We start from the raw sequence: 71,305 nt of genomic DNA, 5'->3' as shown, positions 1-71,305 counted from the left end.
CTTGTTATCAGTGTGGGTAGGAAGGCCATTTCTCTAGAGTATGTCCGAACAGGTGTACGACTTCTTCCCAACCCCAGCCAGGATTTAGAGGTGGCCCTAGTATGATGTGACCAGCTGTTCATGTTCCTTCTTTTCAGCAATCGAGTGTCCCAGGATATCAAGGACCGGGTGGTCAGAGTGCCCAAGTTCCTCCTCAAGTGAGAGTGTACGCCATGACCGAGGATCATGCGAGAGAAGCTCCTGGTGGCGTGATTGCAGGTATTTGCACGCTTTGCGATTATCCTGCACGTGTTTTATTTGATACAGGAGCATCTCATTCATTCATATCTCATGCATTTGTTGCATCTCACGATATTGAGTGTACCCCGTTGTATAATATTTTGTCGATAGCCACGCCAGCAGGGAAGATTATTTTGTCTGAGAAAGTTGTGCATAATTGTGTATTGATATATGAGGATAATGTGGTATTTTTGAATTTAATTATCCTCCCGATGCACGACTTTGATTGTATTGTTGGTATGGATATCTTGATGACAAATCGAGCTACTGTTGATTGTTGTCATGGAGTGGTTCGATTTCGACCGATTGATGGACCCAAGTGAAATTTTTATGACAAGGGTTCCCAAGCCAAAATTCCATTGGTATCTTCCTTGAAAATGTCTCGACTTTTGACTAACGGAGATGAGGGTTATCTTATCTACGCTATTGATATCTCTAAGAAGGAGCCTTCCTTATCTGAGATTCCTATTGCGAAAGAATTCCCGGATGTATTTCCCGATGAGATTCCTGATTTTCCTCCTCATCGAGAAGTTGAGTTTAGTATTGATCTTTTGACGGGGACTGCTCATATTTCTAAAGCTCCTTATCGCATGGCACCTTTGGAATTGAAAGAATTGAAAAGAACAATTACAGGATCTTCTCGATAAGGGATATATTCGACCGAGTGTATCACCTTGGGGAGCTCCGGTCTTATTTGTTCGGAAGAAAGATGGTACTATGCGAATGTGTATCGATTATAGGCAACTGAATCGGGCTACTGTGAAAAACAAGTACCCACTTCCTCGTATTGATGATTTATTTGATCAGCTTCAGGGTACTTTTGTATACTCGAAGATTGATCTTCGTTCTGGGTATCATCAAGTACGAGTGCGAGATGAAGATGTGCCCAAAACTGCTTTTCGTACGAGGTATGGCCACTATGAGTTTTTGGTTATGCCTTTTGGTCTCACGAATGCTCCTGCTGTCTTTATGGATCTAATGAATAGTGTCTTCCGAGATTATCTTGACCGATTCGTTATTGTGTTTATTGATGATATTCTTGTATATTCGAAATCGAAAAAGGAGCATGCTGAACATCTGAGACTGGTACTTCAAATTCTTCTTAATGGACATTTATATGTTAAATTGTCCAAATGTGAATTCTGGATGGACAAAGTGATATTTTTAGGCCACGTCATTTCGAGACATGGCATATCTGTTGATCCTATGAAGGTCGAAGCTGTATTGAATTGGCCAAGACCTACGAATGTTCCTGAGATTCGTAGCTTCATGGGTTTAGCTGGATATTATCGTCGCTTTATTGAAGGATTTTCGAAAATAGCTAAACCTATTACTCAACTGACAGAAAAGAATCAGCGATTCATTTGGTCAGATGAATGTGAAGCTAGTTTTCTTGAATTGAAGACTGAGATTGACCACAGCACCTGTGCTTACTATTCCCTCAGGTACCGGAGGATTTGTAGTGTGTACAGATGCGTCTGGTAAAGGTTTGGGCTGTGTTCTGATGCAACATGGCAAAGGGATTGCTTATGCGTCTCGTCAATTGAAATCTCATGAAACACATTATCCTGTTCATGATCTCGAATTGGCTGCCATTGTGTTTGCTTTGAAGATTTGGCGTCATTACTTGTATGGAGAAAAGTTTGTTATATATTCGGACCATAAAAGTCTGAAATATCTCTTTTTTCAATCTGATTTGAATATGAGACAACGCATGTGGATGGATCTCCTGAAGGATTTTGATTGTGAGATTCAATATCATCCTGGATCAGTGAATGTCACTGCGGATGCCCTTAGTCGGAAAGTTCATGATTTTGTGTTAGCTTCTGTCAATGTCGCCAAAGTACACGATGATATATGTACTTCTGGCTGGACTTTTCACTCGAATTAGAATTATGTCACTGTCTCAGCATTGCAAATTGAGCCGAAATTGATATTTAAAATACGAAAGGCCCAACGAAGCGATGCTCAGATCCAAAAGTCGAAAGAACTTGTATCTGCAGGACATCAGTCTGGATTCCAGATTTCTTTTGATGGTTCTTTACGACTTAATGGTCGGCTGGTAGTCCCTAATGATTCTGATTTAAAATCTGCCCTTCTTCGAGAAGCACATTGTAGCAAATATAGTATTCACCCTGGAGGTCGAAAGATGTATTTGACATTGAGACCTCAGTTCTGGTGGAAACGTATGAAGAAGGACATTGCTGAGTTTAATTCTAAATGTCTTGTCTGCCAGCAAGTGAAAGCCGACAGAATGAAACCTGGAGGATTGCTCCATAGTCTTGAAATCCCGAAATGGAATTGGGAACATATTGCTATGAATTTTGTGACTCATTTACCTCGTTCGCCCAAGGGCTGTGATGCTATTTGGGTCATTATTGATCGGCTTTCAAAATCTGCACATTTCATTCTGTATGAGCGGACTTATCCTTATAAGAGAATGGCCCGTTTATACATCGAGAATATTGTGAAACTGCACGGTGTTCCGGTCTCAATTGTATCTGATCGTGATCCCAGGTTTGCTTCTAAATTCTGGGGTAGTTTTCAAGAAGCGATGGGTACGCGTTTGGCTATGAGCACTGCATATCATCCTCAAACTGTTGGCCAAACTGAGCGTACGATTCAAACGTTAGAGGATATGTTGCGTGCGATTGTGATGGACTTCAGAATGGGATGACAAATGCCTTACCATTGGTAGAATTTTCTTATAATAATAGATTTCAAACGAGTATTGGTATGGCACCATTTGAAGCCCTATACGGGAGACGATGTAGGTCACCATTATTCTGGGATGAAATTGGTGAAAGACAATTGACTGGACTTGAAATGATACAGGAAATGAATGATAAAGTTCATTTTATTCGGCAGCGGATGAAAGCTGCTCAGGATCGTCAAACGAGTTATGCGAATAAACGAAGACGACCCTTGGAATTCCAGAAAGGTGACAGAGTGTTTTTGAAAATATCTCCCTTTAGAGGCACTGTTCGATTCGGCATGCGAGGGAAGTTATCACCTCGATATGTTGGTCCATACGAGATTCTTGATCGAGTTGGTGATCTTGCGTATCGATTGACATTGCCACCAGCTCTATCTGCCATTCACGATGTGTTTCATTTTCTATGTTAATGAAACGTCTCGCTCATTTTCAAAATTCCACTAGACATTTTTTTTTTGAATAAAAGCTTCGCAATCTCGAAATAACATTTAAAAATGATCTTAAATATTTGACAATAAAAATAACGCAGTTTTAAAATTTCTAAACTACTCCAAAATCAAACGAAAGCGTAACGTGTAAAAATCGTAATATCATCAACATATAAAAATGTGTAACTCCTCTCAAAAGACGTGAATCAATATGCGGAAAAATAATGATCCTCGGGTCGTGTCACCGCGCATCCCGCCTGCCTACTCATTCTTCGGCACCTCAGGTCCCCTGATCAAAATGCTCACCTGCATCACATACGCGTAGTGAGTCTAAAGACTCAACACACATGTACCAGTAATAACAAGTACATATACGTAGCACACAGCAGTGAAAAATAGCATAATCAAAATACGTTTCATGAGCTTAAAAACATGAACATAAGCGTGTCGTGTAAAATCGTAACCTGTCAAAACATGTCTCATCATGTTATCATATCGTATGCGTAACCATGATCTGTCAAAACATGGTAATAGCATGTACCATCGTATTAACATATACGTGTTAAAATCTTAATTTGAATTCCGTTCATTAGCTGTGACTTTTGTATCATCATGTCATCATGTCAGTCGATGGATCCATCTACGTGTAACCGCGGTACCCGACGGCGGGGGACATCAGCGACACTCTCACCCGTCAACTGAGCCCGAGCCTATCATGTCATCATATCATGTCAATGGAAATACGATCGTCGGGCTCCCTCTGGGGCCTTCTCCCGTAAACGGGCTCCCTCTGGGGCCTTTTCCCTCACGATATCTCCAATCATATCATCGTGTCAGTCACAACTAAATCAATTCCTTCAAAATGTGTCATCATATTCATCACTTAATAAAATCATGCATATACATAATTTTTCCTTTAAACCAAGCATGCATCATAATTATCATAATAGCATAAAAATCGTAAACATGATGCATAATCATTTAAAATATTATAATTTGTGCTCAGGGCGCTGCCAGGACCAAAATCTCACCCCTGGTGCAAAATGACCATTTTGCCCCTAGAAACCCAAAAATTATCATTTCACCCCTGGACCTCTAAAATTGACCCAAAGCATACCAAATTCCTTAAAATATCCCAAAACATATTTAAAAGCATTCTTAAACGTCTTAACCTATTCGTTTTAAAACTTGGACCGGTGTCCCGGTTTTACCCCGAATCGACTCGAAACTTACCCGAATTTTTCTCAACTTTTCACCATATCTTAGAGACACTTAATAGGTCCTAAAACACTGTCATTAGGCTTCCCAAATCCACAGCTAAAATTCTAAAACATGACAAACTCTCGGTCCTCTCATAACCCACCACCTCATGCACCCATTCTCCTCAAAACCCACGCCTCAAGCCATACATGTCGTTCCAGCCATGTACCCACTTACTGTAGACCTAGACCAGCCACCAAGGAACACCCCTGGATCAAACCACCCGCCCCAAGCACGCCCCTAACCGCTAAGAACCCAAGTCTGCATCAAACTCCTTACCGTGACCACTCTCCCTTCTCTCGTTCGATCCCCCATTCTCTTGTTTCCAGCATGGCTCGAGCCATTCAGACCCTGACTCAGACCCACCAGGGTCTGGTCCAGGGCTGGAGAAGTCCTTCGCCCGGCTGGTGTGCAAGAAGCCAAGGACCGAACCCCTTACACAATGGCCCGATCTGCAAGCCCTCACGGTTTCAACCCAAAACCCAATCACTTCACACTCCTGCGCATACACCTCACTCTATCGATCTGCACAAACCCTTGCCGACCTAGCACAACAGCCCCTTGCATTACACCTCAGAAATCGTGAGTAGCAATTTAAAGAAATGCATGGTAAAGATGAAAACCGAAGAGAATCCTTCCTGCTCATGGATTGATCGAATAGTTACACACATCAGGTATATATATACGTGAATGATGCAGCAAATGGAATACAAAGCATGCCTGAAACGATGCACAAACACTAGGGACTCGAGGTGGAAGCCGGAGGGAGTTTCTTTGCAAGAACAAGCCACGACCGTGCCTTCAGCTGGTGTTCTTCTCTGAAACCGAGGGCACTGAATTCAGAATGGGGGTGTCGGCTGATTAGGGTGTTTAGGTTTAGGTTAAATGACACTTAGGTGCTTAAATATATAGATAATACTTAGTTAATTGGCCACAATTGTAATTTAAAAGTTTTTAAAATGTTTTAAGCCCAATAAGCTTAAAAGTAGGCCCATTAAATCCAAACACACTCCCGAAAAATATTTCATGTTGAAAAGTTTATGAAAATATTAGCCGAACCCTTAAAAAGTCCCCCGAATCGATAAAATTTGCGTACCGTTAAAAATAAAGTCCTGTGGGTAAAAATACCCAGTAAAATCCCATTATTTGAAAAATCCACTTAAAACACCATATATTAACTTATAAAAATTAATCATGTATTAAAATAATTCTACTGAAAATTCTCCGGTCTCCGTTCCTCGTTCGGGCGTGAAATGAATCTAAAAACCCTAATGCATGAACTTTTAAAATTTCATGAAATAATTACTACCATGCATGAATTATGCATAAAAATAATTAAACACCTAATTAATAAAATAAATATGCATTTAAATGTTTTAAAACAATTTAATAAAATACCAAATAAATTTAATAACTTGCATGCATGTGGTTCACATGGACCTTCAGATTTTCGGGACGTTACAATCTACCCCCCTTAAATTGAATTTCGTCCCCGAAATTCGCTTATCCTAGATAATTAAAAAAGTTTATACTTAGTTCTAGTATCCCAATAGTTCACGCTTCCGCTGCGCTACTCTGATAAAATAAGTGTTGTCCTTCTGTCTCCTCAATCCTAATTAAATTGCCTACCAAAATCTTCGTTTGCGAATCGTAACTTAAAACAACTTATGGTGACTTAGTTCTATTCTACTATGGTCTCGAATTTTGACTTATCTCGCAATTCCTCATAATAGAGATGGGTGTACAAACTTGTCGCACCTTACTTTTCTCATACTATGCTCATAATGTTCATCAACCTATTACATTAGCATTTATGCATTTCAACTCAAGAAACCTTAGCACCCAAAATTTACTGATTGACTTCTTTCCTTGGTAATACACTTAAATGTTAAACCTTACCTCAACCACATAATAATATTAGCCTAAGATCCTTGAATTGAATCTTCATCTTACGACACCAAACTTACAAACTTAATTATTTACAAGTACATCCCAAATATTAAATTGTCGCAAATCTTAAATTTCGAGTAGTGATAATTCATAAAACCCAAAATATGCAATATCGGTCTTTTACCTTAATAATAAAACCCTTCAAGTATCACATACATGCTTAAACTATTATCTTTCCCATTACAATAAAGTTGAGACCTAAGACCCTTGGACTCTCCTCATTGGAACAAATATCGCATTCTTACGTATCCTTAATGCTTAATTAGTACTAGCGTATAAAACTTAATAAGTTATCTCATGGTAGCCTTAGACTAACTCTAATAAATCAACTTCACTTATAACCTATAAAATTCTAGAACCCTCATATCACGATTTTAGATTTCTTATTCGATAAAAATCTTAACATTCGTCCATTGGTAACCTATGTTGAACACCACTAATTCCTTTTTGGTTTATTTATTTATTAATTTTTATTTTTTTTTTCGTACGAACACATAATTCATAAACTTAAAATTCAAGCTTACACAACCCAAATAGTATTAGATAACATAATTCCAACACACATAACCACTTATTCCCAAGTTTCTTAAAGACTTACCAAAAATTCCTCAAGACAAGATGTCTATCTCGATTCTTACATGCGTCTATCGAGTAGCCTAACCATCAATCGTACTCAACTTTCTAGAAAAATCAAATTCCAACAAAGGTAAAAATTTAACTCTTAAAATCATGATTAAAACTTATAATACATCAAACTTAAATTCCCAAAATTTTGTTAGCTCAATGTCTACTCTTATAACTTAACTAACTGTTCAACTTCACCTTAAATTGTCATCACTTTAAATTCTTAATTTACCACGACATTATTTCAATAGCACTTAAATTGTCAAGTCCAATGTTGATTTATCCTACAATGACCCTGACTATCATTTCTTATAACATTATAACCCAAGTGTTCCTCAAAAGTTCTAATTTAATCCTCAAAAATTTCGGAATTTGCAATTAGGTCCTTGAAGTTCTCGAAAATTACCATTTTGGCCCTACAACTCTACGAAATTTGCATTTTGTCCCCATAGAATTTTCGATTTTTGCCTCATTAAACCTTAAAATTCCCGAAACTCTGAATTTAATCCCAAAATCCGGTAAATTCGAAATTAGTCCCTTTGAATTTCATTTTTGCACTTAGGTCCTCAAATAATTGGTTATTACAATTTGGTCCTTAACATTCTCAATTCATACAATTCAATCCTTAAATCTAGCTAGGTAGAGCATGCATCCTAAATAAATTTTACGTTTTAAACTTCCAAAGATCGTCGTAGTCTCGAATCATTAACTCTTACATGGAATCCTAAAAATTAACTCAACTAGCAACCACGAACCGTCAATAATTTCTTAGAAAATCTACAAGTCCCAAAAGCATTCATAATTGTCAAGTTTAACTTATGACCCACAAGTAGAACATCAGTACTACTAACCAAAAATTAATATAGACAAATCATTTCCAACCTTTCCTAATGCCCAAAAGCAAAATTCTTATTCATGTCCAATTCCACCACACCAGCATGCAAGAAAATTAAATAATTTCTCATTTCATGTCGTAGCATGCATAAAATTTTTTAAAGCATCTAATCTCAAACATAACGACAGATAAACCTTTACTGTAAAGCATATATCATGTAAACATGTAGATGATAGCATTAAAAACATTAAAAACATTTAAATCATAAAAGCTTACAGACTTGAGGCTTGAAGACTGAGCGGCAGAAGCTGGCGGTGGCACAACCCTATACAGGACCCTTGCTCTGATACCAACTAAACGTCTCGCTCATTTTCAAAATTCTACTAGACATTTTTTTTTTGAATAAAAGCTTCGCAATCTCGAAATAACATTTAAAAATGATCTTAAATATTTGATAATAAAAATAACGCAGTTTTAAAATTTCTAAACTACTCCAAAATCAAACGAAAGCGTAACGTGTAAAAATCGTAATATCATCAACATATAAAAATGTGCAACTCCTCTCAAAAGACGTGAATCAATATGCGGAAAAATAATGGTCATCGGGTCGTGTCACCGCGCATCCCGCCTGCCTACTCATTCTTCGGCACCTCCCCTGATCAAAATGCTCACCTGCATCACATACGCGTAGTGAGTCTAAAGACTCAACACACCTGTACCAGTAATAACAAGTACATATACGTAGCACACAGCAGTGAAAAATAGCATAATCAAAATATGTTTCATGAGCTTAAAAACATGAACATAAGCGTGTCGTGTAAAATCGTAACCTGTCAAAACATGTCTCATCATGTTATCATATCGTATGCGTAACCGTGATCTGTCAAAACATGGTAATAGCATGTACCATCGTATTAACATATACGTGTTAATATCTTAATTTGAATTCCGTTCATTAGCTGTGACTTTCGTATCATCATGTCATCATGTCAGTCGATGGATCCATCTACGTGTAACCGCGGTACCCGACGGTGGGGGACATCAGCGACACTCTCACCCGTCAACTGAGCCCGAGCCTATCATGTCATCATATCATGTCAATGGAAATACGATCGTCGGGCTCCCTCTGGGGCCTTCTCCCGTAAACGGGCTCCCTCTGGGGCCTTTTCCCTCACGATATCTCCAATCATATCATCGTGTCAGTCACAACTAAATCAATTCCTTCAAAATGTGTCATCATATTCATCACTTAATAAAATCATGCATATACATAATTTTTCCTTTAAACCAAGCATGCATCATAATTATCATAATAGCATAAAAATCGTAAACATGATGCATAATCATTTAAAATATTATAATTTGTGCTCAGGGCGCTGTCAGGACCAAAATCTCACCCCTGGTGCAAAATGACCATTTTGCCCCTAGAAACCCAAAAATTATCATTTCACCCCTGGACCTCTAAAATTGACCCAAAGCATACCAAATTCCTTAAAACATCTCAAAACATATTTAAAAGCATTCTTAAACGTCTTAACCTATTCGTTTTAAAACTTGGACCGGTGTCCCGGTTTTACCCCGAATCGACTCGAAACTTACCCGAATTTTTCTCAACTTTTCACCATATCTTAGAGACACTTAATAGGTCCTAAAACACTGTCATTAGGCTTCCCAAATCCACAGCTAAAATTCTAAAACATGACAAACTCTCGGTCCTCTCATAACCCACCACCTCATGCACCCATTCTCCTCAAAACCCACGCCTCAAGCCATACATGTCGTTCCAGCCATGAACCCACTTACTGTAGACCTAGACCAGCCACCAAGGAACACCCCTGGATCAAACCACCCGCCCCAAGCACGCCCCTAACCGCTAAGAACCCAAGTCTGCATCAAACTCCTTACCGTGACCACTCTCCCTTCTCTCGTTCGATCCCCCATTCTCTTGTTTCCAGCATGGCTCGAGCCATTCAGACCCTGACTCAGACCCACCAGGGTCTGGTCCAGGGCTGGAGAAGTCCTTCGCCCGGCTGGTGTGCAAGAAGCCAAGGACCGAACCCCTTACACAATGGCCCGATCTGCAAGCCCTCACGGTTTCAACCCAAAACCCAATCACTTCACACTCCTGCGCATACACCTCACTCTATCGATCTGCACAAACCCTTGCCGACCTAGCACAACAGCCCCTTGCATTACACCTCAGAAATCGTGAGTAGCAATTTAAAGAAATGCATGGTAAAGATGAAAACCGAAGAGAATCCTTCCTGCTCATGGATTGATCGAATAGTTACACACATCAGGTATATATACGTGAATGATGCAGCAAATGGAATACAAAGCATGCCTGAAACGATGCACAAACACTAGGGACTCGAGGTGGAAGCCGGAGGGAGTTTCATTGCAAGAACAAGCCACGACCGTGCCTTCAGCTGGTTTTCTTCTCTGAAACCGAGGGCACTGAATTCATAATGGGGGTGTCGGCTGATTAGGGTGTTTAGGTTTAGGTTAAATGACACTTAGGTGCTTAAATATATAGATAATACTTAGTTAATTGGCCACAATTGTAATTTAAAAGTTTTTAAAATGTTTTAAGCCCAATAAGCTTAAAAGTAGGCCCATTAAATCCAAACACACTCCCGAAAAATATTTCATGTTGAAAAGTTTATGAAAATATTAGCCGAACCCTTAAAAAGTCCCCCGAATCGATAAAATTTGCGTACCGTTAAAAATAAAGTCCTGTGGGTAAAAATACCCAGTAAAATCCCATTATTTGAAAAATCCATTTAAAACACCATATATTAACTTATAAAAATTAATCATGTATTAAAATAATTCTACTGAAAATTCTCCGGTTTCCGTTCCTCGTTCGGGCGTGAAATGAATCTAAAAACCCTAATGCATGAACTTTTAAAATTTCATGAAATAATTACTACCATGCATGAATTATGCATAAAAATAATTAAACACCTAATTAATAAAATAAATATGCATTTAAATGTTTTAAAACAATTTAATAAAATACCAAATAAATTTAATAACTTGCATGCATGTGGTTCACATGGACCTTCAGATTTTCGGGACGTTACAGTTAAGGAAATATGAACCAAATCCATCACATGTACTTGCACCTGACGAGATTGAACTTGATCCTTCTCTTTCTATATTGAACAACCTGTTCGCATTATGGATCGAAAGGAAAAAATATTGCGAAATAAATCGATTCCTCTAGTTCGAGTGCAATGGACACGACACGGTGTGGAAGAGTCGACGTGAGAATTGGAAAGCAAAATCCGAGATTCGTATCCGCATTTGTTTGATTCTATGTCATCTGTTCCATTGTATTCAATGTATACTGATCCGTTTACTGATTTTAGTTTTGATATGTACTATAACTGGTGACATATGTATGTTTGCCAATGTTAGGTATATAAAGATGTTTCAAATTTCGAGGAAGAAATCTTTTAAGAGGGGGAGAAATGTAAGGACCGTGTATTGTATTATCGTAAATCTTATGTGATTATCGATAATTCATGAATTTGATATGTGATTATGCATTTGATGTATATTATGACAATGAAATTGAGAAAATGAATAGTGAATATGAATTGACGTTGTAAGAGATCGAAGTGGAGAAGCCGGACGCCAATAAGTACAAAACTAATATTTTGTACAGAACATCTGGCGCCCGAGCGGTAGAAAATGACCGCCCGAGCGCCAGTGTACCAAAAGTGGGGAAATTAAACAAAACATGTGGCGCCCTAGCGGTAGAAGATTACTGCCCGAGCGCCAGTATAGCATATGAGAGTACTCGGACAGAACATGCCGCGCCCGAGCGGTAGTTTTTGACACCCCGAGCGCGGTGCATTTGAAACTCGGGGACAGAATGTCTCGCGATCGGGCGCGAGAATTCTACCGCCCGAGCGCGAGAGCGGTGGAAAGATAAGAATGATTTTGCTGTTCGATTTCTTCATTTCATTTACGTAGTTTCGAGAGAGAAACGAGAGATTTTGTTTTTCTTCCGTCCTGAATCGACTTCGAAACGCTGCCTAAACGCGAAACAAATTATATATTTGTGATCTTCGCGTCGAGGGCTTCTGACTGAGGTAAATTTCTTCTGGTTCCAGCAGCTCTAAATATCAAAGTGCTGGAATAGCATGTATTTGAAGTTGAAATTCCTATATGTAGTAGATTAACCGACAATAAACTCATATTCGAAGTCAGGAATTGAATTATGATATAATTTGGATTTGATATGAATTTTTGAAGTTTCAAATGATATTTGAAACTCATATTAATGATTTTGGATTATGTTATTGATTGAAATAAGTATGTTATTGATGTAGATAAAGTATTATACCGATATCTTCAGGCTACATCAACTGGAAACGAAGAATTGAGGTATGTTGCGACCGGGTAACATACGACAGGTATCTGTATTATATGATATATGTTGGATTGGTTTGATTGATTGGAATGAGAATACATGTCTATATGCCTTATTTGTTGAGCTTATGTGGTATACATGACATTGTGATTGGAATATCGATGTATAAAATAAATGTTTTGTTAACACACATCGTTTGATACATACATCGATACATGACATGCACGTTGAGCTATGATCCTTGGATACCCTGATATGATTTGATTGGATTCTGGGGTTTGTGAACACAATGCTATGTTTGGTATTATATGACCCTTAAAACATAGAATATTTGTGGACCCTGACGATTGATATGAGATTTGGGATTTGATGGCGTTTCGTCGACGCTATCATACGAGTATCCCTTATTGAGGCCGGTATGCCAGCTCGAGCATTGATTTGATAGCGATTCGTTTGATTCTGACATGTGCTCAGTGGATGGGCATTTGACCTAATACCTCCATGACATACATGCATTGCATACCATATATCATTGTTTAGATACTTGTGGTATATATGAGGGTTGTTCCATACGGAGCTTTGCTCACCCCCCAAGGGGGGGCTGTTGTTGTCTTTGTGTGTGGACAATGGCAGGTACTCCAGGATATCAGGAGACCGGAGAGAGTACTTCTGGAGGGAGTCGCAGTTTGAGTTGAGGTATATATTTTGTTCCCAATATATATGTATATGAATTTATATACCGGGGCATGTCCCGAGGATATGAATTGTTTGTATATGATTGGTTTTGATTACGTGTGGGCATGTTTATGATGTGAGATTAAATACTATTTTAGTATTTAAATTACAGAAGAAATATTTTGGGCTCATTGTAAAGAAATTTTAAACACGTTTTCCGCTGTAATTAGTTAACCCTAATCAAAGTGCATTGTAATAACGATTAGGAGCTAAGAGCCCCACAGAAGGTGTCCTTTGTGTCAGTTTAACTGGGATACTTCCAGTCATGCCCTTTTCTCTTGTCCGGTGTGAAATCTTGTTAGAAAAATAGCTGGATTTGGTCATCTCTTAAGCAGCTTCGCCACTTGGATGTGTTTGATATATTTCTAGGGATGAAGGAGAAGCTGAGTAAACCTGATTTCGAGTTATTTGTCATGCGCACTTGGGCCACTTGGAACGAGAGACTTCGTTTTCTTCATGATTGTCTTGGCAAGGCTCGAGTTTTGGATGCTGACTGGTGTGAAAATCTGCTCCGAGATTACCGTGCTGCACGTGATTCAGTAACGAGCGGCTCAAAATCACCTTTGATCAGCTCTCCAAGCACTTGGTCTACCCCGTTAGCTAACCAATTTCGGTTGGATGTGGATGCAGCTTATGAAGAGGGATCTCCCAGTTGTGCACTTGGTGGTGTGATTCGGGATCATGAGGGTCAACCGATTCTGGTTTTCGGAGTATTGATTGATAAGGATCCAATATGTTACATTGGCCGAGCTTTATTTTGCCATCCAGGTCGGCTTGATTGTCGCAAGGCAGCACAACATTCAGATTCATCATATCACCTCGGACTCTCTTCTTGCAGTGCAAACAGTCACAAGGCCAGAAGAAGATCTTAGTTATGCGGGCTCAATTGCTGCGGATATTAGCATTCTTATGGTGGCTCTCGAGAGCCCTCATCTTACTCATGTTAGGAGATCGGCTAACCGGGTGGCTCACTCGATTGCTGCTTTTGCTTTTTCATCCTCCTCTCATTTTGTTTGGGAGCATGGATCCTTTCCTTTGTGATTGATTAAACTTGTAATTGCGGACATATCTTCATCTTAATAAATTACAAGATTTCAGCTGTAAAAAAAAAATACACCACTAATATTAGTCTATAAGTAACATATCCATTCCATTTTAATACTAATTTTATTTGAATTTGTGAAACACTACTCAGACGCACAACTCTCCACTTTTTTTCGCGTAAATCAACGAAGGACGACATATATTCATTTTCTCCCTCACCAAGAAAAAAGTGGTTGAGCTGCCAATGTCCATTGTGTACCCCTTGTATTCAACATTTTAAGCTACTGGTCACACGTATGCACGGAAAATATTATTTTTATTTCCTCTCAACTCTTTATTTTCCATTTGTTTTTTTGTGTGTAATCTCCCGACCCTTAATTTCGCCATGCTTTCTCAATAAGTAGATGAGCTACTTATTAAGCGCAGCATCACAAGGATTCACCTTTTTTTATATTTCTTCACTTTTAATTGAATATTTTTTTTTTGGGAATTTGTAAACGAAAACATATGAATTTTATTAAATCAGGAGAATAGATCAAGGATTAAAGGTTATCAATCATGGCTTCCATGCAAAACAGTGCTGCTCTGAATTATGTTCATGCAAATCCTTGTTTTTTGGAAAAGAACGACGGGATATTCGACTCCTCTAGAAGGCGGGTTCGTTTCAGTTTTGACCATGGCTCCAAGATTAGGAAATCCTTGAGATTGAATGCAAACACGAGGACGAATGTGGAGACGATCGACGGGAAGAAAGTGAACGGAAGTCATGTTGGTGGGATTCCATATTTGGATCGAAGCAACAGCGAATGCGACGACGATGACGATCAGGAGCCTAAGAATCATGAATATTTGATGGGTAGATTTGTGGAGAATCGGTTCGTGTTTAGGCAATCTTTTGTCATAAGATCTTATGAAATTGGACCTGATAAAACTGCTACAATGGAAACCCTAATGAATCTTCTCCAGGTAAATGATGTTACTTATTAATTTGCTTTTTTTTTATTCTTCTCTTGATTTAGTGTCATATTATTGGTTAATATCTTGCTTTTTTTCTAAATAAATCAATCATTTATTATATTTTTAAATTATCAATCATGAAATGTATCCTATACTTTTTTTTATCAATTAAAGAATATATAGATGGTGATAAAGAAATAGATAACAGTAATTTTGAAAAAAAAAAATTTAATGGGGAATATATACTCAAATTGATTTTTAAAGTATTTTTATTAAATGAAATATAGATATTTTGTAAAATGATCAAAGCAATTATTCTACGAGAAAAATACTTAATAATATAGTGTATATTGATGCATGATGTGGTATCTTATGTTAAGTTTAATTTATTCAAGAAAATGTAGATTAAATTTTTTGGTGCAGGAGACAGCTTTGAATCATGTGGCGAGTTCGGGCGTGGGCGGGAACGGGTTCGGGGCAACCCGTGAGATGAGCATTCGGAAACTTATTTGGGTTGTTACTCGTATACTCGTGCAAGTTGACAAATACAGCTCTTGGTAATATTTGTTTTTCCCCAATTATCTTTAAGGGAAATATGTATTTTTAGTTTTGCATATTTGTCTCCAAATTGAGAAGCCGATATCGAGCTGGTGGTATCAACACTACCACGTCACCACTAATTCCCACAGAGAAATAAACTAAAATTGCCAAAAAATGAAATTCGTCAATATAAAAATTGCGGATACGCAAATGAAACGAACCAAAATGGTATCTTTACATATAATTAATTAGATTAAACTCCAAATATTTTATAATCTTTTGTTTAATTTGCATTAAACGATTTGTTGATAGGGGAGATTTGGTGGAGATAGACACATGGGTGGATGCGGCAGGTAAAAACGGAATGCGTCGAGATTGGGTGATTCGAGACTTCAACACCCAAAAAATAATAACAAGAGCCACCAGGTTCCTTCATTAATTTTCTCTATGAACAAGGACTAGTCTTGCATGTGTTTGAAAGCTGAAAATTAAATTAAAAATTAATAATTTAATTCTGATTTAATCCGAGTTTTATATCTTATCAAATTTCAGTATTAATATGGTATATGTATGCAGTACATGGGCAATGATGAACAGAGAAACAAGAAGGTTGAGTAAAATCCCAGATGAAGTGAAGAATGAAGTCCAGCCATTCTACCTCAACAGAGCTTCGATTCCTCCACAAAATAATGACAGTGAGAAGATCGAGAAGCTCACCCATGAAACAGCTCACATCATGCGAACTGGCTTGGCTGTAAGATCATTTTACTTATACATGGAAATATGATCGATTAATTTCACTCATCGATTTAGGGGTGATATAACATATCATATTGTACCGAAAATCTTATATCATATACCGTACCGAAAATTACTGCATGAGAAAATATATACGGATATCATGCCGAAACTTTCGGTATATCGAGTCTCGGTGTATTGAAATGTTCGGTATATATAGGCATTCTGATTATACCAAAATTAATTCTGCGGGATACTGAGATTTTAATATAATAACGGCATAATTTATATATATTATTTCGGTATATACATAAAATTTTCAGATTTCATACCATTAACGTACCGAAATCTTCGTTATATCGAAAATTTCGGTATTTTTTCTCAACCCCTAGCTAGATCGATTTGATTAATTGTTTATTGTATATCTTCATAAAATGTATTGATCAATCCAGCCTCGATGGAGCGATATGGATGCTAATCAACATGTTAATAATGTCAAATACATTGGGTGGATTTTGGAGGTAAGTCAAAACTTAATCATTTAGTAATTTATTTTACGAAAACATCTACGTCAATTTTTCAGCTTTATTTCAAAATACATGTAAGCGAAGGACAAAGATGACGGAATCACGATGAAATTTTTGTCAATCCTTCTTCGTACTTTTATAATATATAGATATAGATATAGATAGATATAGATAAAAGACGAGATATTTTTATCTTTATTGGTTGTTAAAAAGTATGATTAATAATGTAATAAAATATTTGTGTTATGCAGAGCGTGCCGATAAAAATACTCGAAAATTATAATCTTACGAGCATGATTCTGGAATACCGACGCGAATGTCGTCAGTCGAATGTGCTAGAATCATTAACAAGTATGAAACCAAGAACCTGTGAAGAGAATAATGGAGAGATTGCTAGTGAAAATTGTGACTTAGAATGCACACATCTGCTTCGCATGGGAGATGATCGCGCAGAGATCGTTCGAGCGAGATCGGTGTGGAACTTCAAAAAACCATGAGTCATGTCATCATCTGTTTTTTTGCTAATAATTTATTTTTTTATATATTATATTATTTGTTTATTTTCCGACAGTAATTAACCTTAAATATATGTTGTATTTTTATTTTTTCAATTTTCTTGTTGGCGTATTTGTGGAGCTCTTTGTGGTTTGCATTGTAAATTTATGCAAAATGTAGAGTTAATGTTTTATGGAAACGAAGATTTTGTTTTTGGTGCTTTTAGATATTATATTTATAAAATAATTCCGGAAAATATGATACTACGTTCGTCTCAATTATATAAATATGTTTTTTTGCATACAAATTAATAAATTCATTGGAAATATCAACTTAACAAACAATTTTCCAATTTTACTCATATTTAACGACTCTATCTCTTCGCTATCTTTATTAAAGTTGGACATATCTATGGTATGTTGGTGCTGGTAGTAGGAAAAATATCGAAGTTTTTAATATACCGAAAATATCAATATTCTCAGCATACCAAATACCTAAAAAATATTAATAAATTAAACAAATAATTATTTTTAAGTGATGAAATTATAAATAAAATAAGAAAATTAATGTCAAAGACTCAAAGTGACCCATTTTTAAAACTAATTATATGCCCAAAATCAAAACCGCTCTAGCTTTCATTTTCATTTTATAAACTAATTTTTTTTTTGTATGAACGATATAATACCGATAGCGTATCGAAATATAGATATATCGCAAATATTTGCTATGTTATTTGTACTATATCAAAATTTCGGTACGTTATCGGTATAATTTTTGTAATATAAAAAATTCGATACTTTATATTTTATGAGTGAAAATTTTCAATATACTTGTTAGTTGTCCCACATCAGTTGGATAATATACATGGGAGTTGTATATATGGTCTTATACAATCATCTCTCTTAAGCTAGCTTTCGGAGTTGAGTTAGGTCCAAGTCTCAATCTTAATATGGTATCAGAGCTCATGTTCCACCATTATGTGTTGGTTGTCCATAACTGGGCCACCCGTTCTGTCCATAGTTGGGTCATTTGTAACTTCACGTTCCAGATTTTCTCATGGGCGTGAGGAGGTGTGTTAGTTATCTCACATCGTTCATGGGCGTGAGTGAGTGTGTTAGTTGTCTCAAATCGGTTAGATAATATATCTGGGAGTTGTATATATGGTCTTGAACAATCATTCCTCTTAAACTAACTTTTGGGGACTGAGTTATATCCAAATACCAATTTTAACAATAACATAGTAAACTCAATAGTTGGTGTGTACACTTCTTTCAATTTGTATCCTTTTCGGCCCTTTAATAGTTATTCATTTATGGAAATGCCATCATTGTAAAATTGACGTGAATCTCTTGTTTTTTTACTATTTATTGCGCACTTTGCAAAATTTCAGTATAACTCTTCATTAATTTGTATAATTATGATATTATCTTTATTTTAACACAAATCAAATTAATTAAAAATTATTATACAAGCACGCTCCGTACACCGAATACTAGTATAAATGAATTGTTATCTTATGTGACAACATCTAATATATAATCTCTCATTAAAAATCATATGTGACACATTGTGTCTCATTGAATCAACATTTAAGACAATGTCTTAAGGGTACATAGAATCGAATCAACCCTTTTTCCGGGATCCTTGCTCTGGCACTTAACACATATATAAAATCATACATATATAAATATATTTATATATATAAATCAAAATTGTTCATCAAACGAATCAAGAACCAAAATTCTAATTGCAATTGCTCCGAAAAGCCAAAGTTTAACTTAGCACTAAAAGTAACATCATCCATTCATATATTTAGTTGGAGCTTGATTTTCTCGTATATTAAGGGCAAGATTGAAGCCTTTCTTTTATTAATAAATAAAAAAAATAACACCTTAAAAGCCATTTTTTTTATTTATCTTACTCCCAAAGAAAATATCGTCTTCATCATATCCTACAAGCCTCTTTGTTTGTTTGTTGTGGTCACTGAATCACGGGTGTGCTGCTGAGTTCCACATTGGTTTGCGTGCCTTTTCTAACTTTCTTGGTATTTTTTCATACTTACTAACTTTCTTTCCGATCATTATAATTCGAGGTATGCATGTATCTTAATTCAGTTTATGATTTAAGTGAGCACAGGGTTTACTACTTACTGAATGATTTGTTCTTGTTCGGAGTCGAGTTATGTCAAGTCCATCACTACAAACATTTTTTTTTCTCCTTCACTAGTTAAAATGTTCGAAAACACGAGATTGTTAGTTTTCCCACATCGATCGGATAAAATACCTAGAAGTTGTATATATGGACTTGGACAATCATCTCCCATTGAGCTATTTTTTGAGGTTGAGTTAGATTCAAGTTCCAATCTTAACATGGTATCAAAGTTCATGTTCCACCGTTATGTGTTGGACCACCTGTTCTGCCCATGTTTGAGTCATTTGTAAATTTCAGCTAGTTTTTGGAGTTGAGTTAGGTTCAAGTTCCAATCTTAACATTATTTATAGAAAATCACGTTCTTTAAGCAACTTATTATATGATATGCCAAAAAGATGTGAATTTTATCAAGGTTTACGGATCAAAATTGACAGTTGCTCATATATCGAATGCATTCTTCCATGTACGACGTATGCATAATACCAAGCATGTGAATGTGAACATGAGGAGTCATGACTTTGCCCATTAACCATGTATCTTTTTTCTGTTAAAGTACTACCCGCTAAGATTGATGTACAAGACCAATTACATGTTATAAATACTGAAACTATGTTAATAAATGTAAAACCCGCCATTAGTAATGAATCAAACCCAAAGTTCCATTGAATGTATTTGAAGAATACACCCGACGGTGGAGTGGATGGACAGTATTCTCTTGTCTGTATGCATCACAAAACTTGAATTTGCCAAAGCAATGCCAGTTTGAACACGTTTCATCTTATTCACCCACTCACTGAAGATCTGAATAGAAACATAGATTTTTCCGTAAATCTTTGTATCTTTTATTCTCCACCATTCTAAAAAAGTTTCCCGCTTGGGTATTAATAACCCTTGATAAATTTGCTGAAACCAGAACATTCTTTGCAGGATATAGGGAGAAAAGTTCTGTTCTTTAGCTCAATAAACTTTGTTTCTCCAGAATCAAGAAAATGAGAGCTATTTTCTTGATTTTTCTGACGTTTTCAACAGTTTTTCTGCTCACCCATCAGCAGCAGCAGCCCATCAAAACTGTGGTTGTGTTAGTGATGGAGAACAGATCATTTGACCATTTACTTGGGTGGATGAAGAAATCTGTGAACCCTTTAATTAATGGAGTCACAGGGGAAGAATGCAATTCAGTTTCAACAGAAGCAGGTAGTAATGAAACTATTTGTTTTTCCGATGATGCAAAGTATGTGGATCCGGACCCGGGTCACTCCTTCGAAGATGTCGCGAAACAGGTATTCGGGTCGGGCATAATACCATCAATGTCTGGTTTTGTGGAGCAAGCTTCGAGGATGTCAGAGAATCTATCAGAAACTGTAATGAAAGGGTTTAGGCCTGAAAATGTGCCTATTTATACTTCTTTAGTTCGAGAGTTTCGCTGTTTTTGATAGATGGTTTTCTTCGATTCCTGGTCCAACACAGCCCAATAGGCTATTTGTGTACTCTGCTACTTCTCATGGATCCACAAGCCATGTGATTAAACAGTTAGCTTTTGGGTACCCACAGAACACAATATTTGATTCACTTGATGAAAACGGTTTGGATTTCGGTGTTTATTTCAAGAACTTTCCCACGACATTGTTCTTTAGGAATTTGAGGAGATTGAAGTATGCGTTTAAGTTTCATCAGTATGATATGAAGTTCAAGAAAGATGCTAGGGATGGAAAGTTGCCTAGTCTAACTGTGATTGAGCCGAACTACTTTGATTTGATTGGATTCCCAGCGAACGATGATCATCCGTCCCATGATGTTGCTAACGGTCAGAAGTTAGTGAAGGAGGTGTATGAGACATTGAGGGAGAGTCCTCAGTGGAATGAGACCCTTTTCATAATTACCTATGATGAACATGGCGGATTCTATGATCATGTCCAAACCCCTTTCGTAAACGTTCCGAATCCGGATGGAAATATCGGCCCTTCTCCTTATTTCTTTCAGTTTGACAGGCTCGGTGTTCGTGTCCCGACTATCATGGTCTCTCCTTGGATCAAGAAAGGAACTGGTGAGTTCGACTTCGTTTCCTTGTTTTTCCTTTGCTAGTTGATGTTGGTCTTTGCTATTTGATGCAGATGCAAAGGCGGATCATGGAAATGGGGGCTAGGGCGGGTGCATTCATTGACTACTAGTTTAGGGGGGTAAAACATTCATTTTCAAATATTTACTTGTTAAGTATTGAACATTTTCATCTAATGTTATCTGAAACTGATGATTTGTTCTTAAAATATATGAATAGGGAATTGCAACAAATGGTAGCACATTTGCAGATAATAAGATGATTTTGTTTAGTCATGGTTTCTTTCATTTGGGTAAAAGTTGCCTTAATAAGACATATGCTTCATATAATATGGAAGTAGTCTATAATTTGTGCTTAAGCCACTGAAAATGACAGCTTTTTGGCAGATTTAGCTTCACTTCAATATCTTCATTATGTGGCTTGATCTTGATTTAAAATTGTCTCGTTATTTTTGAATGTAGTCATAAGTAAGCCGACTGGGCCGGAACCAAACTCAGAGTTTGAACACTCCTCCATTCCCGCGACGATAAAGAAGTTGCTGAATCTCTCGTCCAGTTTTTTGACTCGAAGAGATGCTTGGGCGGGCACTTTTGATCATATTGTCACCGAACTAACCTCTCCAAGAACCGATTGCCCAGGTAATAATCAGCAAAACTTATTCCGGCCAAAAGCATAAAATATTAGCTTTCTACAATGTCTTAGTCAAGATGATTAGTTTTTCTAAATTTCAAAAGCTAATTTTGCACATGCTTTGTTATAAAAAGGTTTCGTTATGTAGCATGAATCTGGAAAAAGGACCTATATGTGTGTTGTTTTATCTATTGAAATACTCAACTCTGGCTGGGAAATGTACTCAAGGGAGGTGACGTAAGAACTTTTTGCAGAGGTTTTACCTGATGTAGTTCCTTTAAGGAGGACTGAAACAAATGAACATAGAACGTTATCCGAGTTTCAGAGCGAGTTGGTACAGTTGGCTGCTGTTCTCAATGGTGACCATTTCTTGAGCAGTATTCATGGTGAGACAGTCAAGAAAATTACCGTAAAAGCAGCGCACGAATACGCGAAAGGTGCCATATCAAGGTTCCTAGAAGCAAGTAAAGGAGCTATCGAGTTAGGAGCTGACAAATCCACCATTGTGAACATGAGATCTTCTCTAACTACTAGATCGTCAATCCACGACTAAGTCGATTCCACAGATGATTGTTGAGTTTTGAGTCTATTGTTTCTTGTTCATATTGTGATTCATTGGATTTCAGCTTCTGCAAGAAAGTATAGATACGTAGAGTTACTGGAATTACTCTCTTAGCAAAAATGCTTGAAATGTTGGATTTTTGTATCCTGATATATTATGTCAATGCCTGGTTGTTATCTTCTGTTAGAAAATAAAGGATTCCAGTGTTTCAGAACTCTAGGAGATTTACTAGGTGTTGAATGTTAGCTGTAATTGTTTTTAGATAATTCCAAAAATAGGAAAATAGTTAGGCTGCTTTTGATTGATTAGCTTAATTAATATACGACAAAAACTTGTGTGAGACGATCTCACGGGTCGTATTTTGTTAGATGAATCTCTTATTTGGGTCATCCAAGAAAAAGTATTATTTTTTATGCTAAAAATATTACTTTTTATTGTGAATATCGATATGGTTGACCCGTCTCACAGATTAAGATTCGTGAGACCGTCTCACAAAAAATCCACTCTTCATATATACTCCATAATGAAATAAACAATTTACATATTATTGTAACTAAAATATACTATTAATTACATAAACATTAATCATAATTATGTTATTAAATTATTAAATAGATATTTTGTTAAAAAAATGATGATAAAAAATAATATGAGTAAATGAGGTAGATATATTTATTGTATTCGACGCAGAAATTACATTATTTTAGTAAAGTACTTGCGCTACAATATAAATTTTAGGTTCGAGATCATGATATAAGGACAACAATTTTTATGGACATTTTAAAATTCATCTTCTCTAATTTATGGTTTTGATACTTGACAAAGAGAGAACCGTCAAATACATGAAATATTGGAGCAACCAGATAATAACAAAATCCCATTTTATGGTGGTATTGATTTAATTTATATTAATAACAGTATTCTAAAAAGTTTGACTAAGTCTCGTTTAATCTTGAACTTTCATTAAAACGTTTTGCTTAGGCCAAAAGCGGTAAAAAAAAGTTGTCAAACATAGGTTGACCATATTAAGTGTTATTAAATACGTGTAAATACGACTTTTTAAAAAACAAAATTGATACATAAGAAGAAAATAGAACACAAATTAGCGATTTTATTAGTAAATGATGTTGTCAATGTACAATCATGCATAATAACGATTAAATGCAACTTTTTCAAAACCAAGATTGATTAATAAGAAAAAGATAGACGTGGATTAAGAAATTTCTATTGGTAAGTTATGATAGCAATGTATAATCTTGAATAATTAAGTGTATCGATGATAAATACGATATACATATTGACACTTCATAACCTATAAGAAATATTAATGATACTAGCATCTTTTATATCCAATCATTTTACTTTTGGCATTCTGTTCCTCTTGTTGACCAAGCAAGGTCGAACCGAGACCGAGAACACCAATGGAACACTCCCCTGCGATAAGTAGTTCGAGAATTGATTATGTTCTCAATAGATTTTAGTTTGATTCGTGCTCGTTAGTTGTTGGTGAAGATATATCAGTACCTTTTAATTTCAGCGGATTTCTCTGTTATTCTCGGGCTGCGCCATGTTGGAAAACCTGTTGATTTGGACCTGAAAGTGGATTCCAAGTTTTTGTCTCGTCAATTTGAAGGAAAAGTGACTAATGCCAAACGTGCATTTATTTTTAAAAAACTAATTTCGCTTGCTGTCAGTGACGATAACAGTGAAGTCGATGATTTTGTTCGTTTTTTTTATCTTGTTTGTTTTCAACTGCATAATATTCCCAACTTGTAATTATTCAACCCCTGGTTTTATTTTCCCTTATCTCGATGACCTTTCGACTTTTTTCGAGTATGCTTGGGGAGATGCTGCCTTCCGATTTTTGTGCCGAGGTTTACGTGACGTCGGAAGTAAAAGTTATTTAGACGGAAGCACTGTTGGTTTAATGGTTAGTATTGTGTTTTATTTTTGTTAAAAAAATCTGTTCTCAATAATTTTCAGATTTTCTTATTTGTTTTAGGCATGGGTATATGAGAGGGTTCCAGTATTAGGAGTGTGCACCGGTTTACATGTTTTCCCTCGGTTGTTTCGATGGGTGGAAAGCAAGATTCCATTGAAGTTTGTTGAAGCTGAATCACTCTTGAATTCCATAAATTCAACCCAAGTTGGTCTTATTTCATCCGAGTTCATTTTAAGTAATCTCACTTTGTAAATATAATGGATGGATGAACTGACAGAATTTTTTTTTTTTGTACTGGTGAACAGGTTCTACCAATTGCACCATTTTTTGAGGAGAGAGAGTTGTTGGACATAAACCATGCAATGAAGTTGGAGAATGGTAGATCTCAAGTGAGTAAATTTGAAAAACTTTTAAAAAAACAAAAGGATGAACTGAAAATGTTGAAAAGGAAATGTGTTGAATTAGAGCGAAAAAGTATTTTACATGTAGCCAGAAGATCATTGGATTCTAAGAAGAATGATGAGATTATTGATTTAAAGTTGGAGGATGTTGAGCAGAGTGATAAAGAATTGGATAAGATTATTGAGGAAAAGTGGGTGGAGGCTAGGCAGATTGATAAAGAATGTGCTGCTGAGTCTGCAAAAAATGTAGCTGATAATTTTGATGATGATGTTGATGTAATGTTGAAGAATTTTGTTACTGATTTGCTTAAAGAAAACCATGAACTGAGGGCAGCTGATTCTAGGATTTATTCAGGTAATAAAGAGAATAACGAAGTGAAAAGAACTGATTCTGGAAATCCTTCAGCTGATAATATTACAATTGAACCTAATGCAAATTTGATGGTGCATAATGTTGATGTTGATTGCGAGATAGAAAACAACAAAGTATTAGGCCTTGAATTTGCAACCGCTTCATTTGATGAAAACAATTATGTGTTTGGTCGAAATAGCGGGAGTGGAACAGATGACGACGATGAGAATGATGCTGGCAGTGGCATTGGTACTTCAGAAGTGCCGAAGATCACCTTTTTTCAATCTTCAATTGTAGATATCGTGAGGACTAGGGGTGATCGTGTGAAAAAGAAAAAACCCACGAGTTTTGTGACTCCACCCAGCTCTACACGAAAACGGAATAGGCATTCCAAAAAATAGGTTTTCTTTGAAATTGTGCACAATTTAATCCCCGAATGGTTAGTTTGATCTCAATAATATGTCAATTTTCTTATTTATACCACTGCTAATCTTTTTTGCATCTTATATTAAAAATATATTGCAACATAGGAAAATTATGTCCAAAATGTTGATTAGGGAATTAGTCCTCTTAAGACTTGCATGTTGAAATTCAAAGGTAGATGCGATTTTTGTGTGAGTGAAGATATTTCTATAGAACAGAGGAAGTTGTTGACAGAATTTCTGAATAGGGAAGAATTGGAGTATGTATATCTTTGAAATTTTATTTTTGTTCATAATATTTTTTTTCATTGTTTGTAATGAATTTTGTATTCTATTCCTGTAGTGTTACAACTTGGATGGATGAGCATATTTGTTTAACTGGACCTTTGTTTTGTGACTTCTTGTTTGGTGAGCTCGTCAGTGGCATTATGATAAACGTGTACATGAGAATAATGCAAAAGAAAAGTATGGATTATGGATTTGAGACTTACTGTATGGACACTTTGGTACAGGTGCGATTGAAATTGAATTCTTGTTCAACTTATTGGCTTATGGAGTATGAGTATATTTTTTTGTGAATTTGTAGAAGGAAGTGCTTGAAGATTTGGTACGATACGGTAAAAGGAGACATATAAGCAAGACAGAGTATGGAAATTTCATTGGTAGGCTGACATCCGCGACGCGAGAGAAGTTGCATGAACTGAACGAAGATCTTTTCAGAAGATGCAAGTATATCATTTTTCCAATTAATGACAGATTTCATTGGTATTTGCTAGTTTTCAAAGCATCTGAAGGGAAATTCCTACTTTTCAATTCGCTTCACTATCCCTTTTCAGTTGGGACTGCTAATGTAATGGTAAGTATGACAATATTATATTCCAACAACAGTAATGATTCTAGTGTCAATCAATTCTATTTATTGCAGGCACGTTTTTTGAGTGGTTGTGTGTCACATATATCAGGATTCACCATAGGCAGTGATGATGTTTTGAGAGAACGATGCCGTCAACAAGGTACATCTCTGGATTGTGGCGTTTATGCATGCATGTGGATAGAGTGTCTCTGTTGTGATACTGAAAAATTTGGGCATATGAACAAGATGTGAAGATGGACACTTATCGAGCCCGTGTTGCCGCCACTATAATTTCTGATGGTAATGGAAAATTGAAAAATACATTTTTTTTAGTACAGAAGAGGTTAAAACTTGGGCTCCCTTTGGTGTTAATGTGAGGTTTTGTGTTGTTGTCTCTTTTGTACTGATGAAAAACATATGATGGTGAAAAGATATACTTTTTGGAACGATTATTTTCCATTACAAAAATTAGTAATCTAAAGACCAGGTCGACGTCCATGCGTGTATGTACTAGTTGTGCACCCATGTCCTCACTTCGTAATATTGGTACAAAGAAACACAAATACAGTACACTTTAATATGGAGCACCTAAGTAACGGATTCGTGGTATCATTTGCCTAAAATTGAGCACCTCGTACACCACGTCGACGTCCATTCGTGCATGTACTAGTTGTGCACCCATGTCCTCACTTTGTAAAATATTGGTACAAAGAAACAGAAATACAGTACACTTTGTATAATATGGAGCACCTAAGTAACGAATTCGTGGTATCATTTGCCTAAAATCGAGCACCTCGTAAACCACGTCGACGTCCATGCGTGCATGTACTAGTTGTGCACCCATGTCCTCACTTCGTAAAATATTGGTACAAAGAAACACAAATACAGTACACTTTGTATAATATGGAGCACCTAAGTAACGAATTCGTGGTATCATTTGCCTAAAATTGAGCACCTCGTACACCACGTCGACGTCCATGCGTGCATGTACTAGTTGTGCACCCATGTCCTCACTTCGTAAAATATTGGTACAAAGAAACACAAATACAGTACACTTTGTATATTATGGAGCACCTAACTAACCAATTCGTGGTATCATTTGCCTAAAATTGAGCACCTCGTACACCACGTCGACTTCCATGCGTGCATGTACTAGTTGTGCATCCATGTCCTCACTTCGTAAAATATTGGTATAAAGAAACACAAATACAGTACACTTTGTATAATATGGAGCACCTAAGTAACGAATTCGTGGTATCATTTGCCTAAAATTGAGCACCTCGTACACCACGTCGACGTTCATGCGTGCATGTACTAGTTGTGCATCCATGTCCTCACTTCGTAAAATATTGGTACAAAAAAACACAAATACAGTACACTTTGTATATTATGGAGCACCTAACTAACCAATTCGTGGTATCATTTGCCTAAAATTGAGCACCTCGTACACCACGTCGACGTCCATGTGTGCATGTACTAGTTGTGCACCCATGTCCTCACTTCGTAAAATATTGGTACAAAGAAACACAAATATAGTACACTTTGTATATTATGGAGCACCTAACTAACCAATTCGTGGTATCATTTGCCTAAAATTGAGCACCTCGTACACCTCGTACACTTTGTATATTATGGAGCACCTAAGTTACCACTTGTATCATTTGCCTAATAATTGATTAAGCTCGATTTTTTCTCGAGTTCAGTTTGAACAATTTGAACAATATCAAGAAAGTTGTGGGTTTTATTGAATTTGAGAAATTAAATAGTGAGCATTAACTAGTTTGATGAAGTATTCTATGAAGCTTCGATAATCTTGAGTCACAATGAGCATTTTACCTTAACTGTTGTTCGAAGTTGATGGTCGTGAGATTCTATTCAACTAATTAATAATAAAACCAATTGATATGTTACGGTGTTTGAACAACACTGAGTTTTTTATTCTCAAATACTTATGTTGTTTGACAATACTGAATGGTTTATTTTCAAATACTTATGTTTGCCCGTAAGATTTTGTTATCCATATCACTCACAACTCATCAGCAGAAAATAAACTTATCGAAATTGAAGTTAATCAAAAATTATTTGTCATAGAAATGAAACGACAACTGAACTATACTGATTTGATAAATTTTTTTAAGTTTAAAACAAATAGGCGAGTATTATTTATGTAATCATTTCAAATATTTGTTGACTTGTTATTAATGTAATACGTTTTTTATGGTCATATGATGTATTTATGTATTGCTCATTGTATTGGTACAAAGAAACACAAATACAGTATACTTTGTATATTATGGAGCACCTCAGTAACCAATCTGTGGTATCATTTGCCTAAAATTGAGCACCTCGTAACATTAATCAACATTCATGAAACATGATTCGATATGTTAGTTGGGAATGAATGTTAGGTTACATAAAAGCCAAAATACGGGACAATAAGAACTTTAAGAAGCACCACAGTGACTATTATCTAGTACTACATTTTAAAAATGTAGCACCATTCAGAATTACATAATTACACATTTCACCACAGTCAAAAAAACAAAAACATCACCTTCACTCTACTATTTTGTCAGTGACAACAGCTGTACACAACTTTGACTCACGAATTTTGACTCTGAAAAGTTTTGAACGTAGACCACAACATTAATTTTCGGTTCGGTTCCCTTCTCAACTATCTTCACTTCACTTCTCATCCTTCTGTAAGAACACACGACCTCCATTGTTGCTGAATGGAGTTCAAGGATGCACCCGAATGCCAATGTGGCTATGGAAAAATGAATTTACGAGAAGCCGGTCAACGAGCTACCCGTCCGGGAAAGTATTTGTGAGGCCCGGGGCCGAAGAGGGCGGGGGGTGATCGCCGGTGCCATCAGTTGCACGGACAATGAGCGGCTCCTGGCAGGCTTCTAGGTGGAGGGAACATGAATGAACCGACCCCACACCGGAATGAGAGGGATTTCGAGACTGTTCAATGTAATGGACTGTACAGTTGAAGAGGGCTTAAAATATTTGATTTGTACTACTCATATCACGAAGGTGCATCTTCTTTTCGGTAACTAATCACATAAGAACTTCGAAGTTAAGCGTGCTTGACTTGGGGCAATTTTGGGATGGGTGACCTCCTGGGAAGTTTCCCGGGGTGCGTGTGAGTGAGGACATAAGCACGCTGGAAAGACTCGTCTTGATACAGTGAGGACAGTCGTCGAATCTGGGACGTTACAGTATTACTACACTTGTCCCCGAGAGCTACGACACCCTAATCGGTTTTATTGGTGTGATGAATACCACAGCCAAGTACTTGAAGAAAATAAATCAAAATCCAACATTAGTACACCTATGAAAACAACTTTCAGCTACTCAAAATCTGCTTCTTCAGCGACACATGGTTTGCCACCATTTGATGATAACGTTCTCTCTGATAAGAATGACAACATGGCCACCAATATGGCAGGAATTTGTTGTTGTTTCGGTTGCACATGTTTTTTAATTGCAAGTTTGCTCATTGTAGCTCTTGTGTTTGTTTCAATGTCCAAGTGAAATTGTCATCACGAACAATGTGTGATTATGCTTTGCGTACTTCAATAATGTTTGTATTAATGTCTAGTTGAATTGCACAATATTTGTACCAGAATTTTCCCCATTGTGTACCATATCGATATATATATGATACTAGATTCAGCCAATTTTGTCCTACATTTTTTTCTCATGTGATATAATCGGCCACAATGAATACAAACCAGAAAATGGACAACAAACCCTCAACCAAATGTACCAGTAGGTGTTCACAAAGATATACACCAGCGACAGAAAAATAATTCTGAAATAATATAGCATCATACACCAGTGGCACAAAATCATTCTGAAACTGAACCACACATTGTATACATTACAAAGACAACACATGAACTTCTGAAATAATATAGCATCATACACCAGTGGCACAAAATCATTCTGAAACTGAACCACAAATTGTATACATTACAAAGACAACACATGAAATGTTACAACAGAATTCAAATTCAAAAAATCATATAACACCTAACAACTCAACCAACAGTATGCAAAAACACAATAATCAAATCAAGGCTACACCACCAATGCTGCCACTGGAACAGGTGTGTCTCCTCTTGCGCACGTCCAAAATTGAATCCACTGTTGTCCTTTTTCTGTAGAAATTAGCAAAATTGTATCAACTGCAAGAAAATAACAAATGAAAATGAAATTCAAAATGGTCAATGAAATTGAACAAATTTCTACGAGCACCATTCAAAATAACCAAAAAGACAAAATAAGCTAGTTTATAGCTTCTTTGCAGCTTCTTCGGTTGTGTCCTCGTACACGACAATGACTACACTTTGACGGACGTGATTGAATTTAGGATGGTATTCTTTGAGTCCTTCTACGCCCTGGTTGACTACGCACATTAGGAGCATTGATTACATATCCTTCATCGCCATTAAACTCATACATGTCAAATGTCGGTATGGGATTAATAATGTCCTAGTATGTTTGACGATACATATCAGTTTTGAAAAATTTATCACAGAAGGCGTATACCGACATTGACTTCGATTCTATGGCAGCACAAGCTTGTTTGCAAGGGAGCATATGGATCTGCCAGGTTCTAGATGAACAAGTCCATTCATTCAAATCAACAGCACATGTTTTATCACCATCAACTACTTCAAGCTTCCAACCACATGAACGGTGCACTCTCAAGGTGCGAGATTCAATGTATGTTCTCATAACAGCCTTCTCCTTTGCTGGGCATAATTCTTTCACCATGCCTAATGTTGCTTCGCGTCGTCGGTGCATCATATTCATTATTTCCACAAGTATATGGTCAACCAAAGAAACAATAGGGAGATAACGAGCTGGTTTAACCCAATTATTCCAACATTCAGCGATGTTATTATTTATAACATCCCAACGATTTCCACGAAACAAAGCATTAGCCCAGCTTTCAGGCTCAGACTTCTGAATAAATGCTACTGCAAGTGGCATTGAGTCAAGTATATTATTCATGTGCTGTGAAAAATCATGTTGTGATGGGGCATAGGCAGCTTTTTTGAATACCGACGACCAATGTTTCTTGTTATGTAGAGGATAACTTCGCAACACCTGTAATGAACAAAAGACAATTAATAAAAAATTTTCTAATAACAGTACATACCTACATTAAAACTATTTAATCATATAATACACACAAAAAAACATTAATTAATTACTAACCGTCTTCACAAAATTATCGACCAAGTGTCTCAAAAAATACGCATGATGACTACCCGGAAATAAAAGTTGGATAGCCTTGATAATCCCAGGATGTTTGTCTGAGAAAAAGTGAATCTGTCGAATCTCATGGTATGATGCGTAAGTATGACACATCTCAAATGATAACAAAACCATTCCCAATTTGAATCATTCTCCGCATCTACTACAGAATATGCTAAAGTGAAAAGATCTTCATTGGCATCCTTCGTCACAGCAAGTAGCATACTTCCTTTGTATTTATTTTTTATGTGAGTTCCATCCAAAAATATCAACGATCTACAACCAGTAGCAAAACCAACTGCACATGCATTAAAACAAATGAATAATCGTTTAAACTTATTATCTACCGGATCTATCTCACATTCAGCAACACTGCCAGGATTTGTTTCTCTAACAGCTTGACAATATCATCTCAATCTATTGTAGCATCCCTTTTCTGAACCGTGAATATCATGCATCGCTATTTCCTTGCCCTTCCACACCTTGCGATAACCTATCTCTACTCCATAGTCCCTATGTAAATCCCTCATCATTAAACAAGGACGATAAGAAGGCTCTCCCCTCAATTTATCCTTCAATGCATTAGCAACCCAAGCTGCATCAGCTCTAGGATGTCATCTACTACGTAAATTATCCTCTCCACACGAGTGTTGTAAATTGCATTTTCTAATCCCAAATAGATTGTCTGCTTTATGTCGAGAAGCATAAATCCTCCATTTACAACTTTTTACACTACAAATAGCGATAATATTTTCTCGATCAATTTTTTTATATAAATATGAACGTCTGGTAGCAATCGAATACTTTTTAATATAGGTTCTACATTCTACAGCATCCTTGAATATTTGCCCCTCGCCTCGGATGCAATGAAACCAAGGGTCAATGGAATTTTGTACGGGGGCATCTTCGAGCTCGTTATCACTACTGGAATGTGTGTCATCATCCTCAACCCTTACCAATATCATAACCATATATTCAGTAATAAATAGGTAAAAACTAAGTTCTCTAATGGAAAACATTAGTACTACAATAGATACTGAAAATTTTGGCATCAGTTTACTTATTCAAATGGAAATAATGACACAACATAGACTACTGCTTGAATTAGTCTAACAAATACACAACACAAAACCACTGTATTCTTAACTTTCAGGATTATCACTAAAATAAAGTGCAATATGAACACAAAAAACATAACAAAAAAACACAACATACAAAATAAAACTAAATAACGATATTACATCTCCACAGATTTTCCACCTCCAATCTGTTCTTTTTTCTCTGCTAACAGTTCAATCACTGTAAGCTTCATACACATATGAAGATGGATCATATTAAGCACATCATCATCATCATCATCATCATCGTTCAACGTCACGTACATCTTATGTTGGGGAGCTAGGTATTGCAGAGTAATGGATTGAGGATTAATCTCCTCGTTTTTTTCTCAAGACTAGCAAAAATATCAAACAAACTACACCCATTGAAAATCGAAATCACAAAGAGTTGGTTATTGAACTTGCAGGTACCAAGAAACGCAAGATTCGATGATAACCCAACTCCAGCAAATTCCGTTACACAGAAAATTAAAGGACAAAAGTGACGAGAGATTGCAGACAACGAATAAAAATTGAGTGCAAAGTTTAATCTTGTTTAGTCGTTCAAAGGATTTGGCCACAATTTTTTCCTAAGATTTTCATCGGTAATGGGAAAAGAGGAGCGTTTAAGGGTTGAGGATAATGAGAGCCGATCCATTTAGGTTTCTGGAGATTGATTTTCATTTTTTACACATGCCCATGTAAGGGTATTTCCGGATTTTAGAAAAATAATGAGGGCAGCATTGTAACTTGTTAACAAATAGGGACCTTAAACACATAATAAGAGATGTCAGGGAGTTCAAACATATTAATACTGACATAGGGAGTGGAAGTACATTTGTGTTTGATTTTAGGTATTTATGAGCAATTTACCGTTAATTAAAATTTTTAATATTTTCCTACAAAATCTTATTATTATTATTTAATAAATATGAAAGTTATTTTTTTAAAACAAAAAACGACTAAAATTTTTCGTCGTGGTTATTTTGGTATTTAAACACAGCGTCATCATATTTGACTTTAACCAATCTGGAAACCCTGCGCCGAAACGTAAACCAATCCCCAAGCGATCTGTTCTTCGGAGAAAAGGAGGGGAGACGAAGTGAAATCGAATCGAACAAAGATGGATGCTCTGGACCAGGTTTTCGATCCGCTTAGAGATTTCTCCAAGGACAGCGTTCGCCTTGTTAAGCGATGCCACAAGCCCGATCGCAAAGGTGCGATTTCTTCGGAGAACTATGAGATCTGAATCTGTGATCACTAATATTTTTCTAAAAAAATATTTGTTTATTATTGTGACTAATTGATGGTGTAATTGATTTGTGCATGTAGAATTCACGAAGGTAGCGACTCGTACGGCGATCGGGTTCGTGGTAATGGGATTCGTAGGCTTTTTCGTTAAATTGATCTTCATTCCTATCAACAATATTATCGTTGGTGCTTCTTAATGCCTCGATCGCATCGAGTAGGTGATTATTTTACTGATTTACATGATGCGTTGTTTATTAAATTTTTACCTCAAAAGTTATTGATTTAAATTGTGTGATATTATACCTGTTCCTTTGTTGATTCATCCGGGTTCGTAATTCCTTAATCAATTGAAACTTATTTTTTTCAAGAGATTTATCTAAAACCTAATCTGACTAAACATGCAGCCCAACCGGTGGGAAGACCACTAGGGCCTTGGGCAGCCTTGCCACTAGGGCAAAGATCCTTGGCTCAATTGAAATTTCTCTGTTGCTAATTATGAGGCATCAGCCGATGTATAAAAGTTTCTGAGAGGAAAAAATTAACCGAATTGGAAATATGTCCCCATTAGTCATCGGTCATCCCACAATGGTTATATAACCGATAACAACAGTGAAACAGCAAAGAACCGTTGTGAAGTTAGTAATGAATCTGTGCATGATTAGAAACCCACAAAGCATGCATTCCTCAATGCTCGAGTTTTAGTGGTGCTTAGCTCTTAAGGCGCAAGACATCAGTTAAGTGCTTGCATTGACTATGAAGCACATGTCTTGTAATTTGTTTTGCTTCCCCACTAATGAATATTTGTTTTGTTTTTGTCTAGTATTTTCTAGAGTTATTAGGACAAAAAATTGTTTGTGCGTCCAAAATCTTGTTTAATATATCTCATGCACCTCGTTTCAATAATACATGTAAAGCAACCTTGGTCCTGTAATATCTATGGTTCGTTGTGTTTTATGGTTGTGTTTTCTTTTTTCTTCGCCCCATGTCACTGATGGAGTTGTGGAGATGAGCTTTTTCATGTTTTGTTATTGTTCTTGGAAGCATCACCAACAAAATTAAACTTCGAGGTGGCATCATGTGGTTTGATGTTGAAAGTAAAGTGAGAGTAGCTTCAAGAGAGAAAAATGTTTGCTTAAGTTATTTTAGAAGGCAACATGGAGAATTTTTCCCTCAGCTTGTGGAAGTAAACATCAATTATCAATGCTCCAGCTGCTCTTACCTCAATGTTGTCGCATTTCACTAGCCTTCACTTATTTTTGCTCTACATCATTTCTCCTACATCAACTTTTCTTCGGTAAAAATTGATTACAGCCAAAGTTTCTGATTAAACTACATTTGACTCAATGATATACTTTTGTGTGCCATTGCAGGATTTTTGTTGATACAATAACCTCGACAATCAATCAGTATGCAGGAAAGGATGTGAAAATCTGATAATCAGTTAGCTCGTTTCAATTTTTGTTGAACTTTTTGTGATAGTTGAAACGCGACACGTCATTTTATTTTATCATGTATCATGAACTTCCCATGTATGATGACCATCTAATCATCCGACTCCCAGTCCCTGTTCTTTTACCATTTTATTTAATCTCTTGTTGGCTATATTGGATGCAACAAATGAAATATGCTTATTCTCTTATTATTTATAGTAGTTTAAAATGGTTTGTGTGGATCAATTTGGTTGATTTTAGTGGCAGAATCTCAAATGACCTCGCATTTGAATAGTGTAGCCTGCAACTTGCAAGAAACTCCCTTTCATCTAATCTTCAAATTCCTTTGTGTAGGCGTAACATATATTATGTTGGACACTTAACTTAACTCTGGTCTCATTTCATGTTCATAACTTTATTTTTTATAAGGGAAAAAACTTAATTCTAGTTTTTTTCAATCATTTCAGAAATGTAATTTAAAGTTTTCGGCTAAATGTGATTGCTTTGATATGAAAGATTTTTAATTCTAATTTATAACTTCTTCTTTTTTTTTTGGCCCCCATTTAAGTGCAAGTAAAATTATTTTGTGCAAGGAATATACTGGTCATGTGCGGGCCAATGACAATATTAGGACATAAAATTTGTAAAGTCCCGAAAATTCGAAGGTCCGTGTGAATCACGTGCATGCAAGATTATCAACTTCTTATGTATTGTTATTAAATTGCTTTAATTTCATAAATTAATTATGATATGCATATGTACATGTTTAAAATGTTTTTTTGTGCATTAATGCATAAAACTCTATTTTTAAAGGTTATTCGGGTTGCGATCGAGGAACGGGGACCGATGTTTGAAAAAATGAAAAATGTTTTATTATATAATTGTTTTTAATTACTTAAAATATGGTTGATGTTTTTTCTTATTTTTGAAAATAAAGAGTTTTGAGGTGATTTTATACGCCGGAAAGTAATTTTTATCGGTGTTGGATTTTCAACAAGAATACGAACGTTTTGACAACCGGCTAATAAATTCACAAACTTTATTAAACAAAATAATTTTTAAAAGCACTATTGTGCATAATGGAACTAACTAATCTTATTAATGAGCCTAAGCTATCATTAGTGTTTTAATTAATTATTTAAGTGCAAACCCTACCCCCTAACCCCATTATTTACACGCCCCACACCCTAAACAAATTGCAAGACTCCTTCTCCCACCAATACACGGCACACACAATAAAATTCAAGAGGAAAAGCTTCGAGTTCTTCAAGGAAATTCAGCCAGCGTCCTCTCGTCGTCGTTCTTTGATTGTCAACGTTAATTCGTGCATTATACACGCAAAGGCACGTCATATTCTTTCATTTACTCATCCATCATACCATATTATGTATTTAATTATGTATTGCATGAAAAAAAGTTGCACCTTTGAATATTTTCGTTTATGCATCAAGTGTGAATTTTCAAAGCATGTGTTTTGATCCAAAATCAGGATTTTTATGTATATATGGGCTGCCATGATTAGGAATTGAAAGGGCATTGTTTTACATGATTTTAAGGAGTCCAAGGATGCACAAACATCGCTGTACACGAACACGATAGAAGCTGGAACCGTGGCTTGCGTTTTTGGGGCCAAGGTTCGGATTTAAGGGGTTAGGCTTTGCATGGCTTGGCTTGAGTCACGGCTGGGTCATGGTTTGGGTCAGGGAAGGACTCCTAGCAGACAAGGGGCTGGGAGGACTCGTAGCAAGCTAGGACTCCACCCGAGAAGAATCGCGCTTGCGCGCATAGGGTGCGCAGCCGCGCAGGGAAACTTGGCTCGCCCAGGGGGCTTCGAGCTGGGCTAGGTTGAGTCACTAGGGTCCTAAGAGGGTGCACAAGGGTGTGGTTCAGGGGCTGATCCAGTGGCTAGGGTCATAGGGGCGTAAACATGGAGTCCTACCGCATGAGGAGTCTCGGCCGAGAGCTTGTTCTGATCTGTGGCTTCGGTTCAAGCTTGGGGTTAAGTCCTAGGGGTTCTAAGGGTCCAGTAGGGCCGATATAGGATCTGGTTCGAACTTGGTTCAGGATGGTTCGGGCATGGCTCATAGAAAACGTAAGTTGGCTCATAGGTTCCTTAGGTGGTTCGAGTTAGGGTCTCCTTTGAACTAAAATTCGAAACATGGCTCAACGGGGGTCGAGTCATTGTTCACGAGGGCTAAATAAATATTAAAAGTCTAAGTTTTAAGTTTGGGAATTTTATAATAAAGTTTGATTTAATCCGGGATTAAAACGCAGTAATACGTTATAATTAAATATTAAATTGAAAGTCATCGATTTAAGTTAAATAAAAATATGAGAAAATTAATGTAAGCTTAAATAATTATTTGGGATGATCTAGAGTCAACGGAATTAAGAAAATGTCAAAATCGTGAAATTTTACGTCTAGGGGTAAAACGGTAATTTTACACGTAAAAATTAGTAAATGTCATGGCAGTGTCCTGAATGCTGTTTTATATGTTAATATGATTATTTTGCATGTTTATGGAATTTTAAGATGAAACGATAACGTTAAAAGACATGTTGTATGCTTGGTTTAAAAGAAAAACGATATATGCATTTGTAATTTTTATAAGTGATGAAAATATGAAATGTTGAAGGAAGTGAAGTAATTGTGATTAATACGACGATACGATGACGATGATATGATTGGAGATATCGTGAGGGAAAAGGGTCTAGAGGGAGCCCGTTTACGGGAGAAGGCCCCAGAAGAAGCTCGACGATCGTATTTCCATTAACATGATATGTTAATACGTAAGGCCAATACTCAGTTGACGGGTGAGAGCGTCGCTCATGTCTCCGTTGCCCAATACATGTTTAGTAAAAGTATTTTCGCTGTTTAGTAATTGTGATGGGTGAGAGTGTCGATCATATCTCCATCGCCCCAATACGAACATGGATACGAAAGTCACGATTAACGATTTGAATTCAACGAAAAAAAATACATATACGTATATGATAAATATGAATATATTGATGATGATATGAATATGAATATGTTTATGTTGATATAAAAATGTTTAAGTTTATGCATGTTCATGAAACGTACATGTTTAGTAAAAGTATTTTCGCTGTTGCATGTGATTCTATACGTATTATTTGTTATCAAGATTATGATGTGTTGAGTTTTAGACTCAGTAGGTGTGATCGATTCAGGTGAATATGATAATGGAGGACATTTGTGACCGAATGGAAACATTTGTGACCGAATTGAACATAATTTGTTATCAAATTAGGACAGTAATTAAACATTTGTGACCGAATTGAAATTTTCCCCGAGAAATTCGATGATAATTTTTTAAAGCAAGCATTATGAGACCGTCACTTGCCTAGAACCACTCGAGAAAGTCTCGTTACCTAAATATAAATATAAAAAGGCGTCAAAAAAAGGTGTACGAACGGAGCTAAAAAAAATTTTTGGTCTGGGTGAAATCGGGTTTATGTAATAATGAATCAATAAAATGTTTTATATATATATATATATATATATATATATAATGAATTTATTTGGCACAACTAAGAAAGTTGATTGTAGAAAAAAAGAGATTATTCAAAAATAAAAAGTGACTATAAGCCTAATTTTAAATAATTTTTCTATTACATATTTCATAGCAATGAATTATACAAAAACTGGACCAAAATTTGAACTTCAATCTTTCCAGATCAAATGCTAATATGTAAGTTAAAGTACAAAAGATAAAATTATGTTTGTAAATGAAAAATCGATAAAACAGAAAACAAATTTTAAATAATTTGAGGAGTGGCAACTTTGAGTTAATATATTTTTTTTAATTATCAATTATTGTTTTGTTTTATTTATTTGTATTGGATAAATGGTGTGTAATGCCCGAGATGTGAGCTGTTAATCAACAATTATTAATGCATGATTTGATGTATTTATCGAAGACCGAACAAGAGACGTTGTGATTCGATTTTAGTTGCAAAATATATTGTTGGGACAGCACAGACAGTGCACCCGCGGTTCAAAAGACAGTGCACCCGCGATGTTTCATAGGAAATTTCTGAAGAGATACAGAACGGTCACCGCACCCGCGCTATAAAATCTACCGCACCCGCGGTGTTGCTACAGTAGAGGCACCGCACCCGCGGTACAAAAAGCACCGCACCCGCGGTACAAAAAGCACCGCACCCGCGTTCGCTCTTTCTGAAATGTTGGTAGTGATCCAGTATGCTCAGCGCACCCGCGGTCCAAAGGGTAGCGCACCCGCGGCGAGACGTGTTTTGTGAAAGGACGAGCCACGTAGCTTTACCATGCAACTGATGTATATAAGTTGCAATTCTCTTCATTTCCTTCGCAAGAAAACCGAGAAAGGTTCAGGGGAAAGCTGTGAAAAATCACTACGCTTTTTGTGAAAGATCCGCCCGTCAGAATTTGAATCCGACTTCAGTACTGTGTTCCTATCAACGCAGGCTACAACTGGACGTAAGTTGTGTTATGTTTTGATAGGTTTTGAAATTATGATGTTGTTGGAATCGAATACACTTCATATATGATGTCCTTGGCATGTTAGACATCCTAGAATCGAAGTCAGATTGAGAAACAAATTGATTATAGAATTGCTATGATTTTCTGATCATATTGATTTTGAATCGGACAGATTTGGATTATGAATGAATTACACATTGTATCATATATGAGTTATGATTTGTAATTGATGTCTGTTGATTTGATATTGACGGGGATACTGAGATTGTGCCGTTATGCTGTTGATTTGACTTAAATCCAGATTAATCAGATTCAGTTTTGAATTGAGAATAAAACATTGATATTATGATTCTCGATATGTCGTTTCAGATTTACAGAGACAGTCTTGAGTTCAGAACTGATATTGCTTCAGACCGAGACTACAAACGAAAGGTATAAGTCAATGTGGTATTGGGACATCGACTCAAGTGGGATATACTTGAGTTTCCCTAAATCACATACTTATTATTATTATGTTCATTGATTTAAATTGATATGCTTGTTCTATTGATTTATAGAAAGCACGTATTAGATGAGTATTAGACGAGTGATCTTGTGACAGAAGTGCCTGATAGTGGTGGGATCGCCAGGGGCACATTGCACGATGTCACAGGATAGGAAATTGGTGAAAACGCCAAAGTCTGTGACGGTTAGGTCAAGACACTGGATGTTTTGTTATATCGACGTTGATAGAATCGGAGTTTCTTCTATTACTGTTGGTCGATATGGAATGCCAACGTCTGAAAACCGGGATCCCTAGACTAGGATTGAGTCTAGTCTGAGCCGTGGAGTCACGAGTCTGATTTACGATTTCATATTGATTATGTTTCAGATTTTGAAATATGTTACTGATAATTGTTACATGCTTTTACATTGTTTATATGATTGCATGTTCGTTGATTTATACTGAGATTATATTCTCACCGGAATTATCCGGCTGTTGTCGTGTTTGTATGTATGCATGACAACAGGCGGGACATGATCAGGATCGAGGAGATGACAAGAGATCATGATTAGAGTGGAGACCACGGACCTTAATGTTGCTGTAGATAGGGTTTGAACACTTGATAACTAGTTGTTGAATCTTAGTCTGTATTGAATGTATGCTGTACAGGACTTGTATCTTATTTTATACTGATATGTATACTAGTATGATTTCCATTACATTCCGCATTTTTAAAAAAAACAATTAGACCTTGTTTATTATAATTGCTTAAATTGCCCCAATGACAATTATGAACTTGATTAGCGTCCGGGTCCCCACATGGTGAGTAGTGAATGAAAGAGAGTGGGAGTTGTTTCACATTGAAAAAAGTGCCAATAATAGACTATTTTGTTAGATTCAAGTTTGAGCTAAGGGTTTGGGCCCCAAGGGCACAAGAAATTTTTGAACAGAGGGAAAACGCTGATAAGCTGGGTCTCGGTGAAACACAAGCGCGTGCGACAGGCCGGCCGGCCCGGCCCGTAGCAGTGTGGTGCGATGCGCGTGTCCATGACTCGTATTGAATTTTCTTTTCCTCAACTCGTATTGTTCTCAGTTTCGGAGATCAACATAAACACAAAAAACAATTTGGTCATTATATTTATATATAAAAAATTTAACAAATTTCGACGAGTGCCTCCACCGCCCACCACTCCCTAGCTCCTTCATTACTTAAAATAAAAAATAATGTCTAATTTATTTTTTTAAAAAAAGAATCTAAGATCAAGTAACGTTCGCAAATGTCTAAAAAAATATTATGAAATTATTTTACAAAATTACAAAGTTTTGTAAAAGAAAAATCCATAATAATTTTTTAAACATTTACAAACAATACCTTAAACTCGTATTAAAAAATCACATTTATGTTATTAGTAAGAAGTTTTATATGTGATTTTTAAAAACAAAGGTTTTTAAATGCAATCAATTTAATTTTATATAGATGTTACTAGCTTATTTCGGATTTTTTTATTTTCTCTGCACAAAGTGGATTAATAGTGTATTGAACTAATGAATTTATAAAAAAAAATTGGAAAAGGTTCAAATCAAACATATTTTTATTATTATGAATCTAACATAATTTAAGATCAATTTTCAAGAAAATTTATATAAGATCATCTTATGAATCATTATTTTATGAAATAAATATTTTATTTAAATTATACATGAATATTACTCCTAGAATAATTTCATTTTCTGGAATTCACCGTCACTCCCATTCCGAACTCCAGAGCCCAGTTCGCGACCGCCGCGCTGCACTTGTAAGTCTTTCGCCAGATTTGTTTTGCTCTAATGTGTGTATTCGTACTCTAATTTGAGGTTGTAAGCAATTTTTCTCGATGTCGCGTGGATTTGTTTCATAATCGCTCTTTGATTTTGCTGTTAGTTTTTCCCCCTGATTCAACATTATTCATGCGGTGCAGAACAGATCGATTCGAACTCGTGTATTAATTATTAAGCCATGAATTTGTTCAACGTTAGTTCGGACGGTGGCCTCAAGAAGCTTGATGAGTATCTTTTATCTCGCAGTTATATAACTGGGTCAGTAATTTGTTCTTGTATTCAGTTGCATTTCTGCTTGTGATTTAAATGTTTGATGGGAAATTTCTGTGTCCACACCACCCAAGTATTTGCTACCTTTTGTTTTTGTTGTGTTTTGAGATCGGTATGGGTTTTACTAATTATGCGATAAGATTTTTTCTAGATGGATATTTTTTGGGGCATCACTGTTTGAGGATATTATCAACATTATTCATGCGTAGTTTAATAAAAACAATGAAACATTATGTCAATAGTCTCTTCTGTTGGCTATTGATAGTAGATGAAAAATTATATCTGTATGCTAGTTAAGTATTTGCTTCATATGTTGTCCCAGGTATCAAGCGTCAAAAGACGATCTCACTGTGCATGCTTCCCTTGTGAAGCCTCCACCATCTGACTTGGTGAATGTATCACGGTGGTACAACCATATTGAGGCGTTGTTGAGGATCTCGTATGTCTTTTAATTTTTTTTACCTAAATATCAACATTCTGTAGGTTTTGTTATTTATTATGAATAGGCATATGCAGTGGAGTTTCTGGTGAAGGATGTGGTGTGACTATTGAAGGTTCAGCTCCAGCCACTAAGGAGGCAATTGCAACTCCACCAGTTTCAGACAGCAAGGCAAGATATTGAAATATAGACTATTTGCATTGTTTTTAAGATCATAACTTTCAAAATTCTGTCTACCACTTGTAGTTATGCCATTTTAATTTCTTGGTTAAACCTTCTAACCTTTGATGTCAGCCTTTTATGACCTTGTGTGGATGCATGGAACATGTTTTTTAGGACTCAGCTGTTGAGGATGACGACGACGACGACGACGATGATGTGGACTTGTTTGGTGAGGAAACCGAGGAAGAGAAGAAAGCTGCTGAAGAGCGTGCCGCAGCTGTGAAGGCATCTGGAAAGAAGAAAGAGTGTGAGTTATTAGTTATATATGTGCAAGTTGTTTTTTTTTTTTGTTTTGTTCTATGAATTGTGATTCATTGCATCTCTTTTGAAATAAATGAGCTGTAATTTGTTGATAGTGAGTGCCTTAATTGTAGTAGGGACATTATTTAGTTTGATATTTTGTTTAAATTTCTTAATATCCAACCATGTTAGTTTAATATATGGATTTTGTTATTCTGTTTCAGCTGGGAAGTCATCTGTCCTGCTGGATGTGAAACCATGGGATGATGAAACAGACATGAAAAAACTCGAGGAAGCTGTTAGAAGTGTGCAGATGGAAGGTCTACACTGGGGAGCATGTAAGTTCTCTAGTGATTCATGAATGTTTTCAGGTGGTTCAAGACTTCACTGATATTTCACCTTAAGATTTTTGTTTTGCTTTGCAAAATTTTGCACCTTATGTAGGACTGTGTGGTGAGATAACTGTAGGGTAATATATTTCCTTGTATGGAGTTTCTTGTGATGGAGCATCGATCCTGATCGGCTACATATTTATTCATTCTGAAATTATGTGGAAAGAGTAATGTGTGGATGCATCATGTTTTTTGCAGCTCATCTTATTCCTGTTGGATATGGTATTAAAAAGCTGCAGATTATGATGACCATCGTGGATGACTTAGTGTCTGTTGATTCGCTCATTGAGGAATACCTCACAGTGGAACCAATAAATGAATATGTCCAAAGTTGCGACATTGTGGCCTTCAATAAAATCTGTAAGCTTCTTTTGTTGGCCTTTTGACTGAAATTATTCTTTTACTGTTATCGTTTTGCACCATATGGCAAGGTTTATTCCTAGGGTATTCCAATGTGCTCAAGAAATTTATGTGTCTACTGACTCAAAGCAGGAATGCATTTAGCAGTGTGCTCCTTGATGCTTGGGTTCTGTTGGTTGCTACTCAGCTTTGATATGATCCCCAACTGCACTTAGACACGCGCACACACACACACACATATATATCAAAGCTCACCACTCTTTGTATTCTTGAGTCACTGCATATCATGCTAAGGAATGGTAATGAATTGTTTATGAACTAGAGCTCCATGGTAAACTATTGTCAGGTAGAAGATACATAATCTGCCGGACTTGTGTGAGCACCCACACTAGATATTAGTGCTGCGCCTGCCTTGCCCTTGTCCCGACATTATTCATCATTTCACGATTTTTTAGGCCTTTGCCCAAAAGTTGCTGTGACACTACCCACTCAACTATGTTGAGATAGTTCCTTGTCGGTGCAGTGGCATGATATGCATTTCGATTATTTTTGTCTTTGTTCCTTGGTACATGCATCGAGTGAACAAAATGCGTACACATACTGATGTTTAAAGCACTCCTTTTATCTCATGCCTTTTCTTTTTTGGGCACGCAATTACGCAAAGTCTCGATTCTGCGTGTCATCAATTATTCGTCGTCTCCGTTATCATTTACTTGCCTCATCTACTTGTTTTCCTTCTTTGGGCAGAGGTTCCAGAGCTACATGCGATCAGCAGTGGAGATTTCGGAATGAACTGTCGTCTATTGTCAAGACATTCTGTGATCTGCTTTCTTTGTTTGAGTTTGAGAACTAAAAAGTTGTCGCTGAAAGCTCCCTTTTTCTTTGTTATTAATAAACGAGCAATTTGTTGCTATCTTAGGATTTGAAATAGAGTTCCAAAAACTTGAAAATCCATCATATTTTTTGAAATACGTAATGTTATTAATAATAAAATAACCCCAAGCCCAATTTGAAGTTGTATATAAGCAATATTTTGATAATTTATTTTTATCATATTTCATGCTTTTTTGGTCATTTTATTTATTCATTATTTTATTAATCAAATTATTAAATATTTATTTTAATAAAATAATTGAATTTAAATTATGATATTATTCTTAGAATTATTTATTATTAAATATCTTAAATTTAATTAATCAAATTAAATAAACTATTAGATTAACTATTTTTTTATTTATTTACTATTATATTAGATTATTTATTTATATATTATTATCCCATCTTTAATTTTATTAAATTATTTATTTTTATATTATTATCTCATTTTTAATTTTTTTAAACAGAAGATGAAATTTCAATTTCAATTTATGGAATTATAACTTGGCTTATCAAATTTACATGACTTCAAATCAATGTGCTAAAGTCATATGAAATCAACTGCGAAAAGTAGCATATTCAAATTATTTAAATCAAGTTAGTCCAATTGTCAATGAATACCTAGGCCATGTTTGGTAGAAGTAATTATAGATGGACTAAGGAAGAAATAATGTATTATCCGTTGTTTGACTGGTTTTTTAGGTGACAAGTGATAACTTTCAGCCCGTGATGTTTACACTGTATGGCCATGAAAAGAAGAGAAAGTAGTCCCAACTTTTTGATGGTATACCCAATCCTGACATGAACAGTAGTATATATTTATGCTTCCTCTCCCCAATTTATCATTTATCCCACCAACATAAAATACCAACCTCTTCTCATCTCTCTTCAATGGCTGGCTCTCCTATTTCTCAAGGCGTCGATACTGTTGAAGTGTGAAATACTTTTCTGTCGTCTGCATCCGTCTTGGAAGCTTCTGTTTCTGGAGGTAAATGTTGTAGTTCTTGAAATGGGTATTTTTGGTCGAAGATTTCATTTTCCCGCTTCTTATTCGTGACAATAATGATTTCTGCTGAATTTTCGTCTCATTTATTTCTAATTGCGAGCCTATGGAAGCTTGTGCTATGCTATGGAAGTGAGGTTGGGTTAGTTGTGAAGTTCCCCAAAAAATTTTGAAACAATGTTTTCTGCATTTTGTTTATGACAGTGTAAAGAAAATAATTTCCGTTTATCGCGTATCTATTAAATCACATGTGTTAGTTTACAATGTTTCTGTCATTTGTTTGGTAATCACATGTAAATTTCCAGTTTTCGGTTGAGTTTACTGACAACATGAAGCAACGTAGAAAAATTGTAATCCTTCTGTTGGTCAACCATATGTTATGTCGATCTTTTTTGATGTTATGTCTCCTAATATGAGAGCATACACGAATGGTCTCAATTAGCCGTCATGTCCATCGAAGAGAAGCTGCTTCGTACAGCATGATCGAAAAAGTAAATGCTCAATTGAGCAATTTGCATAGGATTATTGAAGTCGGAGATATCCAATGTGTGATTAACTTAAGGGTGAATCAAAGCGCGTTTGCACGACTCTGTTATTTGTTAACAAACTTAGGAGAGTTAGGTGATTCAAGATACGTACGAGTCAAAGAGAAAGTGGCCATGTTCTTGTCTATATTGGCGCACCATAAAAAGAATCGGGTAGCTGGGCATGATTACATACATAGTGGACAGACAGTTAGTGCTCATTTTCATGATGTTGTTAAAGCGTTGCTAAAGTTACATCCACTACTCCTTGTCAAGCCATCTCCAGTCGATGAAGATTGTAGAAACGAAACATGGAGGTGTTTTAAGGTAATACCTCATTTCGATCATTTATTTTTTAAGTTCGGTTTCCTTAATTTGTGGTTCGATGATACATATGTTATTTACACATACAAGGTTGCCTCGGCGCATTGGATGAAACCCATATCGGTGTACATGTCCCTTGCCGAGGTAAAGCAAGATAAAGAAATCGAAAAGGTAATATTGCGGTGCATGTATTGGGGGTATGTGACCGCAATATGAATTTCATCTACGCTCTGACGGGCTGGGAGGGATCTGCCACAGATGCTCGAGTTTTAAGAGATGCGCTAAACAGGGATGATTCATTGAGAGTTCCACGAGGTTATATCTGTATTTGTGAAGATTCGATTTCTTTTTTCGTTTTGTAGCAAGAGTTTCAACTAATGATTTGGTTACAAAGATTTGTCAACGTCTTAATTATTGATGTTACCAAAACGCAGGTTGTTATTATCTATGTGATAATGAATATGCAAATGTTGAGGGTTTCTTGATGTCGTATCGTCGTGTTAGGTATCATCGCGATGCTTGGGGCAATCGTGCTTGCAGTCCACAAGATTACAAGGAGTTGTTCAATTGGAAACACTTTCAAGCTCGGAACGTAATTGAAAAAACATTTGGTTTGTTGAAAAAAATATGGGCCATACGTTGACATCACCATCTCTTCGATTAAGTAGGTTATACAAGTAGCTGGTAATCTTCACGGACGTCAGTTTGAAAACTGGTCAATACATTGACAACATTCGAATCACCGTTGAACGAACCTAAACAAAACGATGCACAACAACGATTCCGTTATATAACAAAAAAAACCTGTAATCGTATGACAAGTGTAATTGGTGGAAGAAAAATGAAATTGAGGTATGCACAAAACATTTTAGCAGTTCGTGTGCAAGAAATTCACCTTCTCAGTCGTCGTCAGTCCATATAATTGTGCGAACCCACGGTGATGAAATCAGAAATCGGAAAGAGAGTGTTCCACCAACAGAGGACGTAAGGGTTAGAATTTGGGTTCAGGAAGAAAATCTCGTGCGTCAAATTTGTACCCCAGATTTGAAGTTGAAAGGGTATTTTAGTAAAATAAATACTTACCCATTACTTATCCATGTCTGAAAAATTGTTCCGAACAAGAAGCACAATTATCTCAATTACTATATGTCCTTTGGGGTATTTTGATCATTACAATAAAATTTGTAAAATTAATCCATCATTTTAAAATCATACCAAACACCATATTATTTATCCCACCATACTATTAATCCATATATCTCATTTTTTAATTACTCTAATTACTAATCATTTACTTATTTCATCATACATACCAAACGTAGCTTAAATGTTATGAATTTTAATTTATTTTCGTTTGAAAATTATTTTATTTTATATTATATTGTTTCTAATCAATGTCAAGTACACCTTGAAATAATTTATGATGCATTTCCGAAATTTGAAATTGATTGCTCTGCAAAATAAAATTCGTATATCCAAATTTAATAATAATATATTACATCATATATAATACCTTTCATTTAATTACAAACAAAAAAAACAAATTGAAGTTGAGAGAGAGAGAGAGAGGGAGGGAAATGCCGAAGCGAACGACGCATACATACTCAAGCGAGGATGCTTTGCCGGAAGGTCCTGATTCCGATCTCTTCGTCTACTACTGCAAGCATCGCAGTTATCATGTTCTCATCACTGGTAATCGATTTCTTCATCCGTCGCTTGTGTCGCCGGGACTTCATGATTCTCAAAATTCATTTTCAGAGAGTGACATTGAACAAGTTGATGTTAAAATGACAATGAGATGTTAATTCGTAATCCGCTGGTGTAGTTACTGAAAATTGAATTTCAGTTAGAGTGACTTTTTGCCTTGTTTCAGATTTTTATTGATTTCATTGGATCTATTCGGTTTTTTTCTGCTTTATATTTTAATTCTGGTCTCTGGTTATGCTTCAGTTGTTTTTAGCTCTTGTAAAATATTAATTAAAAGTTTTTATACGTCCTTACTACAATATTTTATAGATACACAATTGCAGAAAATGCCCAAAAGAAATACGGACAAAGCTTATGTCTTGGACAGGAAGAAGCATCTGGCGAGGCTGAACACTAGTGAAGCACGAAAGGTTCTTCTGAAGCGGTAACTTTTGTTAGCCATTTTCTGGTGAAGTTATCATGAGCATTTACATTCCATATTGCTGTGATACTTCTGAGAGTTTTTTAGCAACAGTTATAATTTGTAAATGGAGATAAATTTATCTCACTTCGTCTGAATTGTGGTGGATCTATTATATTCAGTGGTGAAGGGAAAGTGGAGAAGTAGTTTCGAATGAATTGTGTGGGTTGTGAGCTGCTTGTTTGCTATCGTGCTGAAGAAGATGTGACATCTGTTTCCTTCATATATGTTGTTGATGGTGCACTAAGTACAATTGCTGCTGAAACTAATCCACAGGTAACATGGTAAAGTTGGACTTCTTATTATCGTAAGTTTCTCTTTAGTTGAAATCTCTCTTCTGATTCAAAATCGCGGTGTAACGTGTATCCTCCCCTGTTCCGGTCATGGAATAGATGAAATAAATAAAAAAATGGATTTTTGTTCAAGAATGAAATCTTATTGGAACTGTCCATATCCGGTTCATCCTTCAGAACCCTATCACACCCCGGATCTGATGAAATAGGATGAATTGAGACAGTATTTTGTAAATACGTAATTATCTTGAGATCTCAAGATCCTCCTCGTTCTTTTTTCTGCACGTGTTATAATATTTGGTGGTTAGTTAGACTACTCTCACTGCCATTCATTATTGCTATGGCATACACTCTGGAGCCTTACATACTGAACTCTCCCTGTTAGATAACTGTTTTTGGTGGAATATAATTTACTCTCTCTGTCTGTCTGTCATATGGTTTAGGATGCTCCTGTTCCACCCTGCATATCGCAATTAGAGGGCAGCCTTGTTCAGGTGGCTATTGAAGTGGAAGACCGTTCACAACGCTGAGCAATCACAAGTAATCCAGCAGTCAACTGGCTCTAATGCTGCAGTTTTTTTTATAAGTACTTATGTAAATGTTCAATTTCTAGGGATCAGATTTTTTAATTATTCAATTTTCTTTTCAAAGTTTATTGTGCGAGGCAATGTGAACTAGCAGTGCCTTTGGATGCACATTTTTCAATTTTCTTTTCAGTATTTTGTTTCGCTTGATATCAGGATACTTAAAAAATTGGATCACAAGTACCTTTTTGCGTGTTGAAGAACTTCTGTAGTAACTTACAATCGTATAGGCTTTTTATTAGATCAGTGATCAGCATAAATTGCTTCTACCAGTTGGTCCATTATTGGTTGATGGAACATTAGCTCTTACAGTTCATAGAAATTAGAAGCCAATAAGATAAGGATTATACGAAAGTTTGAAAACAAAGGAATTATCTAGCTTGTCCAGGTTGAGGTGCTTGTCTCAAGTATTTTTTCTCTCACACAACCTGACAAGGCATGAGAAAAATTTCCTTTTAAATGATGATAACCTTATAGTGTAGCCGTGTAGGTGGCTGGATGGATTGTGTTAGAAATGGTTTCTACGATGCATCAGAATAATGCTTCAGTCTGCAAGCTAGTATTTCCTGGATAGTGTTGGAAAGTTAAGAAGTGAAACTTTAAATCGTCTTGAAGAAATTATGATAACCCCACTTTGGAACATGAACTTGTGAGGCTTCCTTTCTTTTATTTTCCACCATTTAATTTGTTTAGTAGCTGAATTTCCAGCATTTTAATTCACATGTGTATGTGTGTTGCTTATAAATTTTTATTTTTATTTTGCTTCTAAGGTTTTTGCTCCATTGAAATGTTTTTGATACTCTTCATATTTCATAAGGTTACTATGTTATGGTAGTGTATGTAATCCTTTTGTACAACGCAAATAAGTATCAGTAATTTATGAAAGCAATTGCCATTAGACTCATTATCGAGAAATCATTTTTGTTTAATCTTCGGCTGTGTTCAAGAACATTTTTACGAAAAAACGTGTTTTGGTGGTGGTTCAGAACTTTTTCAAATAGGAAAGTTTGACCATCTAATAATCTGTTTACTGCATTTCCCACAATATGGATCTGTGACATGTGGGAAAAGCACCATGTTCCTTGTTTTACTTTCGTGTAAATCGGTCACCTGTTTTCCAGATACAAATTTGAATTTTGACAATGTGTGATAGTTCAGAATATGTATCTCTTTGCTAACAACCTTGTTTCTTTCATAATTTCAGGAGTGAATGCTGATGATGTTCGAATTACTGTTGTGCGGCCCGAGGAGAAGCTAACAACGAGCTTTTAGAATATATGGGAAAGGTACTCAGATTAGTTATTTAATGTATAATCATCAATCACAGCCACTGTTACAATCTCTGAAACAAAATATCCATACTGACGTGACAATAATTCTTTAAAATAGGTATATTACGTTTGAAATTGAGCCAGATGACCCTCCAAAGAGGGTGGAATAATAAATCAAAGCTCCTCGTGGTAAGTTTGGTGCTTAAATTTCATTCTTTAAACTTTATGTTTTATTGGAATAATAGGCTGCCCTTTTGCTCTATATCAAACTTGATTTGTTGATTTAGTTTATTTGGTTTCATTTTTTTTTCTTTTTTTCTTCCTGAGCCCAAGAATTAAGCCAAATTGTTATGCTTGATATATGTGTAACACGCATATTTCTTAGAATCCCGGAAAATGGAAATAGAAATAATGTCTATAACTCATGAATGACTACTGCCTTGATTGCCCAGAAACTAGTAGTAACTACTGTACAATCATGCGTAGTCTATGAGAGATGAGTCCAGAAGTGAAGAGTATGGCGGTGTTGTCCTTCCCCAAAGGCCAGAAAGTTGGACTAAGAGGGTAACTTAAACCATAGTATTCCAGACCGGGGCTTAGCCACGTGGTCTCACCACCCTAGTCCAGACTCCAGAATAGTTGGCAACCCAGGATAGATCCCCTCCCCCTTGTATGTACTCAAAAAAGAAAACCGTAGTATTCAAATCATTTTGTAATAAGCTAAAATAAAACTGGAGAGGGGCGAAAAATGACTTCATAAAAAATTATGCAATAAATCTGAGAATTTTTCCTTCAGGTGGAGAACTGCTGTCCTCTTTCCGGCCTGTTGGATTCACCATTAGAGTTAGGAAAATTGTGATAATTGATATCAAATGCAAGTTACTAAATGGCAGTGTCATTTTTGTCCGTTGCATTGTGGTCACTCTATTGTACGTGTGGCTTGCATCTTTTCAGATATCCCCAGGAGGCCAGGAAGCAACTTATATCATGCTTTGTGGGTCCTAGTTAAGAGATATTACAGCTCTAGAGGTTGATGGGTTCACTGTCTTATGAAAAAATTTATCTCTGTACAAAGCCAGTTAAGACTTTCTAGGTTTAAATAGAGCTGTAGGCGGTAAATGTAGAAGGCTTGAGCAACTCTCAATAGGGAGATCAAATGAACAAGGACCGTGAATGGACATACATAAAGTGCAGTATGTAAGAAGACAAAGATTTATTAAGTTCTGAAGGTGTGTAATCCTTTGATTATTTCAAACTCTTTACAATCACAACTGACACTACAGACCATAAATCTACTATATTCTACATCCACAAATCTAACATCTTTACAGTTGATGAATGCTTGACTCAACAAATCCAACACAAATGATAGAGTATGAAAATTTTCTCAGATGTAAGCTTTTTGAATCGTTTAGTTGTTCTTTCGTCTGCAATCTTCAAATTCTTTTATAGGGGAAGTCAATGGTAAACATTTGAATTTTGGTAATTGAATATCTGTCGTCATAGCCTTGATATCCGTCATAAACTTGATGAAAAACTTTCTGCCTCTGGCTTTCCAAAGTATATCCGACTTTAATAAAAGCACTGTGAGACATTAGAGATAATATCACCTCCTACACAGCTTGTCTTCAAAACCAGTAGAGACTCTTCTCCTGACTGATATTTTCTCCAAGCTAATTCCTTGCCTGTGCAGTGATTTGACTTTGCTGATTCTATCCTGACTTTATTTATTTTAGCCGATCCACTCTCCGACATTTTTCTCATATACTATAATTGTTGTTAGCTTGTCTTAGCCTCTTTTTTTCTCACTAGACTAAAATTTTCTGACACTGCCATTTTACTTTGTGATTTAAAAATGCGCCGCGCCGCGCCCAAAATCTTACTTTTGCTGATCTTGAATCTTTGTTTTGTCCAAATAAGTATCAACATATTTCCTTTGCAATTTCCCCCGATTTTGTTGTATTCTATTGATCACATGACGCTATTCATTGGTTAAACAGGTGGAGGATTCGAGCGCCAGGCAAGTATATGAGAACCTCCTTGAAGCTGCGCAACCTAGACATACTTTTCTTAACGTGTATTTTATTACCCTCAAATATATATGATTATGATGCAAATTTTCTCCAGCTTCGAATATGTAGCATTATTGTTCACTATTTGTTGATCGCCTATAGGGCAGGGCCCCTTACCATAGCTGTTTGTTTTTTTAGGAATATTTAGTTTCTAAATAATTTTCTCTTGATTACTTTATTAAATTGTTCAAATCAAACTATAATTATATGGAGGTGTCAATTATGTGCAATAGCACTGAGAAATCTCGAAACACATACCCCAAAAAACACGTATGGATAAAGATACATGTGCTTAAGACTTGAAAATATGAGGATATGTATGCTCGAGTCTCATTTTTTCTACGAGAACATTTTAACAATCACGTGAGCTTTTAAACAATTGTTGGATTTCACAAAGCTAGTGTATGTAATTAAATCTTACGTGGAGTAAATGCTTAAACATATGACATTTAAAAAAAAATTTAAAATAGTGACAGAAGGGAGTTCTTTTCCAACTTCGCACAATTTGATTGCCGAATCGGTGAGTGTCAAAACCTTAGTTTTGACTTTGGCCAACACTGAAGCACCCCAGCAGTCCAGCTCAAAATTTTATACTGTGCTACTCGAATGTAAGGTTTTGATTTTGGCCAACACTGAAGCATCCCCACGAGGACAGTTGAAATCAAGGTCGGAAATGAAAGAGACTATGTTTTCTTATTAGTACAAGTTAGCAACAATTAAAACAATGAAAGGGTGAAATTAAACATATATGCACAAGATCCGACTAATTCTTGCGGTGTCGCAATAACTTAAAACTGAATCCTGCCTGACATTTTCTATTTGACAGAAGAGGGAGATGGGGTACAAAACAAAGCCAGAGTAGCCACAATTTTCACTTGGGGAGGCTATTCTAACCTTACATCATCTCATAAATTAGAACACGAGCATACGATAGAAACCTATACTTCATTGTACAATGCTGTGAATTTTCTCATGCATATCCAATGGAGAAGTTGGATCTGGAATGGGTGGAGAAGACGGGCAATGAGAAGGGAAGAACAAATTGTCCATATGCAAACCTTTACATGAAGTAGCTGAGGGATTTCTTCCGTCTTGAGCCTCCTTCACCATAAAGTTCATTCCACTGACGAAGCTCTGTCATGTTTATCGACTCCGACGAAACACTTGCACAGACCTAGGTCGAATGAAAAATAGATAAATTTAGAACAAGGGACAAGTAGGTGATAGAAAGTAACAGATTTCGTGTGATTTTTTCTCACCCTTTCGTGAGCAAATCTGAAGTCATCTATATTTAGGGGGCGAATATCAGCACTCCCACTTAAAGCTGGTGGAATCCTCCCTTGAGCAAGAGCAGCGGCTTGCTCCTGATATTTACCATAACAGTTAGATGAGGATAGAAGTTCCAAAAAAGAAAAAAACAAAGGTAATCTCTTCAGAAAACCTACTTGATAACATCTCTGTGACAAACATTTTCTCCAATATAGGAATGGTAAAGGAAGAAACAAAGCCACCAGAATATATCAAGAATAAGATGATTAAAATCCAGAATGGATACTAAATTTACCTTGATTTTCCCACAAATAATTCAATCAGATGATACAATAAAGGAAACATGCTAAAAAGCTCGGGATGGCCATTTACAAGAATGACAGCCCCGACAAGTCATGATTTGTGCGGCACACTTGCAACTGTAAAAACCGGAAACGGAAAATAGATGCCACTCAGTTTAATTTTCCGATCTACGTGATATAAATTAAGGAGAAGATACCTTTTTCTCTTTTTCCAAAATCTCTCTAATTGGGCGATGTGCAGCTGTGACACACAAATTCTGAAACAAAACACAGAAGTTAACTTGAGTAGAGCTCTGCACCTACAAATAATTCACAACTTAAGCCTTAAGACCCAACCTTCAGATCACTTCCAGAATAACCATCTGTCATACTTGCTACTGAATCCAAATCCATGTCAGCAGACAAGTCCTCTTTAGCTAGTATCACTCTTAGGATTTTTGCTCTATTAGCAGCATCTGGTAAGTTGACCATCAATCTATAGACAACACAATATAAGTGCAATCATCAAACATTTTGTGTTCAAGATCAAACTTCTCGAAGACATTTTTGGTCTTGTCTTTACCTACGTGGCAGCCGCCTTATTACAGCTTCATCTAGGTCAAAAGGCCTGTTTGTTGCAGCAAGTACCAAAACACGCTCTGTGTCTTTTGTTCGCAGCCCATCCCAATTCACCATGAACTCATTTTTCATTTTACGCATGGCCTCGTGTTCTCCAGGGTTTTCCCTTCGCCCCAGCATGCTATCTACCTACAAAAGAAGGAAAAAGCACAGCAGTCAGGCTAAACGCTAATGTGTCTTGTGAGCTCCGATGGGGCTTGGTTTTGACAGAATTTTAAGCAGCTCAAACACAACATTGGGTCGAGCTCAAGTCCCCGCTTTCAGCATCCAACTAATCGAGCTCGAGTTATGATACTCTTCATATTTTTGTCATAATATTTTATCTTACCCTGAATTTATCACTAATATAGAATTCACATACACAAAGAAAGACGTAGAGTGACAAAAAAATATATCTGAGAGGAGACGTGTTTTTGTAAAAAAATTCTATTTTGTTTCTTAGTTTCATTATAGTGGAAATTTACAGCGTTCACAAGTGGACATAGCAAACATCAAGAGTGTACCACTATAAATCTTGTGTGTTCTTATATTAATCTTTCGTCTTCTTTCTCGCTTTCGGCAATTAAAACTTGACTATAGTTCCTAACAACTGGTATCAGAGCACGTGAGGTTCAATTTGAAAGCAATGCTAGCGAATAAAGTTTGACATGGGATTGGAAAATTTGATGGGAACGGTTTTGCTTCTGGAGGATGCAAATCGAAGTATATCTGTATGGTAAAAAACTGCATCAACAGCTTGCAGGGAAGAAACCAAAAAAGTTGTCAAACGATGAACGAAATTTCCTTGATAGACAGGTGTTGGGTGTTATTCGATCGACACTGTCGAAAAATGTGGCTCGTAACGTTGCAAAGGAGAAATCGACTTCGGGTCTGATTAAGGTTATTTTAGATATGTACGAGAAGCCTTCTGCAAATAATAAAGTATTTCTCATGAAAAAGCTTTTTAATTAGATGATGACTTAAGGAGCTTCTGTGGCATCACATCTAAACGAGTTTAACACAACTGTCCGTTGATATTAATTTTGATTATGAAGTTCTAGCCTTGATACATTTGGCGTCTCAACCAAAGAATTGAGAACAATTGCGGGCTGAGGTTAGTAATTCTGTTGGCAGTGAAAAACTGAAACTCAATGATGTCACAGATAATAATCTTGTAGAAAAGGTTCGCATAATTGATTCTGGTTAAGCTGCGACATCGAGTTTTGCCTTCAATATTGAAGGCTGAGGCAAACTGAATGACATAAATCCTAGTCGAAATAGAGGCAGATCACAATCAATGAAAGGTAAAAGTAATTCCAAATCTGGCATAAATCTGAGAGTGTAGAACCGTGAGGGATAAGGCCAAAATAAAAAAAGAATTGTACGACACCAAAGAAGGACAAAGGCAAGGGCAACGCTGCAAACGTGGAAACGGATGAGATTCATGATGAACTATTTTTGTCTGTTGACAGTCCTGTTGATTCATGGATTTTGGATTCAGGTGCGTCTTTTCACACTACTCAACATAAAATTATCGAAAATTATGTTACTGGAAATTATGGAAAAGTATATTTGGATGATATGGAGAACTTCTGGATATTGTGGGAATTGGAGATTCGTTTCAAGATGTCAAACGGGCTATGTGGAAAATACAAAAGGTAAGATATGTACCGAATTTGATGCGAAATTAATTTCGGTGAGACAACTTTATGATGAAGGGCATAATATCACGTTTTGTGGTGGTACGTGGAAGATTACAAAAGGATCTATGGTTGTTGCACATAGCAAAAAAGTTGATACTCTTTATATGACTTCCAGTTGCAGAGATATGATTGTTGTTGCTAACGGATGTGTCAAGACAGATTTGTGGCATTGCAGACTCAGACATATGAATGAAAAGGGGATGAAGATGCTTGTATCGAGTGGGAAAATACCATAACTGAAATTTGTTGATCTTCAGTTATGTGAAAGTTTGTTCTTGGAAAGTAGAAAAAAAGTCGATTTCTCTAAATCCGGGAAAGATATGAGAGAATGAAATTGGAGTTGATGGATACTGATATTTGGGGGACTTCACATGTGCTTGGATGATCTAAATATTATGTGACATTCATTAATGATTGTACCAGGAAAGTATAAGTTTATTTTCCGAAAAAAAAAAATTAGATGTGTTTGATACTTTTAAAAAGTGAAAAATCAGGGTACAAAATGAGACAAATTTAAAAGTGAAGTGTCTAAAATCTGATAATGGAAGTGAATGCATAGCTCATGGATTTAAGCAGTATTGTGCTGAGAATGAGATAAAGATGATGAAAATTATTCCTGGAAATCCTCAACAAAACTGTGTGGCTGAAAGGATGAATAAGATCATGAATGAGCGTGCAAAGAGAACGCGGATTCATGCAGGATTGTCTAAGGCATTTTGGGATGATGCAATTAACACAACTTATTTGATTAATAGGGGTGCATATGTGCCTCTAAATTACAGCATACAAGAGGAGGTTTGGAGCGACAAAAAGGTATATTCTTTTCTGAAATTGTTTGGTTCTCTTTTATGTTCATGTTATGTTTCTGCTAGAAGTAAACTTGATCCAAAGTCTAATAAATGTTTCTTTATTGGCTATGGTGATACTGAGTTAGACTATCATTTCTGGATGACCAAAATGTAATTTTCAATGAGTAGGTGTTGAACAAAGACAGACTTGGTAAACATACAGAAAATGCAAATTCTGAAGTAAACAATCTTGAGTTAGTTCAGTTGAAGGATTTTCCAGTGAATGGATGGCAATGAGATGCTCCAATTAATGAAGAAAATATACTCCCGACTCACCACTACTCATATGCCGGAATCGTGGACATCATCTAAAATTTCTAGGCCACCAGTGAGATTCTCTTCGTCCCTCAATTACATTGTTGACTGATAGAGGTGAACCGGAAAGTTATGAGGAAGGAATGCAGGTTGCTGAATCAATCAAGCGGGAGTTAGTCATGCGTGATCAGATGGATTTTTTTATGTCTAATCAAACATGACAGTTAGAAGAGTTAGAACACGGGAAGAAAGCATTGCAGAATAAATGGGTTACCGAATAAAAGAAAAGCATGACGGTAGCATGCGTATAAAGCAAAATTGGCGGTGAAAGGTTTTCAGCAGAAAGAAGAAGTCGATTACACCGAGATTTTCTCTACTATGGTTAAACTAACCACAATCAGAACTATTCTTGAATTGGTGGAAGAAAATTTGCATCTTCAGAAAGGTGACTTGAAAGGAAGAAATTTACATGCAGCAGCCACGAGGTTTGATGTAAAAGAAAATGAAAAAATAGTGTGCAAACTTCAAAAGAGTTTGTACGATTTGAAATAAGTGTCGTGACAGTGGTATAAAAGGTTTGACAATCTTATGAGCAGTAATGGTTTTTTGAGATGTCAGGTAGATCATGTTGTTACATAAAAAGGTTTGATAGCTCTCATATATTTTACTACTATATGTTGATGACGTGTTGATTGTCGGTGTTGATTGTCGGAGCTAGTCTGCTAGAGATCGATAAGTTGAAAAAGGAAATGTCGGAAGAGTTTGCAATGAACTATTTGATTATGCAAAACAAATCCCCGGGAGGAAGAATATGTGAAGAAAGTGCTTCGTGGATTTTACATGGATTGAGCAAAGCCAGTGAACACACCTTTAGCTGATCACTTTCGTCTATCCAAGGATAAGTCACCTTCGTGTGAGGAGTGAGCCTACACGGAGAAGGTACCATATGCTTATGTTATTGGTTGTCTCATGCATTCGATGATATGTACTAGACCAGACATAACACATGTGGTGGAAGTTGTAAGCCGATTTATGAGTAATCCAAGAAACAGTATTGGGAGGCGTTGGAAAATTCTCAGATATTTGAGCAGTGCTGAAGATTCCGCTTTATGCTTAAGAAAATCGGAGTGGCTTGCATGGATATGTTGATACCGACATGGCTATGTAAAAAGAGTACTAATGGATTTTCTACTCTTAGGGTGGTACTGCAATTAGTTGGGTTTCGAAATTGCAAAAGATAGTTACACTTTCCACAACTGAGGCATAGTATGTTGCAGTAACAGAGACTAGTAAATAAATGATCTGGTTGTCTTTTTTGGAAGAGCTGGGTCAGAGATATGAAAGGAGTTTGTTATATTGTGACAGTATTAGTGCAATTCATTTGCAAAAAATCCTATTTATCATGTTAGGCCAAAGCATATACAGGTTCCATATCAGCTCATAAAATCAGCGTGCATGATGGAATTCAAGCTCTTGAGAAGATTGAAGTAAGTCGTAACCCAACTGATATGTTGACGAAGACTGTGACGGTTGAAAAATTGGAGTTATGTGCAACTTTAATTGGACTTCTCTACCGAGGAATGAGCCGCTGCAGGTGGAAATGGTTGACGATGGTGGATTAGTCTCCAAGTGGGAGATTTTTAACACGTGTGGAGCCCAATTATTTGTTTAAGGGTATTTTATGTCTTTTGCACATATTACTGTATCCCTAATAATATTTATATTTGTTGGTAGATGTCATTGTGTTATAATTCATATACACATAGAAAGACAGAGAGTGACAAGAACATAGTTCTGAGAGAGGACATGTTCTTGTAAAAAAATTCTATTTGTTTTCTTGGTTTCATTATAGTGGCAATGTGCAGCGGTGACAAGTGGACATAGCTCTCACATCGACACTGAACCATTATAAATCTTGTATGTTCTTGTGTTCATTTTTCGTTTTTTTTATCGCTTTCGGTAATTAAAAATGGGACCATAATTCTTAACAAGAATAACAAATTTTTTGGGTGATTAAGCTCTAATTGGCTTGTCCCAAGCGCATAATGTAGAAAATAGCAAGGAGAAAACACATCATAATGTAGAGTGAAATGGCATACTTCATCAACAAATATAACACTTGGAGCGATTTTGCTGGCCAGTGAGAAGACAGCCTTGACATATTTCTCACCCTCACCAAACCACTGCAAATACAAAGAACGGTGGTGCAACATGAGAACATTATGACATCGGCAAAATCTTATAAAAGTGAAGTTGAGCCTTTTATAGAATAACCTTTGACGTTATGCTGGACATTGAAATGTTAATGAAGTTAGCACCAGCTTCAGTGGCCACAGCTTTAGCAAGCATGGTTTTTCCTGTTCCAGGGGGCCCAAATAAAAGTATACCCTTGCAAGGCTGCATGAGAGAATAGATTTGGAGGTTCTTAACACAAAGAGTGCAAGCTAGCCACAATAATACTTAAATATCCAACCAGTCGGGTACTGCCAAAAAAGACTAAATCTCAGAGAGTGAACTTGAATGCACATCGGTAGATTGAAAGACATCTCATCTTAATTTAAACGGGTACAGGATTATGAGCAATTGTTAGAACCTAGTTTAAACAAATCATTTTTATGAGGTGATAAACAAAACAAGCAAAATTACAATCTTTCATCCTTACCAAGGAAAATTCTGAACAAAAAGAGATATATATTCTAAACAAAAAAATTCTGAATAAAATGGAAGGGAAAATAGTACCATGATCGGCACAGAAAATAGTCCCACTAACCACAAAAATGGGTCTCATGTATTTACAATAAGGAGAAGTTACAAGATACATAGGAAAGGTGATATAATAATTCAAGAAAAACGAAAACAAACTTAACGGAAACGGATACTGAAATAGTAAATATTGTGGAAATACACACTAGTTCCTTCGCCCAAAATCTCTTTCTTGCATCAAGGGAACAACCCCATTAAAAGGAATAAAATGTCACCTTGGTGAGTTGACCCTTGCAGAAAAGTTCTGGCCTCTGTAAAGGAAGCATCACCAACTCCTTCAACGTGTCTTTCACATTTTCCAGTGCTCCTATATCATCAAATGTCACTCCAATATCACTAGGTGGGATTACATCTGCTAGAAGCCTCTTCTCGAATTCATTTTCAGTGACAACATCCTGGGAAAATTCAAATTGAAGATACGCATATTCACAAATCAACCACAAATGAGTGTGGTGTCAAGCAACGAAGTATCACCTTGAGGGACTTCTTTAGATTCTTGGCTTCATTCATTAAGGATTGTAAAATTCCAATGCCATATTGAATGCTGCAACAAGAGTGTCTTATTAGTTTAGTTCTGACAATTGATTGATATTTTGCAAAATAGAAAGTGGCTTCTTTCGATTACCTCTCTGTAGATAAAACAAGTCTAGCATCTGCTTCAGCTTTAGGGTTCGTCATCAAATGATGACTTAAAGCCCATCCAACAACCTTTTCCGCACCTTCAAAGCATTACAAAAACTATGTCATCTTCTCATGTTCACAAGTTTTATATCATTTCACATGGAAGTAATAAAGTAAAACAAAGCTAATATCTGACAAAGATGTGCAAAAGAAACACATACTCTCATTTGTAAGTGATTGATCTTTGATGCTTAAAGTTTCTAATCCATCACACCCCAAACCATTACGGTTTAGGACCTGTATATTAAAATACAAAGCAAAAGTCAAATGAAATGGCTGCCTCGTACTGTAAAGCTGGTTTAAGTTGGAATGATAAGAGAATGATTCTTGAATAATCAAGCCTTATCAGTATGCAAAGCCCATCACTTTAGTGAAACTTGCATGACGTACTGTCATCACTGATAATAAACAACATTCACTATAATATCCTTCTTCACATTTTAATTATATGAATGAACACACACATCCCATCTTTCCCTCTTATCTCCAAAGAAACTGCACGGGAATGAAGTTAAAAACAACAAACACAAATGCCAGACAGTAAGCAGAGACCAATTCACATTTTTTTTCCAACTATTTTTTGGGTGGAAAAAGTGCTAATCTTAATTCTTAAATCTTGTAATCGCCGGTCATTCACCGTATAAGTGCGGGTGTTAATGTACTCTGCCTCTTTGTGCGTTCAGGTTAGATATTCAATTTAATGAGGGCAGGTTACTATAATTTGTATCATTTCTATTATAAACATCGAAAAAGTATGAATGGTGATATATAAAGAAGAAACTACATATGTTAATCAAAAGGAGATCTGCCTCATGAAGTGTAATCAAAATATTTGCAAGCCTATAACAATCATAGATAAATGAAAATTACGTGGGTCGCTTTCACGATGAAAAGAAAACTCACACTTCGTAAATTATGCAAATTTGCTTTCACTTTCAGGGTTTCAGAATCTTGATCTAATTGACGCTTCCAACTAACCAGATGATCTTCATCCTGAGATGTTGATCAGCATCATTATGCAATTTAGTTTGCCAAAACAATTATGAAAAAAGAATTCCAGCAACAAACCTGGGGCAAGTGAATTGTTACTTTATTAGGAAATAGTTTGGACAAAAGCTTAGTTGACTTGGTAACATCCTTAGCTCTATCATTCAGCCTCCCAAAACTATCCTGGAATAATCAAGTCCGCATCATATGAGGGCAGTAAAACATGTGATGAATTGAGAATTCTGAGAGCTGGTACACTATCCCATAACACAAGAAATAATCTTTATCTGGAACAATGTTTGCCACCTAAACACAAGAAACTAGGATATACCAGCTATAAAATGAGAACCAACAAAGAAAAAATCTTGAGCCAGAGTACTTTTCATAACAAAGAATAATTCATTCAAGGTAATCCCGAGATGAAAAGTTAATATTGAGTAATTATTGTAGGACTTTAAATTACACAATTTATTATTGCTTCCTTTCGTGGTAGTCTATAGGTTCCGTTTTTAGAGGAGTTGGTCAACCTGACTCAATAGGTAGCTCAAAGTTCAAGTCAAAGTGCACTGGTTTAAATCCTCAAACTGCTGCTGTAAAGCTTTAAAAATCCCATAACAATGGGCTCTAATCCAATTTGTCCCTCCTGCATTATCAATCTTGTTATAGGACAATAGATTAGAGACTTCTCAACATCGGGAATGCTCCTTTTCTTGTTGTAATTCTCTTTGTTGGCATTAGCTGTTTAAAGGGGAGTAGTTATAGTTCCTTCGAGAAGGAGTTGATACTCTAGCTAATTGTATTTGGTAGTTATTTGGGGCCCAAGGCGCACTAAAGCGCGAGGGTGTCTTGGGGCCTGAGGCTCGAGGCGAAGCGCACGCTTTATCGAAGTAAAACGCATTTGACACAAATTTTAAAATTCAACATATATAAAATATTTTATACGATTTCAATTAAATACACAGAAAGAATTTCACAGACCGCTAAGGAAAAGAACGCACATGCAGATTGTAGGGCTTTTTAAAACATTAAACAGGGCTTTTGTTTGTTATTGGGCTTTAAATTTTGTTGGGCTTGAGTTATATATATTGAATCGCATCATATAATACAATAGCGCACAGGCACGCGCCTTTCTGCAGAGGCGCACCTCAGGCGCGCACTTGTTTAATGTCGTGTGCCTGGGTTATGGGTGCGCCTGGCTGCGCCTGTCGCCTAGGCACAGCCAGGCGCTCGCCTTCCATAACAAGTCTGTGGGCACCCTCATGTGCATGCATAAATACTTACATATACATGCACATATAATTCAAGAATTCGCTAGCGTCATTTACTGCCCGGTACGTAAGAGGTTTGAATTAAAGGGAAAAAAACACAATTTCTATATCTCACATTATTCATAATCTAGCTTGAAGATATATAAGAAAGTTTGTTACAAATAAGGATGATGGACACATAAATTCATTGAGATGGAAGAGTTTCAAGGTAAGCATAAAGCCCATATAAATGTAAGACAGCTTGAAAATGCTAGAAAGGTTGTAAAATAAGACAAACTAGCAAAGCCCTAACTTTCTGAGGCACAAATACATGCTTCATGGCTAAAGATGAAACAGATTGTATCCTCCTAAACAACTGAATAATACAAAGGCAATCTAGACAGTAATTTATCAATAGATTCTTACAGGGAAAGTCAAGTCAAGCAACGCAGTCTGGTGGCTGCCGAACTTCGTGAAAAGCAAACCGCCAGGGTGAGACTGCAGAAGAGAAAACTGGATTTACAATGAATCCCAAAGTATATGTATTGAGATTTTGACTTATACTTAATGTCAATAATCTATATATGTCAACCCATGCAGCTTGATCGGAATAACCAATGAAGCAGAATATGTAAAGAATGTATACGGATGGATATGTCAAGATTTCTACCTTTTCCTTAGAATTGTCAGGTTGAATGTGTGTTCCAATAACTACAACATTATCGGGGAGCTTCTCAAGCTTGTTCTTAAAAATAGCATATGATTCTGAACTTCCTGCCATGGACTTCTCCGCATCTTTAATAAACAAAATGAAAGGGGAATCCCTGCTCTCTTCAAATACAGTCTGGCGAATGGGAAGAATAAAATTGGGTGATATTAAGTAACCATTTCAATGTAAACCTGGTGATTTTAAACAGAAAGGCAATCACACCTCAAACATAGTGTTAATAAATAACTTGTCCATATCCTCAATGCCAGAGGTATCCAAGCGAAGTTCATTAGCTATATGGAAAAAAAGAATATTGTATGTGTGAGGAATAAAGCAAACTCTGAATTTCATATATTACAACGCTGAAAGAAATAAAGTAGAGATTTTATCAAGCCGGAATCACCATGGCAGAAGAATCCATGACCATTATCACAAAGACCTCCAAAATCAACCCCATCTGCAACGAGTCTGTCAAATCTTACACCAATTTTTGACATAGGGTTATCTTCAAAAGACAAGAGAACCTTCCCTCGCATTCCAGGAGTTGGTCCCCTAAAAGTTGAGATAAAAAGATGTTATTTCATAACCACACATACACATCAGAACGATTCGAACTTTTTGGTAAATAAGGCGCAGAAAAATGCAAACCATGGTGAAATCTAAGTTAGAGAAGACATGTATACAGGACCGTAACATTTAAAACTGCATGCTACATTCTAGATCTTATATTAAAAACAAGTCATACTGAGTGAGAACTAATGAGCATATTGGGCATGTAAGGTTTACCCAAATATATATGGTCTAATTGTAAAATCACTTCATAATTATTGTTCTCGATGACAGAAAACAACGAAATTTTCAAATCAAACACCCAATGAAGAGCCCATTTGTATTCCCCATTTAATATTATGAGAGCTCTGTGATTCACAACCAGTTACCACCAGAGGAAATCTCATTCTACCAGAAGCCAATAAGCCAAATCTAGTAATAAATACCAAACTGTTTCTATGACACAAGGACTGTAAAGAAAGCAAGGCATGGGATATTGTTATTACCTAGTAGAACTTGAATATACTCCACCAGTCGGTACACCAATGAATTTAACTCTGTCGCCTAAATCAATTTGCAACAATCAGACACAAGGGATCAAAGATAAAAGAAACTATGACAAGGGTTGTTCCAAAACTAGACTGCGAGCAGACAAACAATTAAACCACACTAATTACAATGCTGCTCACCTAATTTGACAGTAGAGTTCTTAGCAGCATTCACTGAATTGGGTATGGCATCAGTTTCCATTTTCAACGGGTCAGAGCCAAGTGGAGAACTCAGTGAATTAGCGATGTATGCTTCACCAGATGTAAGTCCAATGTCCTTACCAAACACTGTAGATCTAGAAACTTCATTGCTCGTATTGCACACTTTTTCTGCATTGACTCCCTCTTTCAGAGTCTCAGCATCCTTGGAAGAACCCTAAAACAAATGGATAATCCATATATGACACTGCATCTGCTTATTATATTTTAGCCTATTTATTAGATATTTAAAAATATGGTTCAATACTTCAATATAAAAATCAAAAGACCAATAAACAGCTTCATAACCTAAAAAATGACGTTCATCCTACTTCAAATAGCTTATTTTCACATGCATTCCTTGAAAAACTGTTCTATAATGGGTTTCATTTTTTGTTTGAAACATTAAATAAGGGATAAAGATAACTTGGAGAGACACTTTCTTAATCAATTACTATGCAAGAAAAAAAACTAAAAGATGCAGTTATAGAACACCATTACAAGTATAGGTTTTTTTTTCCCTTTTCTTTTTTGGGTTTAAAGTATAAGCATACACAAGTACAAGATGCCAATTTTATTTACCAAAACATAGAAAACACAAACAGGGAACACGTCTAAAAAATGAAATTGAAATGGTCAATAACTTACTCCCAAAAATGAATGGCTGTCAAAGATAACCAATTTAGCCCCCAAAAAATGAGCTAGCGCCTTTACCAACATTTCTTGGTAGATATCAGACCCTGAAAATACAAGTAAAAATATATTGCATGCTTTAAATTAAATCTTTCGAAACAACATAAAGAAGATTGGCCTACTGGTTAACAAATACTAATGTGAAACTAATTGGAGACCTGCAGGACCAGAAAGCAAAATTCTCGGATTCAGAGTAGGAAGCTCGGATGTAAATTTAACTTGATCCTTGTGCTTCAGGTGTATATATGAAGCCGCAACTAGAACATTTTTTGTATTCTCACTGCAAGTTAATTAAATATGTGAGTGATAATAATTCTGTGATAACATGCGTTTTTTATGCTTACTATAAAGTCTATGCCAGATAATCAATAGAGGATGATGGGGTGAATATAGACTCCAGTTTCAAATCCTCAAAAATTTTGAATTAAAGTTGCATAGCACTACCACAAATAGTAAGGGAAATTATCAAATGAAACTTCTAGCTGTCTCCCATGTAGAATCGAAGCAATTATGCTTTCTCTAAATGCTGAAGTTCGTGTGCACATGCCAGATACTGATGCCAGAATCGGATCCCTAACCCAGTCTCTTTCATCCTGTCACACAAAAGTTTTGTCTAATCCTAAGTCATGATAAATCTAATAACATGAAATTTCATAGTGAAAGAAAATGTTCAGCTTGGCCACCATTGCTTCTTGCCTCTAAGCCAGGTTCTATACTGTCATCAAACTTGTTGGCAGCCCCAACATCAACAGCTGCTTCACTTCCTAAGTTTGTAGCTGAGTTAACTTCTTGGCCATCAAGCTCATCCTCATTAACAGTGGGGGAGGAAGGTAGTTCACTCACTCTGTAATTTTTACCACTGGCCTGAGATGTAGGCTTAAGCCGTGATAAATCTTGCCGTGGGTTAGAAAGGGATGCCAAAATTGAAGCACCAGCCACAGCAGATGCATCTCCTGCTCGTCTTTCAACATGAATCAGCTTTCCTACATTAGCCTGAACATCTGGTGGGGGCCTCTTGATTATGTATTCATAAGGTAGCCGCTGGAAAATCTATATGGATACACATTGAGGACTCCACGTGAAATAATGTGAGGTAGAAAAGAAAATCAAATAATCATTGTTAAAAAATATATCGAGGATACATATGCATGGGTTCCAAGAAAGCCGAAAACCACTTCATCCCCTGAATTGAGATCACAACTAGAATTTTTCTTGATTGTTTTACCATTCACTTGCACACATGCTTTGCTTCCTCGACTCTCAAGTACCGCAACAGGTTTATCATCACGCTGATCATTTTCCACAAAAAAAATAAATAAATAAGCAAAAAAGAAAATTGAAGATACCAAATGCCTCAGAATATTTCACACACACATTGCAAGTGAAGAACCGCAAGTAGGGCCACCTATTTTAGCAATGCAGGTATCATCTTCATTTAGAGAAACAGATACAAAAGAAAATAATTTAAAGACGAAAAATCATTCCATTTTTTGAGTTTTGTTTACAAGCATTACCTGGGTGAGTCTTATTGAACACAAGATTGCACTGATGGTTTGATCACGGATCAATAGATTCGCCTGTTTGCTTGAGCCAACTAAGAAATTGGTTGTGTACACGGAAACGGTTGGGTTCTGCAAACAGATACATTGTTGTTATTCAATCATTCCTTTAATTTGAAATCCCTAAATATTTCATAATTATCAGATGATAAAAATAGTATCTTCAGCTTTGTCCAAGGGACAAACTTCAACTAACGTACACCAAGAACTCCACTCAAAAGAGATTGAAAATAATAAAGACTGAAAAAAGAAAAGATAGAAATCATCTGAGGGACTACGTGAGAGGTCTAACCACTTTACCAAATTCAAAAAATGCAGTCCAAGAACTCCAGTTCATACCAAGCAATTTAAAAAGATTACAGTTCAAAGGGAAAAAAGTCACCAGAGAGGATTGGGTGAGAAGGCGGCACCAAGGCGTGGTTGTTTCGAAACTTAGATGTTTCTTCCACGAAGTGAACGAGCTCCTCGGCTTATCCGCTACAGCTGCCACAGCCCCTGAATTTCGAAAAATCACAGAAAATTCACCAAATTTCAACATTCTACATTCATGCAACAAAATCAGAAAGTAAGTTTCCCCAAAACTTAAACAAATAATTCACATATACTAGCCTTCAGCAACCACATGAGTGGACACCGAGACGGACACAGCTGGAACGGTGGCCGCCTGGCGTTCGACCGGATCAGTGGAGCTTATTTCCCTAGGATTCCCGGCCGGCTCCAACTCTGCTACCTTCCAATTATCATCATTTATACTATTATTTTTTTTGCTGCTGCTCTCACCCTACTCCAAAAAGCCAAAAATCATTCAAAATCAATTCCACACGGAATAATCGAGCAATAACAAAATAACAAGCTAATCTTGTCCAGCTCAAACATAAAAAATCAGAAAGAGAAAGTAACAGAAAAGTGCCTTTTGACGTTTCGGAGAAGAAGGCTTGTTGTTATCATCGGACCCTGAAGATGATCTCTTGTTATTCGACGGCAGAGATCCACTTCGCCGGGTCGACACCATCTCCGCTGCCTCTCTTCTTGAATGCGATATGGTTATAGAGTGTGCGTGTACGTATATATATATATATATATGTATATGTATGTATATATAGACACACACTGAATCTATCTATATATGCAAGTTTTGGGGTCAAACAGTAAAAATTTATTGATGGGGTGAGGAAGACAAATACGAGAACAGTTAGGTGCAATTGCAAACGAAGAGTGTGAGGCTTTTATAGGTGGGTAAATTGCTGCATGCCACTAAATTACGCTGTGGAGTCCGAGGGAGAAGGTGAGGTGGTGTGAGATAATTGTTTTATCAAGCGTTCCTATATATACATATTTTATATCCGTATAAACAGGAACAATTTGGTTATAGATGTCAATGGTGTTGATTTGAGGCGAGTATAGCTAAATCCTTCCTATGAAGAAAATTTTGACTCATTATCCGCCCCACCTCGGTTAAATATTATTCAGACCCGCTCCACCTTGAATACGAAATGGAGCCGGGTAGACCTGCGAGACCCGAATTTTTTTAAAATGAAAACAGTAATATTTTTATCACATGACTGAATTATAAAACAAACAAACCTCCAAATACAACACAATAGAAAACTAACGAGCCTCCAGCTCCAAAATCACCACCACCGAGAATTCTATCATTCTTTCAAAATCGACTCGAATCCATTGGTTTTATCGTAGTCAAATCCCAATGGAGAAAATCTCACTAAATCCAATTGATTCTTATACAACACCAAAGTGACCAACATTTAATGGATTGACTAATAAATCAAGTTTTTAGTACATACTCACCCGGTGATCAGTGGTGCTCGGATGGCACCGGTGTTGCCTACTGATGGTGGTTGAAGAAATGAAAGTGAGAGTATGTGGGAGAATCAGAGATGTCTATGGTTGAGCCTTGAGGTGGACTGCTAAAAAAATGAAAATTAATAAAACTAAAACCCTAGAATATTTATATTCATATATGGGGCATGTATTATAGGACCCATGACCCGTCCCATACCCAGACGAGTCTGAAAATTTGGACCCCAGACCCGCCCCATGACCCATTTAGTATGTCCAAACCTGCCCCAGACAGGGCGGGTCTGGTAAAACCCGGACACATTGACATCCCTAATTATTTGCTCTAAAAAACATTTTTTTAAAAAAAATGTTTTAAAAAAATGTATTTCCTACGTGGAATAAATGAAATTGAAATTTTTTTTATTATATATCATTTTTCGCTAGTCGTTTTTATCAAAAGTTATAATTGATAATAATTGTGCAACTCAAATTTTTTAAAATATATAACAGCTCAAATATCATGTTTCGATCGGTCATCCCAACATATTATCTAAAGTTAAATAAAGTCAGTTAAAATTTACTAAACCAATTGTTGAATGTTTTTAAAGCTTCAAAAGAATATGAAGAAACACTCATTCGATTGTTTTATGCGTCAGGGTGGGAGTTGAGACGCCTAAAAGGGCACCTCAGTATCCTATATGAGGCCTGGAACAATCCAGGCCACACGGAAGGCGCCGAAGCGCCCTCATTGTGCCTTGGAATTTTTCTAGGTCGATGCAAGAGGTGTCTAGGCATTTGATGGAGCTGATTTACAACAGATGTGAGTTTTTCATGATACATTGCAT

The 71,305-nt window shown here is 36.3% G+C and overlaps 6 protein-coding genes and 1 pseudogene across 13 annotated transcripts; 6 read left to right on the top strand and 1 right to left on the bottom strand.

The window, feature by feature from the left end:
- Nucleotides 1–14,596: 14,596 nt before the first annotated feature.
- On the top strand, nucleotides 14,597–17,732 carry LOC142539059 (palmitoyl-acyl carrier protein thioesterase, chloroplastic-like). Its single transcript, XM_075644353.1, has 6 exons — nucleotides 14,597–15,221; nucleotides 15,636–15,769; nucleotides 16,065–16,178; nucleotides 16,329–16,506; nucleotides 16,943–17,011; nucleotides 17,269–17,732. Exons 1-6 carry the CDS (start codon nucleotides 14,814–14,816, stop codon nucleotides 17,512–17,514), a joined length of 1,149 nt encoding a protein of 382 aa, XP_075500468.1. The 5' UTR covers nucleotides 14,597–14,813; the 3' UTR covers nucleotides 17,515–17,732.
- Nucleotides 17,733–20,279: 2,547 nt separating this feature from the next.
- LOC142540923 (non-specific phospholipase C6-like) lies at nucleotides 20,280–23,144 on the top strand. The gene is given in 4 exon segments (XM_075647397.1): nucleotides 20,280–21,081; nucleotides 21,083–21,707; nucleotides 22,181–22,357; nucleotides 22,604–23,144. Coding segments are annotated over 4 exon segments (1,530 nt in total). The 5' UTR covers nucleotides 20,280–20,652; the 3' UTR covers nucleotides 22,903–23,144.
- A 1,775-nt stretch (nucleotides 23,145–24,919) lies between these two features.
- On the top strand, nucleotides 24,920–27,301 carry LOC142539058 (uncharacterized). Of its 4 annotated transcripts, XM_075644352.1 has the most exons (6): nucleotides 24,920–25,057; nucleotides 25,159–26,288; nucleotides 26,372–26,540; nucleotides 26,615–26,690; nucleotides 26,805–26,884; nucleotides 26,954–27,301. In XM_075644352.1, exons 2-6 carry the CDS (start codon nucleotides 26,188–26,190, stop codon nucleotides 27,131–27,133), a joined length of 606 nt encoding a protein of 201 aa, XP_075500467.1. In that variant the 5' UTR covers nucleotides 24,920–25,057; nucleotides 25,159–26,187; the 3' UTR covers nucleotides 27,134–27,301. The 4 variants fall into 4 exon arrangements, with proteins under 4 accessions (XP_075500467.1, XP_075500466.1, XP_075500465.1 ...); XM_075644351.1 differs by having other exon boundaries at nucleotides 26,805–27,301; XM_075644350.1 differs by having other exon boundaries at nucleotides 26,615–26,884.
- A 6,957-nt stretch (nucleotides 27,302–34,258) lies between these two features.
- On the top strand, nucleotides 34,259–36,142 carry LOC142540922 (protein transport protein Sec61 subunit gamma-1-like). 2 transcript variants are annotated; one of them, XM_075647395.1, is made up of 3 exons: nucleotides 34,259–34,469; nucleotides 34,585–34,717; nucleotides 35,874–36,142. In XM_075647395.1, exons 1-2 carry the CDS (start codon nucleotides 34,376–34,378, stop codon nucleotides 34,698–34,700), a joined length of 210 nt encoding a protein of 69 aa, XP_075503510.1. In that variant the 5' UTR covers nucleotides 34,259–34,375; the 3' UTR covers nucleotides 34,701–34,717; nucleotides 35,874–36,142. The 2 variants fall into 2 exon arrangements, with proteins under 2 accessions (XP_075503510.1, XP_075503509.1); XM_075647394.1 differs by having other exon boundaries at nucleotides 34,585–34,721.
- A 6,462-nt stretch (nucleotides 36,143–42,604) lies between these two features.
- LOC142540920 (elongation factor 1-delta 1-like) lies at nucleotides 42,605–45,649 on the top strand. Of its 4 annotated transcripts, none has more exons than XM_075647393.1 (8): nucleotides 42,605–42,696; nucleotides 42,859–42,976; nucleotides 43,311–43,427; nucleotides 43,505–43,598; nucleotides 43,764–43,896; nucleotides 44,114–44,227; nucleotides 44,480–44,641; nucleotides 45,398–45,649. In XM_075647393.1, coding segments are annotated over exons 2-8 (702 nt in total). In that variant the 5' UTR covers nucleotides 42,605–42,696; nucleotides 42,859–42,896; the 3' UTR covers nucleotides 45,400–45,649. The 4 variants fall into 4 exon arrangements, with proteins under 4 accessions (XP_075503508.1, XP_075503507.1, XP_075503506.1 ...); XM_075647392.1 differs by having other exon boundaries at nucleotides 45,389–45,649; XM_075647391.1 differs by lacking the exon at nucleotides 45,398–45,649 and adding an exon at nucleotides 44,988–45,341 and having other exon boundaries at nucleotides 42,864–42,976.
- A 3,263-nt stretch (nucleotides 45,650–48,912) lies between these two features.
- LOC142540919 (UPF0235 protein At5g63440-like) lies at nucleotides 48,913–53,938 on the top strand (annotated as a pseudogene).
- Nucleotides 53,939–54,426: 488 nt separating this feature from the next.
- Nucleotides 54,427–69,443, bottom strand: LOC142540918 (uncharacterized). Its single transcript, XM_075647389.1, has 27 exons — nucleotides 69,273–69,443; nucleotides 69,046–69,158; nucleotides 68,619–68,735; nucleotides 68,247–68,393; nucleotides 67,801–68,154; nucleotides 67,549–67,697; nucleotides 67,263–67,384; nucleotides 67,060–67,151; nucleotides 66,355–66,589; nucleotides 66,172–66,229; nucleotides 65,520–65,668; nucleotides 65,339–65,409; nucleotides 65,078–65,251; nucleotides 64,834–64,905; nucleotides 63,242–63,343; nucleotides 63,077–63,166; nucleotides 62,335–62,410; nucleotides 62,118–62,211; nucleotides 61,967–62,036; nucleotides 61,708–61,887; nucleotides 61,004–61,126; nucleotides 60,829–60,912; nucleotides 55,889–56,073; nucleotides 55,663–55,801; nucleotides 55,524–55,583; nucleotides 55,015–55,119; nucleotides 54,427–54,929 (listed from the first exon to the last, which is right to left on the bottom strand). The coding sequence occupies exons 6-27, from the start codon at nucleotides 67,647–67,649 to the stop codon at nucleotides 54,816–54,818; spliced, it is 2,496 nt and encodes an 831-aa protein (XP_075503504.1). The 5' UTR covers nucleotides 67,650–67,697; nucleotides 67,801–68,154; nucleotides 68,247–68,393; nucleotides 68,619–68,735; nucleotides 69,046–69,158; nucleotides 69,273–69,443; the 3' UTR covers nucleotides 54,427–54,815.
- Between the last annotated feature and the right edge of the window lie 1,862 nt (nucleotides 69,444–71,305).

The sequence above is a fragment of the Primulina tabacum genome, chromosome 3, assembly GCF_025594145.1.
Source record: "Primulina tabacum isolate GXHZ01 chromosome 3, ASM2559414v2, whole genome shotgun sequence".
NCBI lineage: Eukaryota > Viridiplantae > Streptophyta > Magnoliopsida > Lamiales > Gesneriaceae > Primulina > Primulina tabacum.
This window is presented reverse-complemented; position numbering and strand designations above follow the sequence as displayed.

Excerpts from the sequence above, each read along its gene's own strand:
- LOC142540918 (XM_075647389.1), bottom strand. The coding sequence starts at position 67,649 with ATGTGCACACGAACTTCAGCATTTAGAGAAAGCATAATTGCTTCGATT. Across the intron at positions 65,410-65,519 it reads TCATGGATTCTTCTGCCATG|CTAATGAACTTCGCTTGGAT; the intron begins GTGATTCCGGCT and ends TTTTCCATATAG. Across the intron at positions 55,802-55,888 it reads ATAAGGCGGCTGCCACGTAG|ATTGATGGTCAACTTACCAG; the intron begins GTAAAGACAAGA and ends TGTTGTCTATAG.
- LOC142540922 (XM_075647395.1), top strand. The coding sequence starts at position 34,376 with ATGGATGCTCTGGACCAGGTTTTCGATCCGCTTAGAGATTTCTCCAAG. Across the intron at positions 34,470-34,584 it reads CCACAAGCCCGATCGCAAAG|AATTCACGAAGGTAGCGACT; the intron begins GTGCGATTTCTT and ends TTGTGCATGTAG.
- LOC142539059 (XM_075644353.1), top strand. The coding sequence starts at position 14,814 with ATGGCTTCCATGCAAAACAGTGCTGCTCTGAATTATGTTCATGCAAAT. Across the intron at positions 15,222-15,635 it reads CCCTAATGAATCTTCTCCAG|GAGACAGCTTTGAATCATGT; the intron begins GTAAATGATGTT and ends TTTTTGGTGCAG. Across the intron at positions 16,179-16,328 it reads ATAATAACAAGAGCCACCAG|TACATGGGCAATGATGAACA; the intron begins GTTCCTTCATTA and ends ATATGTATGCAG.
- LOC142539058 (XM_075644348.1), top strand. The coding sequence starts at position 26,188 with ATGTTGAAATTCAAAGGTAGATGCGATTTTTGTGTGAGTGAAGATATT. Across the intron at positions 26,289-26,371 it reads CTGAATAGGGAAGAATTGGA|TGTTACAACTTGGATGGATG; the intron begins GTATGTATATCT and ends CTATTCCTGTAG. Across the intron at positions 26,541-26,614 it reads GTATGGACACTTTGGTACAG|AAGGAAGTGCTTGAAGATTT; the intron begins GTGCGATTGAAA and ends GTGAATTTGTAG.
- LOC142540920 (XM_075647391.1), top strand. The coding sequence starts at position 42,897 with ATGAATTTGTTCAACGTTAGTTCGGACGGTGGCCTCAAGAAGCTTGAT. Across the intron at positions 44,228-44,479 it reads AGGTCTACACTGGGGAGCAT|CTCATCTTATTCCTGTTGGA; the intron begins GTAAGTTCTCTA and ends TGTTTTTTGCAG. Across the intron at positions 44,642-44,987 it reads TGTGGCCTTCAATAAAATCT|GTAGAAGATACATAATCTGC; the intron begins GTAAGCTTCTTT and ends AACTATTGTCAG.